The sequence below is a fragment of the Triticum aestivum genome, chromosome 2D (assembly GCF_018294505.1).
Source record: "Triticum aestivum cultivar Chinese Spring chromosome 2D, IWGSC CS RefSeq v2.1, whole genome shotgun sequence".
Lineage (NCBI taxonomy): Eukaryota > Viridiplantae > Streptophyta > Magnoliopsida > Poales > Poaceae > Triticum > Triticum aestivum.
This window is the reverse complement of record NC_057799.1, coordinates 571,773,987-571,846,075: the sequence shown is the minus strand read 5'-3', so window position 1 is coordinate 571,846,075 and position 72,089 is coordinate 571,773,987. Positions and strand designations below refer to the sequence as shown.

The 72,089-nt window shown below is 43.7% G+C and overlaps 1 protein-coding gene and 1 non-coding gene across 2 annotated transcripts; one reads left to right on the top strand and one right to left on the bottom strand.

Moving 5' to 3' along the window:
* Positions 1 to 56,411: 56,411 nt before the first annotated feature.
* Positions 56,412 to 58,911, bottom strand: LOC123050058 (NAC domain-containing protein 21/22). The gene is made up of 3 exons (XM_044472901.1): positions 58,639 to 58,911; positions 58,022 to 58,338; positions 56,412 to 56,956 (listed from the first exon to the last, which is right to left on the bottom strand). Exons 1-3 carry the CDS (start codon positions 58,826 to 58,828, stop codon positions 56,585 to 56,587), a joined length of 879 nt encoding a protein of 292 aa, XP_044328836.1. The 5' UTR covers positions 58,829 to 58,911; the 3' UTR covers positions 56,412 to 56,584.
* TRNAV-AAC (transfer RNA valine (anticodon AAC)) lies at positions 58,472 to 58,545 on the top strand. Its single transcript has one exon. It is a non-coding gene; the product is annotated as a tRNA-Val (tRNA).
* Positions 58,912 to 72,089: the final 13,178 nt, after the last annotated feature.

Sequence of the window (72,089 nt, the reverse complement as noted above, 5' to 3'; positions counted from 1 at the left end):
CAGGGATGCTCATCTCGATTTTGGTGAAACTGCACAAAATGATCCGATGGTCAAAGGGTTGCAAACTTCATTTCTTCGGAAGCTCCAACGTTGCCAGCAAATTAAAGCCTGGTAAGGGTTTACGGTTCAAGGGCTAGGGACTACATGGATCGTTTTTTTCTTTAGCTATCTCTGTTCCAAAATAAGTGTCAACTTTAGTAGTAGTACAACTTTATACTAAAGTTTGCGTAAAGTTGAGACACTTATTTTGGAACGGAGGGAGTACATATTGGCTATGATCTGTGAAAGATTGAGATGCAATAGCATGCATGTTAGTCTCCTTTGTATTTGATGAAATGTTGCAACGGGCAACCTTGGACGCAAAATACATGAAACAGAAGCTGGAAGCTTCATAGCATTGTACAAATTTATGTCGCTGATAAATTACAGTACGTACTATACTAGTACTATGTAAAGAGTTAGGTGTCGCACGGTGTCCAGAAAATATGGTGATAATGTGAGGTGGGCCATGCAATCATCGAGCCTGCGTGTTTTCACTACTCTCGCACTCCTCCGCTGTAAGAATGGAGAAAACTGTAATCTAGTAGTACCTCCTTTCGCCGAAAGCGTGGGACATCCAGCAGTCCTACCACCTCAGTAATAATGACCAATGAGCCGTCAAATCACATAGACCCAGCAGTAAGTTGGACGGGCGAAGCAACGATCACTCTTGAATCCGCTTCTCTCTTCAACATAGGGGCCAGTGAGAGGTCGCGTCCGCTCTGCCCGGGCATCAATACGACAGTGATTCTTTGGAGCGGCGCTGACCGTTTCAGGCGGGAAGCGCACGCGGGCGATGGAGGGGCTTTGGGTGGGCCAGGCTGGTCAGGAGCGGGCGTGGCAGCGGTTCGCCTGTCCCGACCGGACGCCCGAAAATGAGAGGATGCACCGACTCTCGCGGCTAAATCACTACACACCATCTCTCTGTAGGAGTAGGTTGATGTGTCGCTCTCTCTTAACACATACATGCTGTTAAAAACACACACACACATGCACACGCACACACAGGTTCATAGAATAGGAATATCGTGCGAGTTACTTAGGGAGCGTTTGGATCCTTAGCAAGAATAGTTTATAGCCTAGCTTTGCAAGGTTAGGCATTTGGAACTGTTAAAATCTGTTAGCTTTTGTGGGCCAGCTAGCTTGGGTGGGCTAGAAAAACCTTGCTAGCTCAGGAGAGCCAGATCGGCTCGCTTCCGACGGCAAACTTCGCGTACTACCTCCGTCCTGGTTTATTGGTCCCCATTGTATTTTGTGTCAAATTTTGACCATAGATTGAACTAACAAAATGTTCATGCATGTCACAAAAAATTATATGAAAACTATGTTCAAATACGAATCCAACGATATAATTTTTGTTGACATGCATTAACATTTTGTTAGTTAAATCTTTGGTCAAAATTTGGCACAAACTACAAAGGTGACCTATAAACCAGGACAAAGGTAGTAGTAACATAGACTAGTAACACATGCATGTTACTAGTCCAAGTTACTCACCACTATGACCAGCCTAAGCAATGTAACCAAACGCTCCTTACTCTGCCTTGTTATCTCCCCCGGAAACCCAATGCATGGAGCGCAACTATGCGTTGATCAGTCAAGAAATCAAAGTCGGCTTGCATGCGAGTTAATACGTGGCCCTTCATGGTAGCTAAAACGACATCTCTTAATTGTTGGGATTAATTGTTGCGTTTAGAGACAGAAATCAGGGCTTTGATTGGAGGAAGAACCGGTCAAGTTTCTCCTTCTCCTCCAATATGCTTCCACCTTAGTCCCACTGTACCTTCTAATGTGACTTATTACACCTAGACGGAGGGAGTAGTACGAGATACGGTGGCACACTGACTTAGGTCGGATACAAGTGCCCAAAATTGTGTGCATGTTATAATAAGGAGTCACTTAAGATAGTATGTGAGCAAACAGAGGTATCAATTGGACAGTGTTCACGAGCAGTAGCGAGATGTGTGAGGTAAGATACACCGCTGGAGCTTTTAATTTTTCTTATTAATTTCTTTGGTTCACCCTCTGACTGGTGGGACCCAACGTACTACGTGGAGAGAGGTAAGGTGACTAAGGCTGCATTATTTCTGTACTACCAACACTGCTTTAAATCCCAAAAGACCTTACTACCAAAGCCACATGACACGATTATGATTTAAATCCCAATGACTCCCACGCAAAAAAAGGCATGCTTGTCACACGAATGCAGGAATGTATAAAAGGTTATTTTCCCCTCGTTGAACATAACGGGAGGGTGTTGTAGCTGGTTAGCCTGTTCGCTCATCAAACTTGAGGTCTCGGGTTCGATAACTACACTTGAGCATAATTTTGTTTTGTTCGACTTCTTTCTTCCACCCAATGACAGGTAGGCCCCGCATGACAGAGAGAGAAAGTGATCTGGGGCGGTGCCAGGAGGATTCTTTGACTGGTCAAAATGGATGTATATGGAGCTATACGATCTCGTAGTGACCGTATAATCACCTCATGACGTATACGCTGCAGCCTCGGCGCTTGTTTTCTAGGGTTTGCACTCTTCACACACTCTCTCTCCACTATATATATACACGCTGGAGCCTCAGCGCTTGTAGTTGCTCTCTTCACACTCTCTCACCCTCTCCAGATCTAAACAAGACTTCGTTGGCTTCTCTCTCTCTCCCCTCACTGCTGGTCAAAGAGCCGGCAGGATCCGTCCACCGGGAAGGGAAGGAGGCTTAACGCTGTCGCCGTTGGCGAGGGAGGGAATCCACTACCGGCGCAGCTGTTCTCTTTCACCCAGCGGTGGCACGGGAGGGCCTCCGACCCCTTCTTCCTCGCCGCCGTACATAGTGTGGGCCGAACGGCCTCCGGTCGCCCACCGAACCACACCCCAAGAACCTTAAGGTATAATTTACTTATTCCACATGCATTGCTCTAGCTGCATGTGGGCCTTTTCCGCTTCTACACTCGAATCTAGGTGTTGGATCAAACAGGAAAGTAGTGGGGAAAGTTATATAGCATGAATCTAGGATGTGGTTCAAAGAGGAAAGGAATGGGGGAAAGTAGTGGGGAAAGATGTATAGCATGAATCTAGGACATGGTTCAAAAAGGAAAGGAAGGGGGAAAGTAGTGGGGAAAGTTGTATAGCATGAATCTAAGACGTGGTTCAAAGAGGAAAGGAATGGGGGAAAGTAGTGGGGAAAGTTGTATAGCATGAATCTAGGACGTGGTTCAAAGAGGAAAGGAAGGGGGTAAGTACTAGTACAGACTGGCTATCCAGCACCTACGTTGGTCGAAAAGGGAAAACAATGACAAACGCAATACGCACATCTGTAACGAACCGATCTGTTTGTTTGGGGGGACAAGGCTGTAGAGTTTGAGCAGGACTAGATTTGCTGCGCTCACATAGGGAAATGTGTCTAAAGATAACAAAACTGGGACCAACACAAATATGGTCCTTGGTTGTTTGTTCTTTGTTGCAACAGACTATGCATCACCCCTTCATACATCGGTTGATGCACATGGTGCTGGTGCGTCCACTGTCCCGTGCAACTCTTTAGCTGTTGTTAATCTAAGGCCTTGTTTGGTTAAAAAGTCCCTAGTCCCTACCTGCTTGGTTCCAGGGACTAAACATGTACTAGAGGTTATTAAATGGCATGTTAAAATACCATATTACCCCTAGTAATGAACTAATAGAAACAAGGTGCGATGTGGGGCAGGGGCAACTGTTGGAAAAAGTCCCAAAAAGACTCTCCCTCGGGGTCTTCTTCTTTAGTCCTAAATGCCCACTTTTAGTCCCTAAAAGTCCCTCCTGTTTGGTTTAGATGGGACTGACACAGACTTTTTTAGTCCCTACACCAAAAAGTCCCTGTAAACAAACACCCTCTAATAATGCTGCTGGAAAATTGATGCAATGCCATAGTTAAAAGCAAATTACATGTTTAACGAATTTTATTGTTAATATAATCTCTCTGTTAATATTAATCAATACCACCATTTGAGAAATGCTACTGTCTTGCTTTCTTTCCCATTTAGATAAGTTAGATGCTTCTTTTTGTTGGCTTCTGTGTCATCCACCGTTATTGACCACTAGTTGTTCCCTTTGCACCTCTGTCTAAACAGGGTTATCTACTTCACCTCGTTGCTATTGTGACCTTTTGTTGCACTGCACAAAACACTTTTGTTTTAATAGTGTTTTGTGCAGTTCAACCAAAATGTCACACCGAAAATGTTGCTTGATTGCTTGATCTTAGTGGAACTGCACAAGAGGAGATCTTACTTCCTATCTGTGTTGGCAAATTTGGTTCAGATCTTCTTGTGAGTTGTTTGAATTCCGCTTCATGAGAGGTCAGTACTAGCCTTCTTTCACATGATTGTGCAGTGTGCTTTCATATGGTGTGCTACTTGTACGGTAATGTTGCTTGATTTTAGTGAACTGCACAAATGGAGACAAGACTTCCAATCTGTATGTGCACCGTAATATCCCATTGAGGTAAGATAAGGATATTTCACAACTGTTGGCCTGTATTTTGCCACTTTCATCAGAAAATTAATGTCATTGTTTAGTGCTATACTTGTGCTCCCTAATTGACATGCCAAATCTTACATTGAAGGTGAAGCTTGTTTGTTATTGAACCAAGTGATGAAGGGGAAGAACAAGCGGAAGAAAAACAAAAATCAACTCCCGGTGCTGTAATGAAGCACTGGAACTGTGATGACACAAGTAATGATATAGTTTTGCTTCTTAATTTATTGCTATGGCTGGAACGAGCAATTGTTTTGCCACTGATTTGATGCCACTCTTAATGTAATATGTAATTATCTCTACTTGTGCAAACAGGGATCTTCTTTGAAGATACCATATATTTTAGTGGAACTGCACAAGAAGATGTTGGAAACATTAAAATAATCGAGGAGTATATAGTAAGCATGGCAACCACAGTAGATAACAACAGATGGTTCCGGAGAAGTGCTTGATCTATATGCTCTACACAATAAGCCTCCTGACAAAGGTTGGTACTCGCCCATGGATTTCATCCATATGATTGAGCTTTGTCATCTCTATTGGTGTTGTGCTACTGTTTAGATACTGTCATGAGAAAGTGGTATTGTCCTTGGGAAGTGCTTCATCTATGATGTTTTAAATATTTCCTTTCCTTTTTCCCGAGCAACAGAGATGCTAGCATTTAGTTGTCCTCTTGTCTTTGCACAACAGGATCATCCTCCTCTGAAGAAGAATATGGAGTACGTGAAGTGACTAGTTTCGATTATGCCAGGATGAAGAAGCCCTGTCTATCTTCTCATCAGAAGGAGCAGTTGAAGGATGGTTACATTACTCCCCACAAGACCAAACTAACTTCAGCTCAGAAGGACTGACATATCTCCATATTTTTGCTGTGATGTGCAAGTACAATGTTGTTCTAGGGTTCTTTCTGGTGAGTTCCATTTTTTTAAAAGTGTGCTTTACATGGACCATGTATGTGCCTGTTTAAACTGTCAATTCATAGTACAGTTTGCTTTATACTAATCACTTTTTTGTATTTGTGCAAACATGGGTGCTCAGCTTGATTTCAATGGGAACTGCACAAAATGTTCATGAATACATCGAATCATTCATTTCCACCACAAGAAAGGAGGTGTCGATATGTTCAAGGCGTTGCAACATATAAGGGCGAAATCACACAAGCTACGCGTGAATTTGGTTGATTTTGGTGGAACTGTACAAAAAGAACAGCTGGTTTATTTAGCACGAGGTGCCATGTCAATGTTCGAACTGATGGCAAACCCTTCCCATTCCACAATCGTAGGCATTTGATATTTTGGAATGGGAAAACCTTGTCAAAGTTTGCTCATTGATGTACGCAAAACAACAAGCATTTGACATTTTGGAATGGGACAACCTTGTCAAATTTTGCTCATTGATGTTAGCAAGAAGACATGCGTTTGATATTTTCGAATGGGACGCCCTTTGTTGCCAGCAGCGTCGATCTATTTTTCTTTATTCTTTAGTTGTGAAGTAAATATTGGCTCTGACATGTGAATCGCTGAGATGCATAATCATCGATTCTTTTGAATGTTCTCTATGAATTGCCAGGCCTGTGTGTTTGATTGCAATGTACAGGAATGCTAAAAAGCTGCTCAAACTCTTTGTACTCCCTCTGTTCCTTTTTACTTTGCACATTGTGAATGTTCATACTTTTTTCTATAAGATTGGTCAAAGTAGAGATACTTTGACTGCAGACAAAACTTGTACGCAGACTAAAAAGGACCGGAGGGAGTACATGTGAAACTGCTGCAAATGAGGTGATCACCCTGGGAATAATGCTAGTACGTATTGTTTTGCATGTTCATCCAATGCCAGTGATACAGGAATTCGAACTAATCAAACTAAATTCATTCATACACGATCGGATTTCATATAAACATACCGGATTTCATTACATTTCATACATTCTTCAACTAAAAAGGGGTGCCCTGGAGGTATAATTAATTAACCGAAGCTACCCACCTGTGTCCGCCTGAGCCGAATAGAAGCTTCTTCTCTAGCGGACTACGCTTCAGAGACTTAACTGCAGGTGCAGTTGCGTAACTGACATGTGGCCCAGATACCTGTTGGGCCCACGTGTCAGTGAGCCAACTGCACCAGCAGTTAAGTAGAAGCAGCGTCCTTCTCCAACATAGCTCTCCGACTCCACATCGCCGCCAAGAAGCTAATCGGCCGTCAATGGTCAACCCGCCTAGCTTGGCTTCAACCGAGAGTAGCAGCGGTGGCCTTACTTGGACCTGAGCGGCGGCGACCTACCATGTTCTACTCTACCTCGTTTTCTGTGTGGCGCGGCCTCATTGGCAGCGGGGCGCGGCCTTGACGGAGCCGGCGATGTCCTCTGTTTCATTGCCGGGGGGGCGCCTCAGTGGAGTGGGGGAAATCCTCCCCCTCGTTGCCGGCAGGGTGGGGCCTCGGCTGAGTCGGCGATGTCCTCTGCCTCGTTGTTGGCGGGGCGGGGCCTCGGCGGAGTAGGGCCTCCGCCTCGGTGCTGGCGGGGCGGGGCCTCGGCGGAGCCTGCGGTGTCCTGCTACCTCTTGAGCACTGCGTTGGTTTTCCCTTGAAGAGGAAAGGGTGATGCAGCAAAGTAGCGTAAGTATTTCCCTCAGCTTTTGAGAACCAAGGTATCAATCCAGTAGCAGGCTACACACGAGTCCCTCCCACCTACACAAACAAATAAATCCTCGCAACCAACGCGATAAGGGGTTGTCAATCCCTACACGGTCACTTACGAGAGTGAGATCTGATAGATATGATAGGATAATATTTTTGGCATTTTTGTGATAAAGATGCAAAGTAAAATAAAAGAAAAATAAAAGGCAACGGAAATAGCTAAGTGTTGGAAGATTAATATGATGGAAAATAGACCTGGGGGCCATAGGTTTCACTAGTGGCTTCTCTCGAGAGCATAAGTATTTTACGGTGGGTGAACAAATTACTGTTGAGCAATTGACAGAATTGAGCATAGTTATGAGAATATCTAGGTATGATCAAGTATATAGGCATCACGTCCGAGACAAGTAGACCGACTCCTGCCTGCATCTACTACTATTACTCCACACATCGACCGCTATCCAGCATGCATCTAGAGTATTAAGTTCAGAAGAACAGAGTAACGCTTTAAGCAAGATGACATGATGTAGAGGGATAAACTCATGCAATATGATAAAACCCCATCTTGTTATCCTCGATGGCAAAAATACAATACGTGCCTTGCTGCCCCTACTGTCACTGGGAAAGGACACCGCAAGATTGAACCCAAAGCTAAGCACTTCTCCTGTTGCAAGAAAGATCAATCTAGTAGGCCAAACCAAACTGATAATTCGAAGAGACTTGCAAAGATAACCAATCATACATAAAAGAATTCAGAAGATTCAAATATTGTTCATAGATAAACATGATCATAAACCCACAATTCATCGGTCTCAACAAACACACCGCAAAAGAAGATTACATCGAATAGATCTCCACAAGAGAGGGGGAGAACATTGTATTGAGATCCAAAAAGAGAGAGGAAGCCATCTAGCTAATAACTATGGACCTGAAGGTCTGAGGTAAACTACTCACACTTCATCGGAGAGGCTATGGTGTTGATGTAGAAGCCCTCCGTGATCGATGCCCCCTCCGGCGGAGCTCCGGAACAGGCCCCAAGATGGGATCTCACGGGTACAGAAGGCTGCGGTGGTGGAATTAGGTTTTTGGCTCCGTATCTGATCATTTGGGGATACGTAGGTATATATAGGAGGAAGGAGTACGTCGGTGGAGCAACGTGGGGCCCACGAGGGTGGAGGGCGCGCCCGGGGGGGTGGGGGGTAGGCGCGCCCCCTACCTCGTGGCTTCCTGGTAGCTTTCTTGACGTAGGGTCCAAGTCCTCTGGATCATGTTCGTTCCGAAAATCACGTTCCCGAAGGTTTCATTCCGTTTGGACTGCGTTTGATATTCTTTTTCTGCGAAACTCTGAAATAGGCAAAAAACAGCAATTCTGGGCTGGGCCTCCGGTTAATAGGTTAGTCCCAAAAATAATATAAAAGTGAATAATAAAGCCCAATAATGTCCAAAATAGAAGATAATATAGCGTGGAGCAATCAAAAATTATAGATACGTTGGAGACGTATCATGTCCTCTGCCTCATTGTTGGCACCGCGAGGCCTCGGCGGAGCAGGGCCTCGTCGACGCCAGCGGAGCGGGGACTCGTCAGAGCCGGCATTGTCCTCTGCCTCATCCTCGGTCTCGCCAAACAGCGCCTCGCCTGCTTCATCGCCCTCTTTGTAGGCAGCCGCAGCCTCCGCCACCCGCATGCGGTACCGCCAGCGCTCGAGGCGGCCCTCACGGGCGGAGCTGTACGAGTCGAGCAGCGCCTCCTGCTCCGCCCGCTCCGCGGCGATCTGCTCCTCCACCTGCAGGTGCTCCTGGAGAATATGGTGGTTGTAGGCGGCATCGACCTGCGCCTCCCGAAACTGCTCCTGACGCTTCTGCCTCAGCGTGTCCATGTATTGGGCATGAGCCTCGCTGATGGTCATGGTGCAATGCACCAGCGAGGATGGCGCGGAGGAGGGGGTTGGCGCCGGATCATCGACTACCATGTTCTCCATTGGGACGTCGTCGTCCTTCGGCTGCCTGCCGGCCAGCCAGTCGGCAGCAATGGCTGCCATCTCCTTGTTGTCCATCGTCCGCCTGTCCCGAAGAGCGCTGGAGCGCGAGGAAGCCATGGTGGGCAGTAGTTGTGTGGCAGGAGAAAGGGAACGGAGGCGGATGACTGCGGCTATGGCCGACGCATCAGTTTATATAGCAATGGTGGGCGGCGGAGGGACGGACGTGTGGCGTCGGAGTAGCCGCCTCGGCAACCGTGTATCATTAATGTGGGCAGGCGACGGACGGACGGGCGGCAGTTGTGTCGTTTGAAGGCGGAGCAATCACGTGCATCGGGAAGCGGGGCGGGCGGCGCTGACCGTTTCAGACGGAAAGCGCGCGCGGGTGAGGGAGGCGGTCTGGGTGGACCAGGGCAGTCAGACTCGTGCTTGGCAGCGGGTCGGTCTAGCAGTCATACATGATGGCTTGCCATCGAGCTCGCCGAGCTGAGCGACGACAATCAGACGATGGACGTAGCTTCCGACCAGGAGCCAGCGCCACTGTCCAAGTCGGTTCATGCCGTGTTCACCATAGAGCAGGTGCGGCCACACTTCGACGCCCTAATGGCGGAAGAGCTACCAGCGCAGGAGGACCTGTGCTGCAACCTCCGTCTCCTCAACGAGCACCGATGAACAAGCGAACGACAATGCCATTGCGGACATGTGGCCCTATGATCCTGGCTTCCCGAATGAGCAGCGGGTGCTATATCAGACCATCTGTAGGGCCCGCGAGGCCCTCTCCGTCGTCCTTCGAGTTGTTGCTCGCCGTGGCGCCGCCGTCTCGCGTTGTCAACATGGTCAACGGACATGAGGAATGAGGAGATGACTTTACTTGGAGAGGATGACTGTGGGGACCCACCAGGGCCATAGCCACACGTACGCAAGTGCCTCCTTATTATATACAACTGTAATATTTTTGCCTTCTCCTGGTTTCCTGCCATCACGGTCCCACACCATTTTCAACCTATGTAGTCAATAAATGAGAGAATTGCACAAGGAGCGACCGACAGGTGGGACCAAGCAGCTCGAGCAGTATTTGTGTTTTTGAGGTGTGAGCACTGCAGAGTTTTTCTTGAGCGATGTTTTTAGTTTTTTTTGAGATAAGAGCGATGTTTTCAAGCTGGGAGCATGGTATTAACTGGGCGGGCTGTGGCCCGTCTAGCCTAGGCCAGATATCCAGCCCAGATATTAATTTTTTTCAAGCTGAAAATGGCTAGCCCAACTATACTTTTTTTTGAGGAATACCCAGGCAAGGTCAACTTGTTATTCTCCGCCCCGCTGGGCTGCAAATCTTTTTTAGGAGGGATGCATTAGGAAAATGGGCTTTAAGAAATAATAAATGAGATGTAATTATAAAAACATTTTTGCAGTAGAAGCACTATGGCCCATGAGGCCCATTAACTTTCCCGGGGGGTGGGGGGGGGGGGGGGTTCCGGTAACCTCCCGGTACTCCAAAAAATCCCCGAACTTCTTCGGAACTATTTCGATGTCTGTATATAACCTTCCAATATATCAATCTTTACCTCTCGACTATTTCGAGACTCCTCGTCATTTCCGTGATCTCATCCGGGACTCCGAACAAACTTCGGTCACCAAAACACACAACTCATAATACAAATCGTCATTGAACGTTAAGCGTGCGGACCCTATGGGTTCGAGAACTATGTAGACATGACCGAGACACATCTCTAGTCAATAACCAATAGCGGAACCTGGATGCTCATATTGGTTCCTACATATTCTACGAAGATCTTTATCGGTCAAACCGCATGACAACATACGTCATTCCCTTTGTCATCAGTATGTTACTTGCCCGAGATTCGATCGTTGGTATCTTCATACCTAGTTCAATCTCGTTACTTGCAAGTCTCTTTACTCGTTACGCAATGCATCATCCCGTAACTAACTTATTAGTTACATTGCTTGCAAGGCTTATAGTGATGTGCATTACCGAGAGGGCCCAGAGATACCTCTCCGATACTCGGAGTGACAAATCCTAATCTTGATCTATGCCAACCCAAAAAACACCTTCGGAGACACCTATAGAGCATCTTTATAATCACCCAGTTACGTTGTGACGTTTGATAGCACACAAGGTGTTCCTCTGGTATTCGGGAGTTGCATAATCTCATAGTCAGAGGAATATGTATAAGTCATGAAGAAAGCAATAGAAATAAAACTTAACGATCATTATGCTAAGCTAACGGATGGGTCTTGTCCATCATATCATTCTCTTAATGATGTGATACCGTTCATCAAATGACAACACATGTCTATGGTCAGGAAACTTAACCATCTTTGATTAACGAGCTAGTCTAGTAGAGGCATACTAGGGACACTTTGTTTTGTCTATGTATTCACACATGTATCAAGTTTCCAGTTAATACAATTCTAGCATGAATAATAAACATTTATCATGATATACGGAAATAAACAATAACTTTATTATTGCCTCTAGGGCATATTTCCTTTAGTCTCCCACTTGCACTAGAGTCAATAATCTAGATTACATAGTAATGATGCTCACACCCATGGAGTCTTGGTGCTGATCATGTTTTGCTCGTGGAAGAGGCTTAGTCAACGGGTCTGCAACATTCAGATCCGTATGTATTTTTGGAAATCTCTATGTCTCCCTCCTTGACTTGATCGTGGATGGAATTGAAGCTTCTATGGATGTGTTTGGTTCTCTTGTGAAATCTGGATTCCTTCACCAAGGCAATAGCTCCAGTATTGTCACAAAAGATTTTCATTGGACCCGATGCACTAGGTATTACACCTAGATCGCATATGAACTCCTTCATCCAAACTACTTCATTTGCTGCTTCCGAAGCAGCTATGTACTCCGCTTCACATGTAGATCCCGCCATGACGCTCTGCTTGGAACTGCACCAACTTACAGCTCCACCATTCAATATAAATACGTATCTGGTTTGTGACTTAGAGTCATCCAGATCAGTGTCAAAGCTTGCATCGACGTAACCATTTACGACAAGCTCTTTGCCACCCCCATAAGCAAGAAACATATCCTTAGTCCTTTTCAGGAATTTCAGGATGTTCTTGACTGCTGTCCAGTGATCCACTCCTAGATTACTTTGGTACCTCCCTACTATACTATAGCAAGGCACACATCAGGTCTGGTACATAGCATTGCATACATGATAGAACCTATGGCTGAGGCATAGGGAATGACTTTCATTTTCTCTCTATCTTCTGCACTGGTCGGGCATTGAGTCTGACTCAACTTCACACCTTGTAATACAGGCAAGAACCCTTTCTTCGACTGGTCCATTTTGAACTTCAAAACTTTATCAAGGTATGTGCTTTGTGAAAATCCAATTAAGCGTCTTGATCTATCTCTATAGATCTTGATGCCCAATATATAAGCAGCTTCACCGAGGTATTTCATTGAAAAATTCTTATTCAAGTATCCTTTTATGCTATCCAGAAATTCTGTATTATTTCCAATCAACAATATGTCATCCACATATAATATCAGATATGCTACAGAGCTCCCACTCACTTTCTTGTAAATACAGGCTTCTCCAAAAGTTTGTATAAAACCATATGTTTTGATCACACTATCAAAGCGTATATTCCAACTCAGAGATGCTTGCACCAGTCCATAAATGGATCGCCAGAGCTTGCACACTTTGTTAGCACCTTTAGGATCGACAAAACCTTCTGGTTGCGTCATATACAATTCTTCTTTAAGAAATCCATTAAGGAACGCGGTTTTGACATCCATTTGCCAAATTTCATAATCGTAAAATGCGGCAATTGCTAACACGATTCGGACAGACTTAAGCATCGCTACGGGTGAGAAGGTCTCATCGTAGTCAACTCCTTGAACTTGTCGAAAACCTTTCGCAACAAGTCGAAGTTTGTAGACAGTAACATTACCGTCAGCGTCAGCCTTCTTCTTGAAGATCCATTTATTTTCTGTGGCTTGCCGAGCATCGGGCAAGTCAACCAAAGTCCACACTTTGTTCTCATACATGGATCCCATCTTAATTTCATGGCCTCAAGCCATTTCGCGGAATCTGGGCTCATCATCACTTCCTCATAGTTCGTAGGTTCATCATGGTCTAGTAACATGACTTCCAGAACAGGATTACCGTACCACTCTAGTGCAGACCGTACTCTGGTTGACCTACGAGGTTCAATAGTAACTTGATCTGAAGTTTCATGATCATCATCATTAGCTTCCTCACTAATTGGTGTAGGAATCACTGGAACTGATTTCTATGATGAACTACTTTCCAATTTGGGAGAAGGTACAATTACCTCATCAAGTTCTATTTTACTCCCACTCACTTCTTTCGAGAGAAACTCATTCTCTAGAAAGGATCCATTCTTAGCAACGAATATCTTGCCTTCGGATCTGTGATAGAAGGTGTACCCAACAGTCTCCTTTGGGTATCCTATGAAGACGCATTTCTCCGATTTGGGTTCGAGCTTATCACGTTGAAGCTTTTCCACATAAGCATCGCAGCCCCAAACTTTAAGAAACGACAGCTTAGGTTTCTTGCCAAACCACAGTTCATACGGTGTCGTCTCAACAGATTTAGATGGTGCCCTATTTAACGTGAATGCAGCCGTCTCTAAAGTATAACCCCAAAATGATAGTGGTAAATCGGTAAGAGACATCACAGATCGCACCATATCTAATAAAGTACGGTTAAGACGTTCAGACACACCATTACGCTATGGTGTTCCAGGTGGCGTGAGTTGCGAAACTATTCCACATTGTTTCAAATGAAGACCAAGCTCATAACTCAAATATTCACCTCCACGATCAGATCGTAGAAACTTCATTTTCTTGTTACGATGATTTTCCACTTCACTCTGAAATTCTTTGAACTTTTCAAATGTTTCAGACTTATGTTTCATTAAGTAGATATACTATCTGCTCAAATCATCTGTGAAGGTCAGAAAATAACGATACCCGCCGCGAGCCTCAACACTCATCGGATCGCATACATCAGTATGTATTATTTCTAATAAGTCAGTTGCTCGCTCCATTGTTCCAGAGAACGGAGTCTTAGTCATCTTGCCCATGAGGCATGGTTCGCAAGCATCAAGTGCTTCATAATCAAGTGATTCCAAAAGCCCATCAGCATGGAGTTTCTTCATGCGCTTTACACCAATATGACCTAAATGGCAGTGCCACAAATAATTTGCACTATGATTATTAACCTTGCATCTTTTGGCTTCAATATTATGGATATGTATCACTACAATCGAGATTCAACAAAAATAGACCACTGATCAAGGGTGCATGACCATAAAAGATATTACTCATATAAATAGAACAACCATTATTCTCTGATTTGAACGAATAACCGTCTCGCATCAAACAAGATCCAGATATAATGTTCATGTTCAACGCTGGCACCAAATAATTATTATTTAGGTCTAAAACTAATCCCGAAGGTAGATGTAGAGGTAGCGTGCCGACGACGATCACATCGACTTTGGAACCATTTCCCACGAGCATCGTCACCTCGTCCTTAGCCAATCTTCGTTTAATCCGTAGCCCCTGTTTCGAGTTGCAAATATGAGCAACAGAACCAGTATCAAATACCCAGGCGCTACTACGAGCATTAGTAAGGTACATATCAATAACATGTATATAAAATATACCTTTCACTTTGCAATCCTTCTTATCCGCCAAATACTTGGGGCAGTTCCGCTTCCAGTGAGCAGTCCCTTTGCAGTAGAAGCACTCAGTTTCAGGCTTAGGTCCAGACTTGGGCTTCTTCCCTGGAGCAGCAACTTGTTTGCTATTCTTCTTGAAGTTCCCCTTCTTCCCTTTGCCCTTTTTCTTGAAACTGGTGGTCTTATTAACAATCAACACATCATGCTCCTTCTTGGTTTCTACCTCCGCAACCTTTAGCATCGCGAAGAGCTCGGGAATTGCGTTTTCCATCCCTTGCATGTTATAGTTCATCACGAAGCCTTTATAGCTTGGTGGCAGTGATTGAAGAACTCTGTCAATGACACTATCATCAGGAAGATTAACTCCCAGCTAAGTCAAGTGGTTATGGTACCCAGACATCCTCAGTATGTGTTCACTGACAGAACTGTTCTCCTCCCTCTTGCAGCTATAGAACTTGTTGGAGACTTCATATCTCTCAACTCGGGAATTTGCTTGAAATATTAACTTCAACTCCTGGAACATCTCATATGCTCCATGACGTTCAAAACGTCTTTGAAGTCCCGATTCTAAGATGTAAAGCATGGCACACTGAACTATCGAGTAGTCATCAGATTTAGCTTGCCAGACGTTCATAACATCAGGAGTTGCTCCTACAGCAGGCCTTGCACCTAGCGGTGCTTCTAGGACGTAATTCTTCTGTGCAGCAATGAGGATAATCCTCAAGTTACAGACCCAATCCATGTAGTTGCTACCATCATCTTTCAACTTAGGTTTCTCTAGGAACGCATTAAAATTAAAGGGAACGGTAGCACGAGCCATTGATCTACAACAACATAGATATGCAAAAACTCTCAGGACTAAGTTCATGATAAATTAAAGTCCAATTAATCATATTACTTAAGAACTCCCACTTAGATAGACATCCCTCTAGTCATCTAAATGATCACGTGATCCCTATCAACTAAACCATGTCCGATCATCACGTGAGATGGAGTAGTTTTCAATGGTGAACATCTCTATGTTGATCATATCTACTATATGATTCACGTTCGACCTTTCGGTCTCAGTGTTCCGAGGCCATATCTGCATATGCTAGGCTCGTCAAGTTTAACTCGAGTATTCTACACGTGCAAAACTGGCTTGCACCCGTTGTATGTGAATGTAGAGCTTATCATAGCCGATCATCACGTGGTGTCTCGGCATGACGAACTGTAGCAATGGTGCATACTCAGGGAGAACACTTATACCTTGAAATTTAGTGAGGGGTCATCTTATAATGCTACCGCCGTACTAAGCATAATAATATGCATAAAAGATAAACATCACATGCAATCAAAATATGTGACATGATATGGCCATAATCATGTTGTGCCTTTGATCTCCATCTCCAAAGCACCGTCATGATCTCCATCGTCGCCGGCTTGACACCTTGATCTCCATCGTAGCGTCGTTGTCGTCTCGCCAACTATTGCTTCTACGACTATCGCTACCGCATAGTGATAAAGTAAAGCAATTACATGGCGATTGCATTTCATACAATAAAGCGACAACCATAAGGCTCTTGCCAGTTGCCGATAACTTCTACAAAACATGATCGTCTCATACAACAAATTATATCACATCATGTCTTGACCATATCACATCACAACATGCCCTGCAAAAACAATTTAGACGTCCTCTACTTTGTTGTTGCAAGTTTTACATGGCTGCTATGGGCTTCTAGCAAGAACCGTTCTTACCTACGCATCAAAACCACAACAATTTTTTGTCAAGTGTGCTGTTTTAACCTTCAACAAGGACCGGCCGTAGTCAAACTCGATTCAACTAAAGTTGGAGAAACAGACACCCGCCAGCCACCTGTGTGCAAAGCACGTCGGTAGAACCGGTCTCATGAACGTGGTCATGTAATGTTGGTCCGGGCCGCTTCATCCAACAATACCGCCGAATCAAAGTAAGATGTTGGTGGTAAGCATTATGACTATTATCGCCCACAACTCTTTGTGTTTTACTCATGCATATCATCTATACATAGACCTGGCTCGGATGCCACTGTTGGGGACGTAGCATGCAATTTCAAAAAAAATCCTACGCTCACGCAAGATCTATCTAGGAGATGCATAGCAACGAGAGGGGGAGAGTGTGTCCACGTACCCTCGTAGACCGAAAGCGGAAGCGTTAGGTTAACGCGGTTGATGTAGTCGAACGTCTTGACGATCCAACCTCTCTAGTACCGAACGTACGGCACCTCCGAGTTCAGCACACATTCAGCTCGATGACGTCCCTCGAACTCTTGACCCAACAGAGGGTCGAGGGAGAGTTCCATCAGCATGGCGGCGTGGTGACGGTGATGGTGATGTGATCTGCGCAGGGCTTCGCCTAAGCACTATGACACTATGACTGGAGGAGTAAAATGTGGAGGGGGCACCCCACACGGCTAAGAGAACAATTGATGTGCCTTTGGGGTGCCCCCCGCCCCCATATATAAAGGAGGGGAGGAGGAGGTGGCCGGCCCTAGGGGTGGCGCGCCATGGGGGGAGTCCTACTAGGACTCCACTCCTAGTAGGATTCGCCCCCCTCTTTCCTTCCAACGGAGAGGGGGAAAGGGGAAAGAGGGGGAGTGGGAGAAGGAAAGGGGGACCGCGCCCCCACCCCTTGTCCAATTGGGATTGGCCATGGGGGGCACACACCACCTCTTGTGGCCTGCCTCCCTCTCTCCACTATGGCCCATGAGGCCCATTAACTTTCCCCGGGGGGGGGGGGGGGTTCCGGTAACCTCCCGGTACTCCGAAAAATCCCCGAACTTCTTCGGAACCATTCTGGTGTTCGTATATAACCTTCCAATATATCAATCTTTACCTCTCGACCATTTTGAGACTCCTCGTCATGTCCGTGATTGCTACCTCTTGAGCATGCGTTGGTTTTCCCTTGAAGAGGAAAGGGTGATGCAGCAAAGTAGCGTAAGTATTTCCCTCAGTTTTTGAGAACCAAGGTATCAATCCAGTAGGAGATTACACACAAGTCGCCTAGTACCTTCACAAACAATCAAGAACCATGCAACAAACGCGATAAAGGGGTTGCCAATCCCTTCACGGCCACTTGCAAAAGTGAGGCATGATAAAGGTAATAAGATAAATATTTTTGGTATTTTTGTTGTATAGATTGGAAAATAAAGATTGCAAAATAAACGGCAACAGAAATAGCTAGTTGACGGGAAACTAATATGATGTAAAATAGACCCAGGGGCCATAAGTTTCACTAGTGGCTTCTCTCATGATAGCATATATTACGGTGGGTGAACAAATTACTGCCGAGCAATTGATAGAAAAGCGCATAGTTATGAGAATATCTAGGCATGATCATGAACATAGGCATCACGTCTGTGTCAAGTAGACCGAAACGATTCTGCATCTACTACTATTACTCCACACATTGACCGCTATCCAGCATGCATCTAGAGTATTAAGTTCATAAGAACAGAGTAACGCATTAGGCAAGATGGCATGATGTAGAGGGATAAACTCAAGCAATATGATATAAACCCCATCTTTTTATCCTCGATGGCAACAATACAATAAGTGTCAGTTCCCTTTCTATCACTGGGATCGAGCACCGCAAGATTGAACGCAAAGCTAAACACTTCTCCCATTGCAAGAAAGATCAATCTAGTAGGCCAAACTAAACCGATAATTCGAAGAGACTTGCAAAGATATCAAATCATGCGTATAAGAATTCAGAGAAGAATCAAATATTGTTCATAGATAATCTTGATCATAAACCCACAATTCATCGGATCTCGGTAAACACACCGCAAAAAGTATTACATCGAATAGATCTCTAAGAACATCGAGGAGAACTTTGTATTGAGATCCAAGGAGAGAGAAGAAGCCATCTAGCTAATAACTATGGACCCGAAGGTCTGTGGTAAACTACTCACACATCATCGGAGAGGCTATGGTGTTGATGTAGAAGCCCTCCGTGATCGATTCCCCCTCCGACGGAGCACCGAAAAAGGACCCAAGATGGGATCTCATGGGTACAAAAGGTTGCGGCGGTGGAAAAGTGATTTCGTGGCTCCCCTGGTTGTTTTCAGGGTATAAGAGTATATATAGGCAAAAGAAGTAGGTCGGTGGAGCTACAAGGGGCCCACGAGGGTGGGGGCGCGCCTACCCCCTGGGCGCGCCCTCCTGCCTCGTGGCTTCCTCGTTGTGTCTCTGACTTCCACTCCAAGTCTCCTGGGTTGCATTTGTTCCAAGAAAGATCCTCGCGAAGGTTTCATTCCGTTTGGATTCCGTTTGATATTCCTTTTCTGTAAATCACTGAAATAGGCAAAAAAACAGTAATTGGCACTGGGCCTCCGGTTAATAGTTAGTCCGAAAAATAATATAAAAGAGCATATTAAAGCCCATTAAACATCCAAAATAGATAATATAATAGCATGGAACAATCTAAAATTATAGATACGTTGGAGATGTATCAGCATCCCCAAGCTTAATTCCTGCTCGTCCTCGAGTAGGTAAATGATAAAAACAGAATTTTTGATGTGGAATGCTACCTAGCATAATTTTCAATGTAATTTTCTTTATTGTGGCATGAATGTTCAGATCCGAAAGATTCAAGACAAAAGTTTAATATTGACATAAAAATAATAATACTTGAAGCATACTAACTAAGCAATTATGTCTTCTCAAAATAACATGGCCAAAGAAAGTTCATCCCTACAAAATCATATAGTTTGGTTATGCTCCATCTTCGTCACACAAAATGCTCTCATCATGCACAACCCCGATGACAAGCCAAGCAATTGTTTCATACTTTAGTATTCTCAAACTTTTTCAACTTTCACGCAATACATGAGCGTGAGCCATGGACATAGCACTATGGGTGGAATAGAATATGATGATGGAGGTTGTGTGGAGAAGGCAAAAAAGGAGAAAGTCTCACATCGACGTGGCTAATCAACGGGCTATGGAGATGTCCATCAATTGATGTCAATGCGAGGAGTAGGGATTGCCATGCAACGGATGCACTAGAGCTATAAATGTATGAAAGCTCAACAAAAGAAACTAAGTGGGTGTGCATCCAACTTGCTTGCTCACGAAGACCTAGGGCATTTGAGGAAGCCCATTGTTGGAATATACAAGCCAAGTTCTATAGTGAAAAATTCCCACTAGTATATGAAAGTGACAAAATAAGAGACTCTCTATCATGAAGATCATGGTGCTACTTTGAAGCACAAGTGTGGAAAAAGGATAGTAGCATTGTCCCTTCTCTCTTTTTCTCTCATTTTTTGGGCCATCTCTTTTTTTTGGCCTTTCTCCTTTTTTTTGGGCCATCTCTTTTTTTATTTGGCCTTTCTTTTTTTTCCTCAAGTGGGACAATGCTCTAATAACGATGATCGTCACACTTCTATTTATTTAGATCTCAAGGATTACAACTCGATACTAGAACAAAATATGACTCTATATGACTGCCTCCGGCGGTGTACCGGGATAGGCAATGAATCAAGAGTGACATGTATGAAAAATTATGCATGGTGGCCTTGCCACAAATACGATGTCAACTACATGATCATGCAAGGCAATATGACAATGATAAAGCGTGTCATAACGGAACGGTGGAAAGTTGCATGGCAATATATCTCGGAATGGCTATGGAAATGCCATAATAGGTAGGTATGGTGGCTATTTTGAGGAAGATATAAGGGGGTTTATGTGTGATAGAGCGTATCATATCACGGGATTTGGATGCACCGGCGAAGTTTGCACCAACTCTCAAGGTGACAAAGGGCAATGCGCGGTACCGAAGAGGGTAGCTATGATGGAAGGGTGAGAGTGCGTATAATCCATGGACTCAACATTAGTCATAAAGAACTCACATACTTATTGCAAAAATCAACAAGTCATCAAAACCAAGTACTATGCGCATGCTCCTAGGGGGATAGATTGGTAGGAAAAGACCATCGCTCATCCCCGACCGCCACTCATAAGGAGGACAATCAAAGAAACACCTCATGCTTCAAATTTGTTACACAACGGTTACCATACGTGCGTGCTACGGGACTTGCAAACTTCAACACAAGTATTTCTCAAATTCACAATTACTCAACTAGCACGACTCTAATATTACCATCTTCATATCTCAAAACGATCATCAAGTATCAAACTTCTCATAGTATTCAATGCACTCTATATGGAAGTTTTTATTATACCCATCTTGGATGCCCATCATATTAGGACTAATTTTATAGCCAAAGCAAATTACCATGCTGTTCTAAAAGACTCTCAAAATAATATAACTGAAGCATGAGAGATCAATAGTTTCTATAAAATAGAACCACCACCGTGCTCTAAAAAGATATAAGTGAAGCAGTAGAGCACAAATTATCTAGCTCAAAAGATATAAGTGAAGCACATAGAGTATTCTAATAAATTCCAATTCATGTGTGTCTCTCCCAAAAGGTGTGTACAGCAAGGATGATTGTGGTAAACTAAAAAGCAAAACTCAAATCATACAAGACGCTCCAAGCAAAACACATATCATGTAGTGAATAAAAATATAGCCTCAAGTAATGTTACCGATAGACGAAGACGAAACAGGGGATGCCTTCCGGGGCGTCCCCAAGCTTAGGATTTTGGTTTTCCTTGAATTTTACCTTGGGGTACCTTGGGCATCCCCAAGCTTAGGCTCTTGCCACTCCTTATTCCGAAATCCATCAAATCTTTACCCAAAAACTTGAAAACTTCACAACACAAAACTTCAACAGAAAATCTTATGAGCTCCGTTAGTGTAAGAAAACAAACCACCACCTTAAGGTATTGTAATGAACTCATTCTTTATTTATATTGGTGTTATACCTACTGTATTCCAACTTCTCTATGGTTCATACGCCCCGATACTAGCCATAGATTCATTAGAATAAGCAAACAACACACGAAAAACAGAATCTGTCAAAACAGAACAGTCTGTAGCAATCTGATTCAGACGCATACTTCTGGAACTCAAAAAATTCTTAAATAAATTGGTGGACGTGAGAAATTTGTCTATTAATCATCTGCAAAAAGAATCAACCTAAAATCCCTCTCCAGTAAAAAATGTCATCTAATCTCGTGAGTGCAAAAGTTTCTGTTTTTTACAGCAAGATTGCAAAGACTTCACCCATGTCTTTCCAAAGGTTCTACTTGGCACAAACACTAATTAAAACATAAAACCACATCTAAACAGAGGATAGATTATTTATTTATTACTAAACAGGAACAAAAAGCAAGGAACAAAAATAAAATTGGGTTGCCTCCCAACAAGCGCTATCGTTTAACGCCCCTAGCTAGGCATTAATAATTTTAATGATGCTCACATCAAAGATAACAATTGAAACGCAAAGAGAGCATCATATAGCATGTGAAAAACACATCTAAGTCTAACATACTTCCTATGCATAGGCATCTTATAGGCAAACAAATTATCATAGCAAGCAAAAACCAGCATATGCAAGGAAGCGGAAAGAAACAATAGCAATCTCAATATAACGAGAGGTAATTTAGTAACATGAAAATTTCTACAACCATATTTTCCTCTCTAATAATAATTACATGTAGGATCATAAGAAAATTCAACAATATATCTATCACAAGACATATTCTTAACACGATCCACATGTATGCAAAGTTGACACTCTTCCAAAATAGTGGGATTAACATTAACTAAAGTCATGACCTCTCCAAACCCACTTTTATCAAAAACTTCATAAGATTGAACATTCTCCAAATATGTGGGATCTAAAGTTGGCACTCTTCCAAACCCACTTTCAATATTATTGCAAACATTATTATAAATCTCATATTCATCATGGGGCTTAAATAAATTTTCAAGATCATAAGAAGAATCACCCCAATCATGATCATTGCAACAAGTAGTATACATAGCAAAACTAGCATCCCCAAGCTTAGGGTTTTGCATATTATTAGCACAATTGACATCAAGAGAATTTATAATAACATCATTGCAATCATGCTTTTAATTCAAGGAACTATCAAGTATGGGTGCAATAGCAATAATCTCATGTTTAACATAAGGAACTATAGCAAATTCATCTCCATAAATATTGGCATCATGGCCATAAGAATAGCAAGCATCATGTTAATCAAGGGATATTTCAATCAAATCATCGAAATCATAATTATCTATAGATTCGTGCATATCATTATTTTCTTCCAAAGCAACGGTCATTCTCTCAATAAATTCCTTAACATAGGCATTATGAGCATAGTTTTCATAGCAATATTTAAGTATGTCGGAATTTTCAGATTTGTAGAGAGTAATATCATACTTTTCAATCAAAGAAGCAACTTCATGAGCACCCTTAAAAACGACAAATTCTTCAATTTTTTCGATATCATAGTAACTATAAACACCCTTTCCATAAGAAGATAAGATTTCATTATCATTAAACTCACATAGGTAGGGAAGGTGTCTTTTAGAGTTCTTAGAGCAAAAAGTAAAATCATAAATTTCACAAAGATTCCAAGCATAGCATAGAAAACTATTTATTTGATACCATAAGAGCTTCCCCTTTTCAGACAAACGATGATGCACAAAATGAGCATGCTCTCTAAAGATTTTCTCTCAACTAAACTAGTTGGGGTTTCTGCACGAGCACAAATAAATCGAAGATGGTCCAAGTAGAACACTTTAAGTGGATCCATAAACTTTTAGCAAGCGAAGATGCAAGCAAAAAGAAGGCACATGGTAACACAAGATCGAATGGAAGGAGGGCGAATAAAACGGCAAAGGTGAAGTGGGGGAGAGGAAAACGAGAGGCAAATGGCAAATAATGTAATGTGAGGGAGAAGAGTTTGTGATGGGTACTTGGTATGTCTTGACTTGAGCGTAGATCTCCCCGGCAACGGCACCAGAAATCCTTCTTGCTACCTCTTGAGCATGCGTTGGTTTTCCCTTGAAGAGGAAAGGGTGATGCAGCAAAGTAGCGTAAGTATTTCTCTCGGTTTTTTAGAACCAAGGTATCAATCCAGTAGGAGATTACACGCAAGTCGCCTAGTACCTGCACAAACAATCAAGAACCTTGCAACCAACGCGATAAAGGGGTTGTCAATCCCTTCACGGCAACTTGCAAAAGTGAGATCTGATAAAGGTAATAAGATAAATATTTTTGGTATTTTTGTTGTATAGATTGGAAAATAAAGATTGCAAAATAAACGGCGACAGAAATAGCTAGTTGACGGGAAACTAATATGATGTAAAAAAGACCCGGGGGCCATAGGTTTCACTAGTGGCTTCTCTCATGATAGCATATATTACGGTGGGTGAACAAATTACTGACGATGAATTGATAGAAAAGCGCATAGTTATGAGAATATCTAGGCATGATCATGAACATAGGCATCACGTCCGTGTCAAGTAGACCGAAACGATTCTGCATCTACTACTATTACTCCCCACATCGACCGCTATCCAGCATGCATCTAGAGTATTAAGTTCATAAGAACAGAGTAACACATTAGGCAAGATGACATGATGTAGAGGGATAAACTCAAGCAATATGATATAAACCCCATCTTTTTATCCTCGATGGCAACAATACAATACGTGTCGGTTCCCTTTCTGTCACTGGGATCGAGCACCACAAGATTGAACCCAAAGCTAAACACTTCTCCCATTGCAAGAAAGATTAATCTAGTAGGCCAAACTAAACCGATAATTTGAAGAGACTTGCAAAGATATCAAATCATGCATATAAGAATTCAGAGAAGAATCAAATATTGTTCATAGATAATCTTGATCATAAACCCACAATTCATCGGATCTCAGCAAACACGCTGGAAAAAGTATTACATCGAATAGATCTCCAAGAACATCGAGGAGAACTTTGTATTGAGATCCAAAGAGAGAGAAGAAGCCATCTAGATAATAACTATGGACCCGAAGGTCTGTGGTAAACTACTCACACATCATCGAAGAGGCTATGGTGTTGATGTAGAAGCCCTCCGTGATCGATTCCCCCTCCGACGGAGCGTCAGAAAAGGCCCCAAGATGGGATCTCACGGGTACAGAAGGTTGCGGCGGTGGAAAAGTGGTTTCGTGGCTCCCCTGGTTGTTTTCAGGGTATAAGAGTATATATAGGCGAAAGAAGTAGGTCGGTGGAGCTACGAGGGGCCCACGAGGGTGGGGGCGCGCCTACCCCCCTGGGCACGCCCTCCTGCCTCGTGGCTTCCTTGTTGCGTCTCTGACTTCCACTCCAAGTCTCCTGGGTTGCGTTAGTTCCAAGAAAGATCCTCGCGAAGGTTTCATTCCGTTTGGATTCCGTTTGATATTCCTTTTCTGTAAAACACTGAAATAGGCAAAAAAAACAGCAAGTGGCACTAGGCCTCCGGTTAATAGGTTAGTCCCAGAAATAATATAAAAGAGCATATTAAAGCCCATTAAACATCCAAAATAGATAATATAATATCATGGAACAATCAAAAATTATAGATACGTTGGAGACGTATCAGTGATCTCATACGGGACTCTGAACAAACTTCAGTCACCAAAACACACAACTCATAATAAAAATCGTCATCGAACGTTAAGCATGCGGACCCTACGGGTTCGAGAACTATGTAGACATGACCGAGACACATCTCCAGTCAATAACCAATAGCAGAACCTGGATGCTCATATCGGTTCCTACATATTCTACGAAGATCTTTATCGGTCAAACCGCATGACAACATACGTCATTCCCTTTGTCATCGGTATGTTACTTGCCCGAGATTCGACCCTTGGTATCTTCATACCTAGCTCAATCGCGTTACTGGAAAGTCTCTTTACTCGTTCCGTAATGCATCATCCCGTAACTAACTCATTAGTTACATTGCTTTTAAGGCTTATAGTGATGTGCATTACCGAGAGGGCCCAGAGATACCTCTCCGATACTCGGAGTGACAAATCCTAATCTTGATCTATGCCAACCCAACAAACACCTTCGGAGACACCTGTAGAGCATCTTTATAATCACCCAGTTACATTGTGACGTTTGATAGCACAAAAGGTGTCCCTTCGATATTAGGGAGTTGCATAATCTCATAGTCAGAGGAATATGTATAAGTCATGAAGAAAGCAATAGCAATAAAACTTAACGATCATTATGCTAAGCTAACGGATGGGTCTTGTCCATCACATCATTCTATTAATGATGTGATCCCGTTCATCAAATGACAACACATGTTTATGGTCAGGAAACTTAACCATGTTTGATTAACGAGCTAGTCTAGTAGAGGCATACTAGGGACACTTTGTTTTGTCTATGTATTCACACATGTATCAAGTTTCCGATTAATACAATTCTAGCATGAATAATAAACATTTATCATGATATAAGGAAATAAATAGTAACTTTATTATTGCCTCTAGGGCATATTTCCTTCATTATATTATAATATATTCTATCTTTATTTAGGCAGCACCTAATTTTATGGTTATGTTCTTCAAAGTTATCCCTTTATACCCACTTCGTAGTTTATTTCTCGTTTCTAGATAAAAGCAAACACTACATGTACGTAGGGTTTTATCGGTGGTAGGCATGACCTGAGAGAATATTGCTCTTACCTTTAGCTCCTTGTGGGTTCGACACTCCATACTTACCAGTTCCATCTTTGGAAAGTGCTACGATGATTCCTTGCACTTGGGGATTATCAATGGGTCTGGGTGTCTGTCAGGGATGTGGCAGCGGTCAGGACACCCACAAAGACCCCTATGGTTTTCCTCCGGTTCCGAGAAAATGGACGTCCGGACCGGTCCACGAACCGCTCGGTCCAAACGTATGTGGGCGGTGTGAGAGTCCGTGATTCAGATGCCCTTAAAGCTAGTGATTCGGTTTTATAAGGCACCGTTAATTTGCTGGAACATGCCACTACATATTATAAAGACATTTTTGGCCCCACTCCTCTTGGGAACCTTTTCCACTTAAACCCTAAATTTGGAATGAGGAAGAGAAAAAATTGAGGATCACAATAAAAACTTGACTAAACCTTTTATGAGGAAGTGAAAATTGCTCTATTTTTCTATGGAAACTAATAAGGCACCTGCCCCTGATAAAAACCTGTCAAATTATTTCAAAACTGCTGGGACATTGTGCAAACTAACGACAATCTTGATGTTCAGAGACTTAACTATGGGATAATCAATCCAATACCTAAAATATGTTGTGTTGACAAGATTCACGCGTGTACAAGTGGATTATAAAACTCAGAACATGTGATTAGAACCTTTTGCCAACAAACTTATCAACATTAATCAAAACGGTTTTGTGAGACAAAGGATATCATGGATGGTATTTTGGCCCTGGATGAACTGCTACACCATAGTCACGTTTCAAACAAAGTGGGAGTGATATTGAAACTTGATTTTGAGGAAGCCTGAGATAAGGTAAGTGGGGACATTCTGAAGGAGTGTTATATTATGGGATGTTTTAGTCATGTTTGGAGTGATTGGATTAGAACCATCACATGTGGTGGAACTGTTGGTGTGAAATTTAAGAGTGTCATGGGTCCCAGTTTCCAAAGTGCCAAGGGAGTTAGGCAAGGGGATCCACTCTCTCCATTTTTGTAAAACATTGTTATTGATATAGTTGAATGATATGTTGGTAGGCCTAGCTCCTGCCTCATTGATAAAGGTGTTCTTATGCAATATGCTCATCATATAGTAATTTATATCCAACATCACCCTGCAAAAGCTCTTAATATAATCTCAAATTTTTCTAGTATATGTTTGAATTGTTGTCTAGTCTCAATATTAATTTCTAGAAAAGTAAAAAATAACATTGAGGGTTATGATGACGTTGTGAACTTTTATGATAAATTATTTGGATATCAAATTGTCCATTTACCTATGAAATATCTTGGAGTACGTGTGAGATTCACTTCCCTTAAGAATGTGGCAGGCCAATGTTGTCTCTATGGGAGCGCCAAACATCCTTGTGAATGTTGTTCTCTCTAATATATCCTACCATACATCAGTGTTCCTGAACAAAACCTAATTTATTAATTGCACAAACACAAAAGAGGATTCTTCTAGCAAGGATGTAATGTTTTAAAAGGATATCACATGGTTAAATGGTCAAGGACTTGTAGCTCCAAAAGTAAAGTGGGTCTGGTTGTGAAAGATCTTTTTTTACTAGAACAGTAGGCGCTATGTACTTTCATGTAATTGGGGGAAAATCTATACATGACTAAAACACAGCCTAGAAGACATGAAAAGAAGACCAAACGAAAGCCCGAATCTACATAAATAGTTCGGTTGTACACAAAGAAATAAGCAATCACACCCAAGCCTCCTTGAGGAGGCCTATCTCATTAGTAGCTTTCCTCGAAACCACTTTAGCCATGGTGGATTTGGCGTTGAAGACCCTCCCATTCCGCTCCTTCCAAATGTTCCAAGAAATATACATTATCACAGAATAGTCACCCAAGTGTGAAAGATCTTAGGAGACAAAATCTTAGCCTCTCGGTTAAGTGCCGGTAGAAGTTAGAACAGCAAGCTGGCTTCTGGCAGGATAATACCAAAGCCAAATATCATAGTCATCAGTCTGTAGCCTCTCTCAAGAACAACTTTAAGGACACCCCTGTTGTAAAGCATTCTCATAGTGAAAGTGTTTTATATGGCTCGTAAAACAGCAAGCTTGCAACTTGACTAGATTATGGAAAGATCTTATTTCAGGGGAAATGTACAGGTAATCTTGTTTGCTCCATTTGTGGCCAAGTTGAGACTTTTTCATGGCACTGATATGTGTCCTAATAACATTTGGCAATTCTTTGCATAGTGTTGTACGTCCTGACGACGAATGTTTCTATATTGTTGGTTCAGCTGCTATAACTGGGCAATTTGGTTAGTAACAGGGCAACTTTTGACTAAGACACCTTTTGATATTGTTTTTGCTGCATGTACATCAACACATTTAATCATCCTTTTATTTGTAATCATGTAGCAAGAAGTCTTGATCACAAAATGGAACTAAGCATCTTCAATGTATTTAAATGGTTTTTGCCTTTTCGCCGTGAAGTCCCACACCTTTTTTGTCATGAGAGAAGGTCATCATCGTTATAGGCAGAATCCAATCCTCCGCAATGACTTTTTTTTTCTAATCATAGACCAAATAGTAGAATATTTGCAGTAGATGAACAAACTATTATAACAATGCAAGAAATCATAGATCTATAAGAACATATTTATACAACATACAATGACTTAGTTAATTCTTAGATGAACACATTTTTATATCATGGTGATGATTTTTGTTTTTTCTAAAAAAAATTCATAAATAAGACCGAGAGTTAGCTAATTGTCAATCGACTAAGAAATGCATGCTCTGTAGCTCCCAACAGGGAAGGGTTTTGTGATGGTGTTATGCTGTGTCACACCCTCTTGGGTGATTGTAAATTTGTGATGCAAAAAACTATTCCTGAGTTTTTTAGAATCACCAGGGGAACTTCCCCACCTGAATACATTACTCAAAGGTGTCAGCAACTTGTGTTACAGAATTACATAGACACATTACAACATGCAGAGAGTAAAAGTCGTTGTGAGGAGATGGCTTCCATGTCACATCACTAGTAGAAAAAGGGCCATTTGTCCCGGTTCGTAAGGCCCTTTTGTCCCGGTTGGGGAACCGGAACTAAAGGGTCGGTACTAAAGCCCTATACCTTTAGTCCCAGTTCTTACACCAACCGGGACAGATGGGGCTCCGCGTGGCCGCTGCGGCTTGCCCTGGCAGGGGGGCCTTTTGTCCCGGTTGGTAGCACCAACCGGGACCAATAAGCTACCACGCGTCAGCATTTCAGGGGCTAGGGTTTTTGTTTTTTTCTGAAGGGGGTCTTTTGGGGGTTTTGGGGGGTTTTGTATGGTTAATTTAGGTGTTTCATATATTGTGTTAGGTAGCTAATTAATTAATAGAGAGAAGTGTCCTCTCTTATCTCCGTGCTTGGTCGACGCTACGTACTATACGTATAGAGAGGCCCTCGACACGCTAGCTAGTAAGCAAATGAAGGAAACCGTTAAGTACAGAAGTTCGTCATGAACATATGCATACAAAGAGAAGTGATATCGGCCTCTCCTTCTCCGAGAGATTGGGCGAACAACAAGTTTTCGTATATCTATCCGACGCTACTGGCTACATATATACAATATAAGATCTCTTACAATCCTCTAACATCTATCTGAACTCAACTTCCACATGGTATTCTCCGGCTTTATTGATGACGTGATCAAGAAAGAATCCTGCCAATTCCTCTTGAATTGCTTTCATGCGATCTTGTGGTAGGAGTTCATTAAGCATCTGCCACGTCTAATTTGAAGAAGGGGGTTAATACATATATATGAATGAAACTCAACAGAAATGATGGTGTAATAAAATGAAATTGTGAATATTATTGCTTACGCACATCATATTGTCTTTTAGAGTAGCCCTGCTTATTTTTGCAAGTCGCGTTGTAGATGAACTCGCACACGTAGTATCCACAGTAATCATTCCCGGGTTCCTGCCACAAGCACTTTACGAGAAATAGAGGTCAATCAAACTGATAATGGAGCATTATAATTGGCATTGATGAAAGTAGCTAGAATCAACGGGATCGAGATGCGCGGAACTAGCTAGCTAGTAGTACTTACTTTCGGGTATGTAAATCACAGCTCCCCCGGCAGTCCCGGAGCTTGTGCGGTGAATAGTTTCCAAACCCTGCGAGACAAAGAAAAGAATTACTTGATATCAGGAAATGAACAAAGTTGCCAATATGGTGCGATAATGATCGATTGAACTTACTTCTTGAGCATTTTAGTCATGTCCACATATTCCTCGGGATCTTTTCGTCTCGAGTCTAAGACGGTTACAAGTCCCTGCTCAAGCTTAATCTCTAGGAGAATATAGTGGAATCTACGCACGCATGCATAACTCATCAATTATATTACTATAACCTCGAGTAATAAGGGAAACCGAATATGCACAAGACAGTAGCACTCACTTGAAGTTGTAAGGAAAGAGTATTTTATCTTTGTTTTTATTTATTAGCAACGATTTGAGCAAGTTTTCCTCGGTGTCTTTGGCATGAAATTTAACCGTAAATTCATCTATGAGATTTGTGTTAATGAACCCAATATCATAGATTTCTGCTTTTCTGCATTCGACGATCTTCAATCTGCATAATATAGTGAGGATAATCATATATACATGCAATGAAAGAGCTGAGCTATATATAAAGACTTCATGACAGAAGTAGTACTTACATACAGTAGCAAGTGACCGTTAATTTACCGAGGGCCTTTTGATTGAAAAACTGGAAGAACTCCTCAAATGGAAGAGTCAACAGTTCAATTCCAACAAGGTCGTGCTCCTCTTTAACTCTCAGCGTCAAAGTATCCTTCCCCCCAGACTCTCTGCAGGTTTTCATGTACCAATCATGGAATCTTCGCATCATCTTTGTTAGAGATCTTTCATCTTTGACGAGAGGCTTCCCGTAATGGTATTTGTGTTCGTCCACCTCCTTTGTATCATAATGTACATCGTCGGGCAGGTAATCTCCAAGATTGGTATTGGGCAAAATCTCCGGATGATTAGCGACGATATCGCTAGACACCTTGAGCGGGGGCACGATTGGTTCGATTGTTCGCCGAGCTGGGCAATTTTTTTCCCAGCTCGTCGTTCTGCTAACCTTCGATCACTGATAGTACTTCCCGACAGCTCCGCTTCGATATATGACCTTTCAATAATGCGCTCATAGTTGTTTTTCGGCAGAGAAGGTGGTGGTTTCTTCAAGGCATCGATAGTGCGCTTTGCTTTCACCGGATCTATCTTCTCCTCCGGAGGTGGATGTTTCTTTGCTTTCACCCCTTCAAAGAAGTCCCTCACTTCGGTTTCCACGATCTTCATGTTTTCCTCCACGGTCCTCTCGTATGGTAACTTCTCTAGAGGCTTGAGAGATGGACCGAATTTGTATTGCCTCCCGCCTCTGGTTGTACTGCTAGACGCCGGAGCAGACGGAGTGGCTGTGATACGTCTCCAATGTATCTATAATTTATGAAGTATTCATGCTGTTATATTATCCATCTTGGATGTTTAATTGGCTTTACTATGCACTTTTATATTATTTTTGGGACTAACTTATTAACCCAGAGCCCAGTGCCAGTTTCTGTTTTTCCCTTGTTTCAGTGTTTCGCAGAAAAGGAATATCAAACAGAGTCCAAACGGAATGAAACCTTCGGGAGAGTTACTTTTGGAACGGAAGCAATCCAGGGGACTTGGAGTGCACGTAAGGGAAGCAACGAGGAAGACACGAGGCAGGGGGCGCACCCACCCCCTGGGCGCGCCCTCCACCCTTGTGGGCCCCTCGTTGCTCCCCTGACCGACTTCTTTCACCTATATATACCCATATACCCTAAAACCATCGGGAAACAGAATAGATCGGGAGTTCCGCCGCCGCAAGCCTCTATAGCCACCAAAAACCCATCGGGACCCTGTTCCGGCACCCTGCCAGAGGGGGGATCCCTCACCGGTGGCCATCTTCATCATTCCGGCGCTCTCCATGACGAGGAGGGAGTCATTCACCCTCGGGGCTGAGGGTATGTACCAGTAGCTATGTGTTTGATCTCTCTCTCTCGTGTTCCTGATTGGCATGATCTTGATGTATCGCGAGCTTTGCTATTATAGATGGATCTTATGATGTTTCTCCCCTCTACTCTCTTGTAATGGATTGAGTTTTCCCTTTGAAGTTATCTTATCGGATTGAGTCTTTAAGGATTTGGGAACACTTGATATATGTCTTGTCATGTTTATCTGTGGTGACAATGGGATATCACGTGATCCACTTGATGTATGTTTTGGTGATCAACTTGCGGGTTCCGCCCATGAACCTAGCATAGGGGTTGGCACACGTTTTTGTCTTGACTCTCCGGTAGAAACTTTGGGGCACTCTTTGAAGTTCTATGTGTTGGTTGAATAGATGAATCTGAGATTGTGTGATGCATATCGTATAATCATACCCATGGATACTTGAGGTGACATTGGAGTATCTAGGTGACATTAGGGTTTTGGTTGATTTGTGTCTTAAGGTGTTATTCTAGTACGAACTCTATGATAGATCGAACGGAAAGAATAGCTTCGTGTTATTTTACTATGGACTCTTGAATAGATCGAGCAGAAAGAATAACTTTGAGGTGGTTTCGTACCCTACCATAATCTCTTCGTTTGTTCTCCGCCGAACTAGTACACCTATACAATTTACCATTGTATTGGGTGTGTTGGGGACACAAGATACTCTTTGTTATTTGGTTGCAGGGTTGCTTGAGAGAGACCATCTTCATCCTACGCCTCCCAAGGATTGATAAACCTTAGTTCATCCACTTGAGGGAAATTTGCTACTGTCCTACAAACCTCTGCACTTGGAGGCCCAACAACGTCTACAAGAAGAAGGTTGTGTAGTAGACATCAAGCTCTTTTCTGGCGCCGTTGCCGGGGAGGTGAGTGCTTGAAGGTATATCTTTAGATCTTGCAATCGAATCTTTTAGTTTCTTGTTTTATCACTAGTTTAGTCTATAAAAGAAAACTAAAAAATGGAATTAAGGGTGCCTCATATGCTTCATCTTTTTAATGTCTTTCGTGAAAATGATGGGAAGGAAAATTGTGCTCAAGTGCTAGAAGAACAATTACATAGAATGCTTGGCATAAAATATGTGAATGATGAGCATGATTGCAATGTTGTTAGTATGAATTTTTTGAATACCCATGATGCTAATGATATGCAAAGCCACAAGCTTGGGGATGCTATGTTTAATGAAGATGATATGTTTAGTCCCCCCAAGTTTTGACGAGCGAATTTATTATGATGAAAGCATGCCTCCTATTTATGATGATTATTGTGATGACACGTATGCTATAAAGAATAAAGATAACCATGAAACTTGTCGTCTTGATTTTAATTTTCAATTGGATTATGCCTCACATGATAGTTATTTTGTTGAGTTTGCTCCCACTATTCTGAATGAGAACAAGTTTGCTTATGTGGAGAGTAGTAAAATTTCTATGCTTGTAGATCATGAAAAGAATGCTTTATGTGCTGGTTATATGGTTGAATTCATTCATGATGCTACTGAAAATTATTATGAGGGAGGAATATATGCTTGTAGGAATTGCAATAATACCAAGTTTCCTCTCTATGTGCTTAAAGTTTCAAAGTTATGCTTGTTTTGCCTTCCTATGCTAGTTGATTATTGTTCCCATAAGTTGTTTGCTCACAAAATCCATATGCATAGGAAGTGGGTTAGACTTAAATGTGCTAGTAATATGCTTCATGATGCTCTCTTTATGTTTCAACTCTTATCTTTTATGTGAGCAGCATTGAAATCATCATGCCTAGCTAGGGGCGTTAAATGTTAGCGCTTGTTGGGAGGCAACCCAATTTAATTTTAGTTTCTTGCTTTTAGGTTCTGTTTAGGAATAAATAATCCATCTAGCTTATGTTTAGATGTGTTTTTGTGTTTTAGTTAGTGTTTGTGCCAAGTAGAACCTTTGTGAAGACTTGGGTGAAGTCTTTATGATCATGCTGTAAAAAAACAGAAACTTTAGCACTCACGAGATTAGCTAAAACTTTTTACTGGAGAGTGCTATTTAGTTGATTCTTTTTGCAGATGATTACTAGACAAATTCCTCAGGTCCACCAATTTATTTTAGAATTTTTGGAGTTCCATAAGTATACGTTTGATACAGATTACTATAGACTGTTCTGTTTTTGACAGATTCTGTTTTCTATGTGTTGTTTGCTTATTTTGATGAATCTATGAGTAATATCGGAGGGTATGAACCATAGAGAAGTTGGAATACAGTAGATATTACACCAACATGAATTTAGAATGAGTTCACAACAGTACCTAAGTGGTGATTTATTTTCTTATACTAACGGAGCTTACGAGTTTTCTGTTAAGTTTTGTGTTGTGAAGTTTTCAAGTTTTGGGTAAAGATTCGATGGACTATGGAATAAGGAGTGGAAAGAGCCTAAGCTTGGGGATGCCCAAGGCACCCCAAGTTAATGTTCAAGGACAACCAAGAGCCTAAGCTTGGGGATGCGCCGGATGGCATCCCCTCTTTCGTCTTCGTTCATTGGTAACTTTACTTGGAGCTATATTTTTATTCACCACATGATATGTGTTTTGCTTGGAGCGTCATTTTATTTTCTTTAGCCTTGCTTGCTGTTTGAATAAAATACCAAGATCTGAAATTCTTAAATGAGAGAGAGTCTTCACATAGCTACATAATTATTTAACTACTCATTGATCTTCACTTATATCTTTTGGAGTAGTTTGTCATTTACTCGTGTGCTTCACTTATATCCTAGGAGTAAATGGTTGAATGATTTGAATGTCATAAATCTAAAATTATATATGTTTCATATGCTTATCCCATGGGGAGTAATGAATTCACATATAAGAAGTAGAGGTGGTAAATTTATTGAAGGTTAGCAAACATTGTATTGGTCACTTGAACAATTCATGAAAGAATATTGAACGAAGAGAGATTTCACATATAAATATACTATCTTGGACATCTTTTGTAATTGTGAGCACCCATTAAAATATGACATGATAAAAGGTTGATGTTGGACAAGGAAGACAACGTAATGGGTTATGTTTTCTTATATCCGAAATAAAGTATATTGTCATGGATCACCCAACACGTTGACTTTGCCTTTCCCCCTCATGCTAGCCAAATTCTTTGCACCAAGTAGAGATACTACTTGTTCTTCCAAACATCCCTTAAACCAGTATTGCCATGAGAGTCCACCATACCTACCTATGGATTGAGTAAGATCCTTCAAGTAAGTTGTCATCGGTGCATGCAATAAAAATTGCTCTCTAAATATGTATGATCTTTTAATGTGGAGAAAATAAGCTTTATACGATCTTGTGATATGGAAGAAATAAAAGCGATGGACTGCATAATAAAGGTCCCTATCACAAGTGGCAATATAAAGTGACGTTCCCTCGCATTAAGATTTTGTGCATCCAACTATAAAAGCGCATGGCAACCTCTGCTTCCCTCTGCGAAGGGCCTATCTTTTACTTTTATGCAAGAGTCATGGTGATCTTCACCTTTCCTTTTTTTCATTTTATCCTTTGGCAAGCACCTCGTGTTGGAAAGATTTTGATATATATATATCCAATTGGATGTAAGGCATCATGAACTATTATTGTTGACATTACCCTTGAGGTAAAAGGTTGGGAGGCGAATCTATAAGCCCCTATCTTTCTCTGTGTCTGATTGAAACTTTGAAACCATAAATATCGCGCGAGTGTTAGCAATTGTGAAAGACTAAATGATAGTTGAGTATGTGGAGCTTGCTAAATCAAAGCTCTGACATAGAATCTTCCTGAAAATAAGATGAATTGTAATTGTTTGATGACTAATAACACGGTTTGTTAGTTTTCAAGAAAGTTTATGATCTATACTTTAACATGTGAATAGTTTTTTACTTGATCATGCAAAGTTCTATGAGTTGAGCTACTGTTATGACATATAATGATGCTAGAAAAGGTGATTGAAATTATCATTGATCAAACTTATGCACCTGCTAGCATTCACACTTCATAAATTCTTTGTTTTATCATTTACCTACTCGAGGACGAGCAGGAATTAAGCTTGGGGATGCTGATACGTCTCCAACGTATCTATGATTTATGAAGTATTCATGCTATTATATTATCCATCTTGGATGTTTAATGGGCTTTAGTATGCACTTTTATATTATTTTTGGGACTAACTTATTAACCCAGAGCCCAGTGCCAGTTTCTGTTTTCCCCTTGTTTCAGTGTTTCGCAGAAAAGGAATATCAAACGGAGTCCAAACGGAATGAAACCTTCGGGAGAGTTATTTTTGGAACGGAAGCAATCCAGGGGACTTGGAGTGCACGTAAGGGAAGCAACGAGGAAGGCACGAGGCAGGGGGGCGCGCCCACCCCCCCGGGCGCGCCCTCCACCCTCGTGGGCCCCTCGTGGCTCCCCTGACCGACTTCTTTCGCCTATATATACCCATATACCCTAAAACCATTGGGAAACAGAATAGATCGGGAGTTCCGCCGCCGCAAGCCTCTGTAGCCACCAAAAACCAATCGGGACCCTATTCTGGCACCCTGCCGGAGGGGGGATCCCTCACCGGTGACCATCTTCATCATCCCAGCGCTCTCCATGACGAGGAGGGAGTAGTTCACCCTCGGGGCTGAGGGTATGTAACAGTAGCTATGTGTTTGATCTCTCTCTCTCTCTCGTGTTCCTGATTGGCACGATCTTGATGTATCGCGAGCTTTGCTATTATAGTTGGATCTTATGATGTTTCTCCCCCTCTACTCTCTTGTAATGGATTGAGTTTTCCCTTTGAAGTTATCTTATCGGATTGAGTCTTTAAGGATTTGAGAACACTTGATGTATGTCTTGCCGTGTTTATCTGTGGTGACAATGGGATATCACGTGATCCACTTGATGTATGTTTTGGTGATCAACTTGCGCGTTCCGCCCATGAACCTATGCATAGGGGTTGGCACACATTTTTGTCTTGACTCTCCGGTAGAAACTTTGGGGCACTCTTTGAAGTTCTATGTGTTGGTTGAATAGATGAATCTGAGATTGTGTGATGCATATCGTATAATCATACCCATGGATACTTGAGGTGACATTGGAGTATCTAGGTGACATTAGGGTTTTCGTTGATTTGTGTCTTAAGGTGTTATTCTAGTACGAACTCTATGATAGATCGAACGGAAAGAATAGCTTCGTGTTATTTTACTACGGACTCTTGAATAGATCGAGCAGAAAGAATAACTTTGAGGTGGTTTCGTACCCTACCATAATCTCTTCGTTTGTTCTCCGCTATTAGTTACTTTGGAGTGACTCTTTGTTGCATGTTGAGGGATAGTTATATGATCCAATTATGTTATTATTGTTGAGAGAACTTGCACTAGTGAAAGTATGAACCCTAGGCCTTGTTTCCTAGCATTGCAATACCGTTTACGCTCACTTTTATCGCTTGCTACCTTGCTGTTTTTATATTTCCAGATTACAAAAACCTATATCTACCATCCATATTGCACTTGTATCACCATCTCTTCGCCGAACTAGTGCACCTATACACTTTACCATTGTATTGGGTGTGTTGGGGACACAAGAGACTCTTCATTATTTGGTTGCAGGGTTGCTTGAGAGAGACCATCTTCATCCTACGCCTCCCACAGATTGATAAACCTTAGGTCATCCACTTGAGGGAAATTTGCTACTGTCCTACAAACCTCTGCACTTGGAGGCCCAACAACGTCTACAAGAAGAAGGTTGTGTAGTAGACATCAGGCTGCGGCTGTCTTCTTTCCTTGCTGACGAGGCGGAGGCGAAGGACTATGACGCGCGGGAGCAGCCGGAGCGGCGGCGGGTCTCTTTCGCCCTTGCTGACGAGGCGGAGAAGGAGGAGGCTGGCTGCTCGGGCGCGCCGGCGCAGGCGGAGAAGGAAGCGGAGTGCCGCCACGCGCCGGAGAAGGAGGCAGACTGCCCTGATCACTCGTCGGAGGAGGAGGCGGAGTGCCCTGACTCGCCGGAGGAGGAGGAGGAGGCGGAGGCATCCAATTCGGAAGGTTGATGAGCTCCTTCCGCCATAGGCATGGAGTCTTTAGAGCAGAACCCAGCCAAGTCTCCCCTTCACCGGTAGGGTGGTCAAGCTCGAGCTCCTCAAATCCCTCCGTTATTTCGTCCACCGTCACCCTAGCATATCCTTCTGGAATTGGACGGCAGTGAAAAGTTGCGCCGGGTTCAGGAGGTCGAACAGAGCCGACGACCGCCTTGACTTTGAAGTTCTGCCATTGCGTCATAAGGTGGCAATGTTGAGACTCCATGAGAGCATCCACAGGGTAGCTAGCAGGAGCCGTGAAGACAGGCTCCGGCTGAAGCAGCTCGGTGGAAGCCATGCTGCTTCTCCACTCAGATGGTGGGGTAGCTTCGAGGGTAGCTTTGGCAGGTCGCTTGCTGTGAACTGCTTCTCGTTCCTCTAGTACTTGTACCCTTGCGTGCAGCTTCTGTAGTTGGGTATGCTCCACTTTCCTCCTCCTCTCCTGGCATTTGTAACCGCCTGCGTCCGGAAACCCAGCCTTCCACGGAACGGAGCCTGGCGTGCCTCATGTCCGTCCAGGGTGCTCAAGATTCCCGAGGGCCTTTGTGAGCACGCCGTTCTCTCTGTCTGGAACGAACGTCCCTTCCTGCACTGCGGCGATATAGTCCTGAAGCTTCGTGACGGGTATTCACATTTGCTCGTTCGTCCAAACGCACTTCCCTGTTACAGGGTCCAAGGTTCCGCCAACCCCGAAGAACCAAGTCCTTGAACGGTCTGGCCAGTTCAATGTCTCTGGTTTGACCCCTTTATCAAGCAGGTCATTCTCAGCCTTGGCCCACAATGGTCGAGCTTTGAGGTAGCCACCTGACCCCATGCGATGGTGATGCTCCTTCTTCGCAGCATTTATCTTGTTTGCCGTTGTCATCTTCTTACTCTTGTCTGATGTCTTGTGGGCCACAAATGCGTCCCATTTATCTATGATCTTCTCATGTCGGCCAGTGAATTCTGGTGTCTTTTCTTTGTCGACAAACGTTGTTTTCAGCTCATTCTTCCACCTCCTGAATAGATCTGCCATCTTCTTAAGAGCATGAGCCTTGAACAGTGGCTCTATAATAGCTGGCTTCTCCGGATCCTCCTCTGGCAGTAGGGTGAAATTTGCCTTCAGCGTGGCTCAAAGATCATCTTTCTGCCTATCGTTGACATAAGACACCTCAGGGTCTTCCTTCTTAGGCTTATACCATTGGTGGATGCTGATCGGGATCATGTCCCTAACAAGAACCCCGCACTAAGCAGAAAATGCTTCCTTGGTCCGGATGGGTTCAAACGGTTGGCCATCGCACGCGATTGCTGTGATCATGAACCTTTCATCCAAGCGCAACTTTTTCTTCGGGCCTCGTCTCTTTACCGAAGTTGTGCTCGATCCGGAGGGCTAGAAAAAAAGAAGAAAGACGAAAGTTAATATGTGTACATACCAAAACAATGAATTCATCAATTAGCTAGTCAGCACATGCTTAACTAATATATATACCTGGCCGGACTCTGTTCGGTCACTAGAGCCGTCATCACGGTCTCCTTCTTGCACCGGCATTCGGTCACCGGAGCCATCATAATCATGTCCTTCCTCCTCCATTGTTTGATAACCGTAGCCTGCTTCACCCTCTCCTTCCAGACCATCGGTTTCGTTGAGATACGACATGACATCACCTCCAGCTGCGATTATGTCCCCGAACACGTGTTCTGCTTCCTCGTCACGGCCGTGCTCCATAGTTTCTGCAAATATTACAACATGGCAATTATTATACAAACATGGCAGATGGATATATTAGTGGCAAATGTAGACCTAGCTAGCTAATCACAACAAGGAATCATATTAGTGGCCTCGACGCTTCTCTAGGGTTTGGGGTGGCCTCGGCAACGCTTCAAGGGTTCGGCGGCCCTAGACCCCTCGGCGTTCCTCGACCCTCGAACCCTAGGCCCCTCGACGACCCTCGAACCCTCGGTGAACCTCGAACCTCTACCCTAGTTCCCGACCCTCGCCCCTCGAACCCTCGGCGACCCCCCCCCCCCCCTCATGTTGAAGTTATCAGGGAGGGGGTATATCGACCCCCCTCATGTCGAAGTTATCGGGGAGGGGGTATATCGGGGAGGGGTTCATACCCAATAAAAATAAGAAGAGCAAGAAGAAGAAGAAAAAAGATTCCTTTCTTCTTCTCATGTATTCCTTTCTTCTCCTTCTCTTAAGAGAAGAAGAAAAAAATAGAATTATTCTATTTTTTCTTCTTCTCCTCTATTCCTTTCTCCTTCTTCTCTTTTTTTCTTATTTTTTTCTTCGATCTTCTCCTCTATTCCTTTATTCTTCTCCTCTTTTTTCTTTTTCTTTTTCCTCTTCTTATTTATTTCTCCTATTCTTCTTCTCCTCTTCTTCTCCTTCTTCTCCTTCTTCCTCTTCTTATTTTCTGTTTTCCTCTCCTTCTTTTTCTTCTTCTTCCTTCTTCCTAGATAAACCTTTTCTAAAAATGTAACTTTTGCATATATAAAAGTTTTTCTTCTTCTTCCTCTTCCTTATTCCTTCTTCCTAGCTAGATATGTAAAACTTTTCTAAAAATGTAACTTTTGCATATATAAAACTTTTTCTTCTTCTAACTTTTTCATACATAGATGAAAACTTTTCTAAAAATCTAACTTTTGCATATATCAACATATATACACAGAGAACATACATACATATATACATTTTTTAAAAATGCAAAAAAACATAAGTAAAATACATTTATGCACATACACACACATATACACATATATACACATACACACACATATACACACAAAAATACATGTATGAAAAAAATGCAGGGCAGGGGCGGGGCGGCGGGGCGGCGCGCGGCGCCAGCGGAGGGCAGGGGCGGCGGCACGGCGGCCGCGCAGGGGCAGGAATAGGAGGAGAGGAGGGGATCAGGTCGGCGCTGACAGCGTGGACGCAGGGCGCGACGACGGCGTCGATCAGTGAAGGGCGCGGGGACGGCGACGACGAGGCAGGGCCGGCGACGAGGAGTAGGGCGTCGGCGTCGGGGCGCAGGGCAACGGCGAGGAGGAGCAGGGCATCGGCGTCGGGGCGCAGGGCGACAGTGACGAGGAGCAGGGCGTCGGCGTCGGGGCGCAGGGCGACCGTGAGGTTGAGCAGGGCGTCGGCGTCGGGGCAAAGGGCGGCGTCGGCGGCGGGGGAGAATGAGAAACTGCTGAAAATTTCACAAGTGCGGGCTTATATACCGACACCATTGGTCCCGGTTCGTGGCGCAAACCGGGACGAATGCCACACCAACCGGGACGAAAGGGGGGTGCTGCAGCCGCGACCAAACCTTTAGTCCCACCTCGCTAGTTGAGAGGGGCTCAGAGTGGTTTATAAGCCCTGTCGAGCCGACCACTTCGAGCTCCTCACTACTGCAGGCTTACGGGCCTAAATCCACTCCATTCTCTGTGCCTGTGGGCCTACTGGGCCTACTGCGGGCCTGCATCCTGGCCCAACTAGCGGGTCTCTAGTCGTATGCAGGTCGTGGTGGCCCAGTAGGCGGCATTTTTTAAATTTGTTTTCCAGTTTTTTGTTTTCTTCTTTGTTTTTTATTTTATTTTATTTCTACTTACAGCAAAGTACTTATTAGTTTTTCAGTTATTCTTTTTGGTTTTAGGTAATAAAAATTATAAACTTTCTGTTAGTGCCATTAATTTTCCAATTTGAATAGTTTAAATTTGAATTCTTTGAAATTTGTGTGAATCACTAGTTTGTGATTAACTTTACTATAAAAATAGATTTTGGAGTGATTCTTTTTCCTGCTATTTAATATTACTGTGTTTTATCATTATATTCAAAAACAGTTTTTGTTATTTTAGTTTCTAACAAAATAAATATGATAATTCTTTTTGCTATTAAAGTTTCTAACAAAAAAAATTCTTTATAAAAATTCTTTTTGCTTATAATGTTTTGAGCAGAAAATACTTTGATAATTTTAGTTGCATAAATTTTATATAAATTTAGTTTCAATAATACTAGAGGTTTATAAAACTTTTTAGTTGATTCCTTTTGCTATTAGAGTTTCATTAAAGTTTTCTAGTTCATTCTTTTTTCTATTAGAGTTTCATTAAAGTTTTCTAGTTTATTATTTTTGCTATTAGAGTTTCATAAAAGTTTTCCAGATCAATTTTTTTTATATTAGGTCATTCTTTGAGCTAAATGACCCTGAAATTGAAAAGCACTTCAGCTGAACTCTGAAGAGGTTGAAAATTGGCATGGTATCATCATTTCACCCACATAGCATGTGCTAAAAAGTTGAGAGGGTTACAACAAAAACTAGATGCACTTCGTGTACAAAATGGACAATCTCTTTCAAAGTATCAGGGTTTCAGACAAAAACTCATCTGTTACAAAGGGATTTCATTTTTTGAACTTATTTGAACTCCAGACTTTTTGTGTGTTCAAAGTGCACCATTCAAAGCCACATCATCAATTTTCAACCCTTCTGACTTCATTTGTTATTTTTCATGCATTTACTGATTTTTTTGAGCTATATGACCCTGAAAATGAAAAGCACTACAAATGAACTCTGAAAAGGTTGAAAGTTGGCATGGTATCATCATTACACCCACATAGCATGTGCTAAAAAGTTGAGAGGGTTACGGCAAAAACTGGATGCACTTCGTGTACAAAACGGACAATCTCTTTCGAAGTATCAGGGTTTTATACGGAAACTCGTCTGTTACATGGATATTCTAGATCAAAGGCATCATCATAATAGTTGTGGAGAGAAAGTCTTCACTTTTTCTTCGCTTGTGTCCTTTGCTTATTGCGCCGTAACCATGGATAATCTTCATCGTTTAACAGGGTGCTTGGGTCAGCCTTGACTTTGAAGGGAGGAATTTCATGAAACTTTTCATAATCTTCAGACATGTCTGTCTTGCCCTCCACTCCCACAATGTCTCTTTTTCCTGAAAGAACTATGTGGCGCATTGGCTCATCGTATGATGTATTCGCTTCCTTATCTTTTTTCTTTTTCTCGGTTTGGTAGACATGTCCTTCACATAGAAAACCTGCGCCACATCATTGGCTACGACAAACGGTTCGTCAGTGTACCCAAGATTGTTCAGATCCACTGTTGTCATTCCGTACTGTGGGTCTACCTGTACCCCGCCTCCTGACAGATTGACCCATTTGCACTTAAACAAAGGGACCTCAAAATCATGTCCGTAGTCAAGTTCCCATATGTCCACTATGCAACCATAATATGTGTCCTTTCCCCTCTTGGTTGCTGCATCAAAGCGGACACCGTTGTTTTGGTTCGTGCTCTTTTGATCTTGGGCGATCGTGTAAAATGTATTCCCATTTATCTCGTATCCTTTGTAAGTATATACAGTCGAAGATGGTCCCCTGGACAACGAGTACAGCTCATCAAAAACAATGTTGTCACCTCTGAGACCTGTTTCCAACCAACTGCTGAAAGTCCTGATGTGTTCACATGTAATCCAGTCGTCACACTGCTCCGGGTGTTTCGAGCGCAGACTGTTCTTGTGTTCATCGACATACGGGGTCACCAGGGTAGAGTTCTGTAGAACTGTGTAGTGTGTTGAGACCAAGAATGCCCGTCCCTGCATATTATTGAGTCCCCTCCAAGCTTGCCTTTTCCAGTCAGTCTCCCCTCATACCGGGATTTAGGGAGACCTATCTTCTTAAGGCCAGGAATGAAGTCAACACAAAACCCAATGACATCCTCTGTTTGATGGTCCATGGAGATGCTTCCTTATGGCCTAGCGCATTTATGGACATATTTCTTTAGGACTCCCATGAACCTCTCAAAGGGGAACATATTGTGTAGAAATACGGGGCCCAGAATGACAATCTCGTAGACTAGATGAACTAGGACGTGCGTCATGATATTGAAGAAGGATGGTGGGAACACCAGCTCGAAACTGACAAGACATTGTGCCACATCACTCCTTAGCCTTGGTATGATTTCTGGATCGATCACCTTCTGAGAGATTGCATTGAGGAATGCACATAACTTCACAATGGCTAATCGGACGTTTTCTGGTAGAAGCCCCCTCAATGCAACCAGAAGCAGTTGTGTCATAATCACGTTGCAGTCATGAGACTTTAGGTTCTGGAACTTTTCTCTGGCATATTTATTATTCCCTTTATACTCGATGAGAAACCATACGGGACCTTCATACTGAGCAGGCATTCAAAGAAGATTTCCTTCTCTTCTTTGGTAAGAGCATAGCTGGCAGGACCTTCATACTGCTTTGGAGGCATGCCATCTCTTTCGTGAAAATGTTGAAGGTCCTCCCGTGCCTCCGGTGTATCTTTTGTCTTCCCATACACGCCCAAGAAGCCTAGCGGGTTCCCGCAAAGGTTCTTCGTCACGTGCATCATGTCGATTGAAGAGCGGACCTCTAGGTCTTTCCAGTAGGATAGGTCCCAAAATATAGATTTCTTCTTCCACATGGGTACGCGTCCCTCAGCGTCATTCGGAACAGATAGTCCGCCGGGACCCTTTCCAAAGATTACATGTAAATCATTGATACGTCTCCGTTGTATCTATAATTTTTTATTGTTCCATGCCAATATTCTACAACTTTTACATACTTTTGGCAACTTTTATACTATTTTTGGGACTAACATATTGATCCAGTGCCCAGTGCCAGTTCCTGTTTGTTGCATGTTTTTTGTTTCGCAGAAAATCCATATCAAACGGAGTCCAAACGGGATAAAAAACGGACAGAGATTTTTTTGGAATATATGTGAATTTGGGGAAGTGGAATCAACGCGAGACGATGCCCGAGGGTCCCACGAGGGTGAGGGGGGCGCCCCAGGGGATCAGGCGCGCCCTGGGCCCTCGTGGCCACCCCGTAAGGCGGTTGGTGCCCTTCTTTCGCCGCAAGAAAGCCAATATCCGGATAAAAATCGTGTCCAAATTTCAGCCCAATCGGAGTTACGGATCTCCAGGAATTTAAGAAACGGTGAAAGGGCGGAATCAGGGAGCGCAGAAACAGAAGGAAACAGAGAGAGAGATCTAATCTCGGAGAGCCTCTCGCCCCTCCGCCGCCATGGAGGCCATGGACTAGAGGAGAAAGCCTTCTCCCATCTTGGGGGAAGGTCAAGGAAGAAGAAGAAGATGGGAGGCTCTCTCTCCCCCTCTCTCCCGGTGGCGCCGGAACACCGCCGGGGCCATCATCGTCACCGCAATCTACACCAACACCTCCGTCATCTTCACCAACATCTTCATCACCTTCCCCCATCTATCTATAGCGGTCCACTCTCCCGCAACCCGCTGTATCCTCTACTTGAACATGGTGCTTTATGCTTCATATTATTATCCAACGACGTGTTGCCATCCTATGATGTTTGAGTAGATTTTCGTTGTCCTATCGGTAATTGGTGAATTGCTATGATTGGTTTAATTTGCTTGTGGTTATGTTGATATCCTTTGGTGCCCATCATATGAGCGCGCGCGTGGATCACACCATAGGGTTAGTTGTATGTTGATAGGACTATGTATTGGAGGGCAAGAGTGACAGACGCTTCAACCTAGCATAGAAATTGATGCATACGGGATTGAAGGGGGACCAATATATCTTAATGCTATGGTTGGGTTTTACCTTAATGAACGTTAGTAGTTGCGGATGCTTGCTAATAGTTCCAATCATAAGTGCATAGAATTCCAAGTCAGGGATGACATGCTAGCAGTGGCCTCTCCCACATAAAACTTGCTATCGGTCTAGTAAAGTAGTCAATTGCTTAGGGACAATTTCGCAACTCCTACCACCACTTTTCCACACTCGCTATACTAACTTTATTGCTTCTTTACCTAAACAGCCCCTAGTTTTTATTTACGCGCTCTTTATTATCTTGCAAACCTATCCAACAACACCTACAAAGTACTTCTAGTTTCATACTTGTTCTAGGTAAAGCGAACGTTAAGCGTGCGTAGAGTTGTATCGGTGGTCGATAGAACTTGAGGGAATATTTGTTCTACCTTTAGCTCCTCGTTGGGTTCGACACTCTTACTTATCGAAAGAGGCTATAATTGGTCCCCTATACTTGTGGGTTATCAAGACCTTTTTTCTGGAGCCGTTGCCGGGGAGTTATAGTGTGGGGTGAATATTCTCGTGTGTGCTTGTTTGCTTTATCACTAAGTAATTTTTATTTGCTGTTCTAAGTTGTTCTCTATCTTTAGTTATGGATATGGAACACGAAATACCAAAAAAATTAGGTGTACTTGCTACTCATGGAGATGGGGAACCTACTAAAACCCTCGATGCTAGTTATGTGAAAAATATTATGCACTACTTTAATAATCCTGATAAAACCCCATTCAATTATGTAATGGGAGACACATTGGATCAACGTGAATACTTTAGGGATTATCGCTTGACTCAAAAAGGGAAACTATTATGGGATCAAATTCATATGTTGCATTGGTATGCTCGGGAACTATGCTTGAGATATGATTATACTTGTTGCTCTAGGATGAAGGCTCCACACCTTCCCTTTTCATGCAAATTTAATGATGATAAAACCTTGGCTTCTTATGCTAACGGTATATATGATTACTATGATGTGGAACAAATAGAAGAATGCGTTGCTTTTATGGGTGCTTATGAAATTGAATCTTTGTTTAAAGAGTGTGAAAATCTTGATGATGCTGTTTACAGACCTGAATTTTTTTCTATACTGAAATATTGCTATGAGAATTATGAATTCAATTCCGATATTGATGATTTTATTGAGAGAGTCTCCTCTGTCCAAGAAGAGACTAATATTTTGCAGGAGTCTATGGAAGAAGAAATTGATGAAACTGTGAGCTCATTGGATGAAAAAGATGAAAGGAGGAAGATCGGATTAGCTACCTGTGCCCACCTTCTAATGAGAGTAACTCTCCAACTCATACATTATTTAATGTCCCTTCGTGCTTACCGAAGGAGGAATGCTATGATGATTGTTACGATCCCGTTGATTCTTTTGAAATGTCCCTTTTTGATGAACTTGATGCTTGTTATGCTTGTGGCCATGATGCCAATATGAATTTTGCTTGTGGAAATGAACTTGCTATAATTCCTTATATTAAGAATGAAATTGTTGCTATTGCACCCACACATGATAGTCCTATTATGTTTTTGAATTCTCACAACTACACTATATCGGAGAAGTTTGCTCTTGTTAAGGATTATATTGATGGGTTGCCTTTTACCGTTCCACACGATGATTTTGATGAATATAATATGCATGTGCTTTCTGCTCCTACTTGCAATTATTATGACAGAGGAACTATATCTCCACCTCTCTATGTTTCCCATATGATAAAATTGCAAGAAACTTCTTATGCTATGCATTGGCCTTTACTTTGTGTGCATGAATTGTTCTTTTATGACATGCTGATGCATAGGAAGAGAGTTAGACTTCGTCATTGCATGATATATGTTACTTTGTGCTCACTACTAAATTACAAATCATTGTTAATTAAAATTGGCTTTGATATACCTTGGGATCCGGGTGGATCCAATACTTGAGCACTTTATGCCTAGCTTAATGGCTTTAAAGAAAGCGCTGCCAGGGAGACAACCCGGAAGTTTTAGAGAGTCATTTATTTCTGTTGAGTGCTTTTATAAAGTTTAAAAACAAAAAAAATAAAGAGGGGAACCCAAAACTTTTCAAAAAGGAAAGTGAAAGTGAGAGAGACAAGCATTGTTGAAGTGGGGGAGCTCCTTGAACTTTGTTCATGCTCACGAAAACTTTGTGAATCTTGATTACAGAAACTTTTCAACAAAAATAATTATCCTTTTGTACTATTCCATTGTATTATAAAAATAATGTGCCAAGATTTGCCTTTAGGTTGTTTACATTGCTTGTTGGTTTGTGCGGTGCAAAACAGAAACTTTGGCTGTAGTTCGCGATTTTACATTTTTTACTGGAACGTCAAACGGTTCTGAAACTTTTTGCACTGTCTTTCTATACAAATTGTTTATTGTTCATAATTTTTTCAGAATTTTTGGAGTACCAGAAGTATGGTGAATGTTCAGATTACTACAGACAGTCCTTTTTAAGACAGATTCTATTTTTGATGCATTGTTTGCTTGTTTTGATGAAACTGACGATTTCTATCAGTGGATTAAGCCATGGAAAAGTTATATTACAATAGCTACAATGCAAAAACAAAATATGAATTGATTTGCAAGATTACTTAGAGTAGTGATTTGCTTTATTATACTAACGGATCTTACCGAGCTTTCTGTTGAGTTTTGTGTGGATGAAGTGATCAAAGATCGAGGGGGTCTCGATATGAGGAGAAGGAGGAGAGGCAAGAGTTCAAGCTTGGGGATTCCCAAGGCACCCCAAGTAAATATTCAAGGAGACTCAAGCGTCTAAGCTTGGGGATGCCCCGGAAGGCATCCCATCTTTCTTCAACAAGTATCGGTGTGTTTTCGGTTTCGTTTCGTTCATGTGATATGTGCAAATCTTGGAGCGTCTTTTGCATTTAGTTTTCAATTTTCTTTGATGCACCATGCTGGTATGAGATAGTCCATGGTTGATTTATAGAATGCTCATTGCACTTCACTTATATCTTTTGAGTATGGCTTTATAGAATGCTTCATGTGCTTCACTTATATCATTTGAAGTATGTATTGCCTGTTTCCCTACACATAGAAAACCACCATTTGTAGAATGCTCTTTTGCTTCACTTATATTTGTTAGAGCGTGGGAATATCTTTTGTAGAAAGAATTAAACTCTCTTGCTTCACTTATATCTATTTAGAGAGTTGACAGGAATTGGTCATTCACATGGTTAGTCATAAAATCCTACATAAAACTTGTAGATCACTGAATATGATATGTTTGATTCCTTGCAATAGTTTTGCGATATAAAGATGGTGATATTAGAGTCATGCTAGTGGGTAGTTGTGGATTGTAGAAATACTTGTGTTGAAGTTTGTGATTCCCGTAGCATGCATGTATGGTGAACCGTTATGTATCAAAGTTGGAGCATGAGGTATTTATTGATTGTCTTCCTTATGAGTGGCGGTCGGGGACGAGCGATGGTTTTTCCTACCAATCTATCCCCCTAGGAGCATGCGCGTAGTACTTTGTTTCAATGACTAATAGATTTTTGCAATAAGTATGTGAGTTCTTTATGACTAATGTTGAGTCCATGGATTATACGCACTCTCACCCTTCCATCATTGCTAGCCTCTTCGGTACCGTGCATTGCCCTTTCTCACCTCGAGAGTTGGTGCAAACTTCGCCGGTGCATCCAAACCCCGTGATACGATACGCTCTATCACACATAAGCCTCCTTATATCTTCCTCAAAACAGCCACCATACCTACCTATCATGGTATTTCCATAGCCATTCCGAGATATATTGCCATGCAACTTCCATCATCATCATATACATGACTTGAGCATTTATTGTCATATTGCTTTGCATGATCGTAAGATAGCTAGCATGATGTTTTCATGGCTTGTCCATTTTTTTATGTCATTGCTACGCTAGATCATTGCACATCCCGGTACACCGTCGGAGGCATTCATATAGAGTCATATCTTTGTTCTAGTATCGAGTTGTAATATTGAGTTGTAAGTAAATGAAAGTGTGATGATGATCATTATTAGAACATTGTCCCATGTGAGGTTATCAAAATAAAAGTGGCCAAAGAAGCCCCAAAAAAAGAGAGAGGCCAAAGAAGCCTAAAAAAGAAAAAAAGAAAAAAATGAGAGAAAAGAGAGAAGGGACAATGTTACTATCCTTTTATCACTCTTGTGCTTCAGAGTAGCACCATTTCTTCATATAGAGAGTCTCTTGAGTTATCACTTTCATATACTAGTGGGAATTTTCATTATAGAACTTGGCTTGTATATTCCAGCGATGGGCTTCTTCAAATGCCCTAGGTCTTCATGAGCAAGCAAGTTGGATGCACACCCACTTAGTTTCAGTTTGAGCTTTCATACACTTATAGCTCTAGTGCATCCGTTGCATGGCAATCCCTACTCCTCACATTGACATCAATTGATGGGCATCTCCATAGCCCGTTGATTAGCCGCGTTGATGTGAGACTTTCTCCTTTTTGTCTTCTCCACACAACCTCCGCCATCATATTCTATTCCACCTATAGTGCTATGTCCATGGCTCACGCTCATGTATTGTGTGAAAGTTGAAAAGGTTTGAGAATGTCAAAAGTATGAAACAATTGCTTGGCTTGTCATCGGGGTTGTGCATGATTTGAATATTTTGTGTGGTGAAGATGGAACATAGCCAGACCATATGATTTTGTAGGAATAACTTTCTTTGGCCATGTTATTTTGAAAAGACATGATTGCTTTATTAGTATGCTTGAAGTATTATTGTCTTAATGTCAAATGACAGACTATTGCTTTGAATCACTCGTGTCTTAATATTCATGCCATGATTAGATTATGTGATCAAGATTATGCTAGGTAGCATTCCACATCAAAAATTATCCTTTTTATCATTTACCTACTCGAGGACCAGCAGGAATTAAGCTTGGGGATGTTGATACGTCTCCGTCGTATCTATAATTTTTTATTGTTCCATGCCAATATTCTACAACTTTTACATACTTTTGGCAACTTTTTATACTTTTTTTGGGACTAACATATTGATCCAGTGCCCAGTGCCAGTTCCTGATTGTTGCATGTTTTTTGTTTCGCAGAAAATCCATATCAAACGGAGTGCAAACGGGATAAAAACTGACGGAGATTTTTTTTTGGAATATATGTGAATTTTTGGAAGTGGAATCAACGCGAGACGATGCCCGAGGGGCCCACGAGGGTGAGGGGCGCGCCCTGGGCCCTCGTGGACACCCCGTAAGGCGGTTGGTGCCCTTCTTTCGCCGCAAGAAAGCCAATATCCGGATAAAAATCGTGTCCAAATTTCAGCACAGTCGGAGTTACGGATCTCTGGGAATTTAAGAAACGGTAAAAGGGTAGAATCAGGGAGCGCAGAAACGGAAGGAAACAGAGAGAGAGATCCAATCTCACAGGGGCTCTCACCCCCACCCCCCCGCCGCCATGGAGGCCATGGACCAGAGGAGAAAGCCTTCTCCCATTTAGGGGGAAGGTCAAGGAAGAAGAAGAAGAAGAAGGGGGGATCTCTCCCCCTCTCTCCCAATGGCGTCGGAACGCCGTCGGGGCCACCATCGTCACCGCAATATACACCAACACCTCCGTCATCTTCACCAACATCTTCATCACCGTCCCCCATCTATCTACAACGGTTCACTCTCCTACAACCCACTATACCCTCTACTTGAATATGGTGCTTTATGCTTCATATTATTATCCAACGACGTGTTGCCATCCTATGATGTCTGAGTAGATTTTCGTTGTCCTATCGGTAATTGGTGAATTGCTATGATTGGTTTAATTTGCTTGTGGTTATGTTGATATCCTTTGGTGCCCATCATATGAGCGCGCGCGTGGATCACACCATAGGGTTAGTTGTATGTTGATAGGACTATGTATTGGAGGGCAAGAGTGACAGACGCTTCAACCTAGCATAGAAATTGATGCATATGGGATTGAAGGGGGACCAATATATCTTAATGCTATGGTTGGGTTTTACCTTAATGAACGTTAGTAGTTGCGGATGCTTGCTAATAGTTCCAATCATAAGTGCATAGAATTCCAAGTCAGGGATGACATGCTAGCAGTGGCCTCTCCCACATAAAACTTGCTATCGGTCTAGTAAAGTAGTCAATTGCTTAGGGACAATTTCACAACTCCTACCACCACTTTTCCACACTCGCTATACTAACTTTATTGCTTATTTACCTAAACAGCCCCTAGTTTTTATTTACGCGCTCTTTATTATCTTGCAAACCTATCCAACAACACCTACAAAGTACTTCTAGTTTCATACTTGTTCTAGGTAAAGCGAACGTTAAGCGTGCGTAGAGTTGTATCGGTGGTCGATAGAACTTGAGGGAATATTTGTTCTACCTTTAGCTCCTCGTTGGGTTCGACACTCTTACTTATTGAAAGAGGCTACAATCGATCCCCTATACTTGTGGGTTATCAATCATTGACCATAGCAAGTACGTCATCACCGGTACGTATGGCGGGCTTCTTCCGGTGATCTGCCTCGCCTTTGAAATGCTTGCCTTTCTTTCGACATTGATGGTTGGTCGGAAGAAATCGACGATGGCCCAGGTACACATTCTTCCTGCATTTGTCCAGGTATATAATTTCGGTGTCAGCTAAATAGTGCGTGCATGCGTGGTATCCCTTGTTTGTCCGTCCTGAAAGGTTACTGAGAGCGGGCCAATCGTTGATGGTTACAAACAGCAACGCGTGCAGGTTAAATTCCTCCTGTTTGTGCTCATCCCACACACGTACACCGTTTCCATTCCACAGCTGTAAAAGTTCTTCAATTAATGGCCTTAGGTACACATCAATGTAGTTGCCGGGTTGCTTAGGGCCTTGGATGAGAACTGGCATCATAATGAACTTCCGCTTCATGCACATCCAAGGAGGGAGGTTATACATACATAGAGTCACGGGCCAGGTGATGTGATTGCTGCTCTGCTCCCAGAAAGGACTAATGCCATCCGCGCTTAAACCAAACCATACGTTCCTTGGGTCACCTGCAAACTCAGCCCAGTACTTTCTCTCGATTTTTCTCCACTGCGACCCGTCAGCGGGTGCTCTCGACTTCCCGTCTTTCTTACGGTCCTCTCTGTGCCATCGCATCAACTTGGCATGCTCTTCGTTTCTGAACAGACGTTTCAACCATGGTATTATAGGAGCATACCACATCACCTTCGCAGGAACCCTCTTCCTGGGGGGCTCGCCGTCAACATCACCAGGGTCATCTCGTCTAATCTTATACTGCAATGCATCGCATACCGGGCGTGCGTTCAAATCCTCGTATGCACCGCGGTAGTGGATGCAGTCATTAGGGCATGCATGTATCTTCTGCACCTCCAATCCTAGAGGGCATACGACCTTCTTTGCTGCGTACGTACTGTCGGGCAATTCGTTATCGTTCGGAAGCTTCTTCTTCAATATTTTCAGTAGCTTCTCAAATCCTTTGTCAGGCACAACATTCGCTGTCTTCCACTGCAGCAATTCCAGTACGGTACCGAGCTTTGTGTTGCCATCTTCGCAATTGGGGTACAATCCTTTTTTGTGATCCTCTAACATGCGATCGAACTTCAGCTTCTCCTTTTGACTTTCGCACTGTGTCCTTGCATCAACAATGACCCGGCGAAGATCATCATCATCGGGCACATCGTCTAGTTCCTCTTGATCTTCAGCAGCTTCCCCCGTTGCAGCATCACCGTATTCAGGGGGCACATAGTTGTCATCGTCCTCTTCTTCTTCGTTGTCTTCCATCATAACCCCTATTTCTCCGTGCTTCGTCCAAACATTATAGTGTGGCATGAAACCCTTGTAAAGCAGGTGGGTGTGAAGGATTTTCCGGTCAGAGTAAGACTTCGTATTCCCACAATTAGGGCATGGACAACACATACAACCATTCTGCTTGTTTGCCTCAGCCACTTCGAGAAAATTATGCAGGCCCTTAATGTACTCGGAGGTGTGTCTGTCACCGTACATCCATTGCCGGTTCATCTGCGTGCATTATATATGATTATGTGTGTCAAAAACCATTACAGATTCACATGGATAGATAAGTGACCAAATTAATAAAAGTTCATCATCACATTAAAACCAAAGTACATACATAATTCTCATTGAACAACATATAGCTCTCCAGAGCATCTAAACCATACATTCAAACTATGTAAAACCTTTCAATGCAACAACAAATGCGATCATAACCACAACCAAGGTAACAATTGATCCAACGCCATACTGATACCAAGCCTCGGTATGAATGGCATATTTTCTAATCTTTCTAATCTTCAACCGCATTGCATCCATCTTGATCTTGTGATCATCGACCACATCCGCAACATGCAACTCCAATATCATCTTCTCCTCCTCAATTTTTTTTATTTTTTCCTTCAAGTAATTGTTTTCTTCTTCAACTAAATTTAACATCTCGACAATAGGGTCGGTTGGAATTTCTGGTTCACATACCTCCTAGATAAATAAAATCTATGTCACGTTGGTCGGCATAATTGTCATAAACAATAAATGAACCAAATAGTTATAAAAGATAATATATACCACATCCGAATCATAGACGGGACGAGGGCCGACGGGGGCGGATACCAAAACCATCGCACTATATAATAACAAGCAATAATAAAAGTAAGAAAATTAGAGAAGTATCTATCTAAAGTAAGAATTTTTTTTCTTTCAGAAAGAAGACAAGAACAAGAGGCTCACCACGGTGGTGCCGGCGACGAGATCGGCGCGGGCGATCGACGGCGGTGAAGACGGGGACGGGACGTGACGGACCGCTAAACCTAGACAAATCTCGGGGAAAATGAAGCTCGGAGGTCGAGTTTCGAGAGGACAAAACTTAACTAGTGTGGCTCGGGCATTTCATCGAACACCTCATGTGCATAGGAGGTGAGCTAGAGCACCACAAAGCTCTCCCCTCGCCGGCCAGAAAAAACAGAGCAGTGTGGAGTGCTCTGCTCGCCGGCGAGGGGGTATATATAGCCACCTCATTGGTCCCGGTTCGTGGCTTGAACTGGGACTAAAGGCCCCCCTTCTGTCCCGGTTCTAGGCACGAACTGGGACCAATGGCTGTGGGCCAGAAGCGAGGACCATTGGTTCCGGTTCGTGCCTAGAACCGGGACAAATGGGTCCACACGAACCGGGACAAATGCCTCCCGAGGCCCGGCCGGCCCCCTGGGTGCACGAACTGGGACGTATGCCCCCCATGGGTCCCGGTTCGTGATAGAACCGGGACTAATGGGCTGGCCAGGCCCCCACCAAAGCCCTGTTTTCTACTAGTGCATAGCTTAGAGAGCGTGTGTGACAACAGATCTGGATCAGAGATGATGAGTCGAGAGTAGGTAGTCGAATGCCTATCTAAGGCCCTAAAGGCTTTATCATTCCCCTAGCTTCCCAAATTTTTCACAAGAGATTGTGAACAACATGAATAGCCAGACACCTGAAGGTTCCATGCATGAAGCGAGCACTCCCATAGGTCGTCGATGAATTCCAAGACTTCGATGATGCCCAGGCGCTGCCAGATGGGGACGGCGTAGGGGCGGACCATGAAGAGGTGGGAGACGTCTTTAGCAGGCGCTTGGCACCACGTGCAGGCGGAGTAGGTGTTGATGTGCTTGTGGAGGAGGTTGACACAAGTATTTAACGTGTCACGGAAGAGTATCCAAGCGAAGATCTTCACTTTGTTAGGAACCTTTGAGCTCCAAATAAGCGGCACATTCCTGTCGATCCCCCCCCCCCTCCCCCCGTGCACGCGGAAGAAGTACATCATAGGCACTCCTTGTGAAGAACTCCTTGCCCCCTAATACAAAGCGTTGACCCTGATCCAACAACGGCTGAAGTCCTTCAACACAACCAAAAGATAAACCAAATCCCGCGAGGTGGTAAAGATTAAACGATTCTGTAGGTTAGCTTCCGAACCGAAATGCACAATATTTGCACCCTAATCATGGGAACCTCGGAGTGGGAAAAAGGATAGGGAATGTGATAGCTGGTGGTCTTGTGGTGAGCAAGTGTCGACCGAGAAATAGGTTGAAGTACCATTGTTGGTAACTATGAAGGTTATATTTTGCAAGGAAGGCATATGGTGGTTGATCGTTTTGCAAAGGTAGGAAGTGTTGGAGGCCAGGGCTACAAAAGCATTTGGGTGTTGCAAGCGTAGCCAATCTAACCAAGGAGTGTTATTGGGGAGAAGTGATTTTACAGCAAACTTCATAAGTAAGTAATTTACACCCTATTTTAAAACTGTAATAATACCTAAAATACAATATATTTACTGAATTGCAACATGCCATTTATCCAATTTACAATTCTTAACTACTGCACTAGGGCTAATAAAAGCCATACAATCACACTACTACAGAAATGGACAAAACAATTTGCTCACTAATCAAACATATGACGACCGGGTGGACGGCACAACGTATACTACCCTTACCATCTACCCTGCGAAAACCCACCGACTCAAAAGTCAGAACGGGTTCCAAGTCTGTGGCACGCTCTGACGCGTGTAGCCGTCGTCAACGCTCCACTCTGGCTTCGGGTCACCACGGCTCCCTTCCACCATGTCACCTAGCATGTCCCTGAAGCTCGTGAACGGCAATGGCGCCGCGGGCCAGTGGTGCACAACCGGAAGGATGCCAGTGGGGTACTCTTGCTGCCCGTAGTAGCCGTCCGTGATCTCGGCCATCGGCGTCCGGCCAACGACATTGATAGGTGCTACGGGCAGCAGCACCGGCGCCACGCCAAGGTCGCTGCTCAGGGAACCTGACGACTCGTCGGAGGCCGGTGTTGGTGAGGCGGTTGTGCTTTTGTAGAACACCCTGCACAACACCCAGTCCTCCTGCATTTTGCAATATTTCCATGTTAGCACTTGTCTTCTCCCTAGATAATTGGATTTGATGGACACTTGATGATTCAAACTGGTGCCTATTGCCTGGCGACCTTGAAAAATAAGATAATAATAAGATACTACTACCTCTGTTCCTAAATGATACGTACTACTAAATCTGCGACACTTGTTTTGAGATGGAGGGAGTATAAACTAATCTTCTTTTTTGCAAGAAAACTGTTCATTTCTGACCTTAAGGAGTCATGATAGCCACATGTTCTTACCAGCCAACAGGCTGCTAGAATTTCCATAACAAAAGAAATTGGCAACATGGGATGCCATTGTCAAAATATCTTTTGTCAACTTGAGCTTCACCTCTGACAGAAAAAAGGAAGTCAAAATTGGAAAAAATGATAATGAGACGGTCAGATCCTTTTCAAGGCAGTATCACGTTGTTTAATGCCGCGCTGATGTATGGCGACGGCGCCAAGCGAACAACCTTGGACGTTGCCTTCACCAAACCTTGGAACGACATGTTGATGATATGTCATACTATCTATGTACCATGTTTGCATTTCGATAAGCTAGACTAGGTCACCAACAATGATTGCCTAGTGGCATGTATAGTCGTCGTAAGTATACCTAGTTTATCTTATCGGGATCGACGCAGCACGTACGTACGGCATGAATACAAAAAGAAATACTTATCTGGCGGTCAAAATTAGCAATGTTCAACTATATATATGCAAGACAACAGACGAAGAAGTTTTCTTTCTCTGCACGAACGGGAGTGAAATGAAATAATAAAAGGCTAGGCCCAATCAGTGAGTGCATTTTCTCTATACGCCTCCCTCCCAAAGGGGAGCCGGATTCCATTACTTGTCATAACGGAACATAATCAGGATTGCTATTACTGTCTAATTTATTTATTTTATTATTATTATTACTGTCTGATTCCTCCATCCTATTCCTAGTCACGCAAAACAAATTGTATCCGAAATAGAATGGCTGGACAAACATGCACCACACCCAAGCCGTCGATCATGCGTGAAGTGTAGAGGACTAGAGGTGGTATACCTCGAGGAGAGACGGCAGCGGGCCGTCGTGGGGGGCGGCGAGCTGGCGGTGGACCGAGCGCGGCGGGCGGCCCTCGACGCGGAACTCGTGCATGACCCACTCGGTCTTGGTTCCCCGGGGGGCTCTCCCCAGGTAGAAGACGAGCGTCTTGCGCATCCCGACGACCGCCGCCGCGCCGTCGCCGGTGATGACGCGGTCCTTGCCCGTGGCCTTCCAGTAGCCGGTGTGCGTGGCGCGGTTGGTGCGCTGCCCCGTCGCGTACTTGCGGTCGTGCCGGCTGAAGAAGTACCACTCCCTGCCGCCCACGCACGCCGCGTCTGCGTGCATGCAACAATGGGTAAGAGACGATGAGCAGGATGGCTAATATCAGCAGTATTGAACTGGACATAATGATTCTAGGTTGCTGTTCTTGCCGATACGAATAAGATCTAATCGAACAGCAAGAACCAAGGTTTCGTGGTGTAGTTGGTTATCACGTCAGTCTAACACACTGAAGGTCTCCGGTTCGAACCCGGGCGAAGCCACATATTTATTTTTTCCATTTTTCTTTTTTTGCCCTCCAAAACTGAATGTTTTCCTTCTGCTGGGTGCATCATGGAAGGGACGAAAGATCGTACCTGGAAGCTCCCATGGCTCGCACTTGTTGAGGTCGACGTCGACCATGTCCACTCCACCGCCACCGCCGCCACGGCCTCCACCACCGGAGAGCTTGTGGCAGAGGTAGTCCAGCACGAGCTCGTGGTCCCTCGGGTGGAACCGGAACCCCGGCGGCAGCCTTGCCTCCACCATGCTCATCGAGCTGCTCATTTTGGTCTTCCCACAGGCTGAGAAACAGGCACAAAATGAAAAAGATTGGATAGATAGAGAAGTACACGACCGAACACGATGGGGCCGGGGCCGGGGCCGGTATTAATAGAGGAAGAGATCTCGCTAGCCATGGACCCCTTGTGAGTAGGGCATGTCGCCACGAAAGTAGATCCTGACGCAACGACGATGCCCACTGTAGATGATGCAAATTCTTTTGAACCAGTCGTATGTTCCAGAAAATAAAAAATGGCGCCGGTGATTTTTCATTGCTACTCTGGATATTCCCTATCTCTCATGTCTCGGTCAAACAGTAACTGCCTACCAGGTGATACTACGGCCAGATACTCAGATTCATGGTCCATGGATCGTCGCGTCGATCTACCATGCCGTCTGCTTCCACCCCGGCTCTCAGAAACTTCGGATAAAACCGACGGCGACCGCCAATACGGCGACGGCGGCGATCTATCGTGATCCAAGGACACGCCAAGCCAGAAATGGGCTATCCTCGGTCAGAGGGCTAATCCAAAACTGCCGAACTAACACTGTCTTGTGACCTCTGACAAACACCGGACGACCAACCGGTCGATGGTTTGCGTGTTCTTGGCCGTCGCTCCCATCCCATGGCAGTGGCAGACAGCCGCTTCAAGCAGAAGACCTTTTGTTACTGTGTTACAGTGAGTGGTGAGGCCATGTCAAGGTCCTTTTTACGTCCGGCAACCGCCGACTGCGGAAAGGATAGATGATTGGCCGAGTTAAAGGTGGCAAAGAAAAAGATGGTGACAACCTCCCTCGGAAAAGAGGTGGCGCAAGTTGAAGTTGGTTTTCACTTTCAGTAGGTGTACATCGATTGATACTTTGCAGCTGAAAGAACTGACTTCTAGTAAGTGAACCTGCGCCTTTTCATGCTTGTTTTGGTAAATTCCCGGTGGAGGAGAAGGTGAAGAAATGGCGCCTACTGTTGTCGCCGTCGGCAGTCGGCAGTCGGGCAGTTGACAAGTCCGCAGTAGTTTTCTCTGTAGCTATGTGCACGTCCTTTTCAGTTCAGTGACAAGTGGGTAAAACGATACTGTTCGTTCTTGTCCAACGAATCAGTATTCTGTTTCTGTACACACCCTTCTGCCCGATTCAGGAGATGCAGGGCACCGTACAGTACTACAGTGTCATCGATCATAGTCAAGTCTGAACTCTGAACAAGAACTCCTGGAAGAAAAGTGGACTTAAAAAAAAAGTCTACTCTCTGAACCGAACAAAATCAGCTGCTGCTGTCTGGACTTCTGATCACATGATAAGGAGCGGTAGTAGTACAGGTTGTCCACTCTTCTCGGGAGATAGTCATGTCGGTCCTTTTCAGGGAGGGAGATCTAGTGAGCATTAAGAATGAACCTGCGGCTGCATGAGGAGATCTAGCCGGGCGTCGATCGATCCTGCCATGCCACACAAGTCAAAACTCAGGAGATGCATAGGCAAGCAGGAGCGTGTGTGATGGATGCACCTGAACAAAAGGCCATGTCAAACACGTAAGGCCAAGATCTCCGCGAGAGGCTGTCGGCGTGGTTACCAGCTCCCCGTAGGCAAACGGTCTAAATTCCTCAAACAATTTCAAGTGGGGAGCATAGCAGCCGTTATGTGGCTAGTAGCCAATCAGCGTGTAAGGTTAACGGAAGCAGTGAGGCAAGGCAGGCACAGACCCCAGCCCCTCACATCTATAGCTCCCAAAAGCAAAAGAAAAACTGAAGAAACAAATACACTAGCATCTACGAACTCTTTTTTTTAGTTAGTAGAACATTGCTTTAGTGGTGAAATGAGGTGGCTCTCATTTCTAGCTCCCAAAAGAAAAGGGGAAAATGGAGGAAAAGAAAAAGACATTAGTAGGATCTAGCATCTCATAGCTAGTTTTACATAGGATTTGTTTAGATGGTAGAAGGACCATCCTCCAGTTCTCTGCATTTTGGAATTCTAAAAGGATAGACTAAACCAAAAAGTAATTCAAATGATGTCTTAAACGTCCTGGCCGAATGACTTGCGAAAGACAAAATCTTGCTATGAAGTACTTAGTGATGTAAACGTTTTTATATTTATTTAAGTAGGGAGTAGCTAACATCGGGGAATGGCACCATATAGCGCGACAAAATGCAAGACTTGCAGTAAAACAAAGATTCACTAACCAATGGAAGCCAGATCATTCCTAGCAAATGCATCGATTTCCGGTTCCGACGTGGTACCTGAGTCGGCTTCTAGCCGCTGTTTTTTTTTTTCTTCTGAGAGGAATACTTCTAGCTGCAGTTTAGCAGATAGGTTTTGAGCATCTACAGTGGCAATGGGCAAATCCGACCCCTCAAACGCCCGCGTATGCGCCCGGTCATTCTTCAAAAAATGCATTCCATATTCGAATACCTCAAATCCATATTATTACATGCAATGCAACGATCTTTGAGCAAAGCTTCGTCCGGTTCCGCTCCGCTCATTCCACCTTGCCATCTTCTATTCTTTGCATTCGGCCGCCAACGTCTTCTTGGTCTCCATCATTGCCACAAGTTCTTCTTTGTAAGTGTGACCGAATGCATTTCTCTTCTTTCTTTCATTCTTTTGCAATCTTGTTTCCTTCCGGTCTATTGTTGACATCTTCATCAACCTCGTCGTCCTCCTCAATGGATATGCTCAAACTTGATCTCTTTGGAGTGGTCTCCGTGATTCTTTGGATCCACTTCTCGTCCTTGCATTTTTTTTCGAAAAGGGGCGCTTTATTACTTAAAAGGTTTAAGCATTACACCCAGCATCTGCATAACTAGGATGCACACAGCCAAACAAAGTCCTCTGCAAGAACGAAAAATAGATAGGCGGAACACAAAGATAGAGTCTGTATAACGCCTAAAGCGGAGGTGGGTCAATCCTATGATCATGTTGCCACCCATGTTGGATAAAAGTATCCCTCGCCGTATCCTCCAATCGTGTACACACCTTCGTAAATAGGTCTCGGTTCTCCACGCGTTGTAGAGAGGACCATAAACGAAGAGTCCCGGTACATCTGTAGATAACCTGCATTAGAGAAGTACTTTTATCGTTAAAAACCTTATCATTTCTACATAGCCAAAGCGACCAAATAACGGCTAGCGCTCCCATCCTAAGAAGAGTTCTAAACCTGTGATCAATCCCATGTAACCAGTTGCCAAATACATTGGCAACACTACAAGGAGGATACAAGCCAGAAGCTATCTGGATGACTGACCATATAGACCGAGCCAATTTACATTGGAAGAATAAATGTTTTATTGTCTCATCATGATGACAAAAAACACATCGCGGACTTCCATGCCAATTCCTCTTGATAAGGTTATATTTAGTAAGAATGACTCCGCGACGAAGATACCATGCAAATATTTTATTCTTAAGAGGTATCTTCATCTTCCAGATCTTCTTATTATTATCAACTGGCACATCAGACTGAATTAACGCTCTATACATAGACTCCACTGAGAAATTTCCATTCTCATGTAGGTTCCATCGAAATACATCAGACCCATGTGACAATTGCACCGTGGACAACCGTTGAAGCAAGATGTACCACGATTGGAGTCTAGGTCCAATTAAATCTCTTTTGAACGTTACATTTGGCGGAAATGATTCCATTACAGTGGCAATAGTATCACCCTTGTGACGCACAATGTTGTATAGAGCCGGATATTGTTCCCGGAGTGTGGCATTTCCTAGCCACTTGTCCTCCCAGAATCTAATTTCCGAGCCGTCCTTAATCGAGAAGGATCTATAGGAGAAGAAATATTTATTCGTAGCCATTAGACCCGCCCAAAAGTGAGAATCCCTAGGCTTCCAGTATCCTTGGGATACCGCCTTGGAGCCCACATATTTCCTCCTCGGGAGGGTTTGCCATACACCATTTTCGGTCAGTAATTTGAACAACCATTTGCCGAGGAGGGTCCTATTCTTAACCTCAAGGTCATGAATGCCCAACCCGCCTTGGTCTTTGGGATGACAAACCACACTCCATTTAGCTAGTCGATATTTCTTTCGCTCGCTATCTCCTTGCCAAAAGAATCTTGATCGGAAATAATCCAATCTATGTAAAACTCCTTTTGGCAACTAGAAGAAGGAAATCATATATAGTACCATATTACTTAGTACTGAGTTTATGAGGACCAATCTTCCACCTAGAGACAACAGTTTACCTTTCCAACTGCTAAGTCTTTTTTGCAGCCTCTCCTCGACATGTTTCCATTCAGCATTTGTGAGTCTCCGATAATGTATCGGTATCCCCAAATATGTGATCGGAAACTGGCCCAACCCACATCCAAACAGCTCAGCATACAGGTGGGCCTCGTCTTGAGCCTCGTCAAAACAAAACAATTCACTTTTATGAAAGTTGATCTTCAGACCTGAGAGTTGCTCGAATGCTGATAAAATTAATTCCAGATTTCTCGCTTTCTCGAGGTCATGATCCATGAAGAGAATCGTATCGTCGGCATATTGAAGTATAGAGAGACCACCATCAACTAGATGACTTACTACTCCATCAATTTGGCCATCAACCTTGGCACGCTCAATCATGACCGCTAGCATATCCGCCACTATATTGAATAGCATGGGCGATACCGAGTCACCTTGTCGCAGTCCCTTCTTTGTTTGGAAATAGTGTCCAACGTCATCATTGACCTTAATGGCAACACTACCTCTAGAAACGAAGCTATGGACCATAGCGCACCACTCTGCAGAAAATCCTTTCATTCTGAGAGTCTGTTGAAGAAATGGCCATTTGACTTTGTCATACGCTTTTTCAAAGTCTATTTTGAGTACCACCCCATTCAACTTTTTTCGATGTAAGTCATGGATTGTTTCACGAAAGATAACAACTCCATCTAGGATGTTTCTTCCTTGCATAAAAGTAGTCTGTGAAGGACGAATCACATGTTCAGCAACCGAATTTAGCCTAATAGTCGCAACCTTCGTGAATATTTTAAAGCTAACATTAAGGAGGCAAATAGGTCTATATTGTTGTATGCTTTCAGCCTTATTAACCTTAGGTAGTAAAATAATCTCACCGAAGTTTAAGCGAAACAATTCCAGATGGCCAGCATGTAGGTCGCTAAACAAAATTAGGAGATCCGACTTGATGACTTCCCAGAAGTTCTGATAGAACTCAACGGGAAAACCATCTGGACCCGGGGCTTTGTTGTGCTCCATTAGGAAAACCGCCTTTCTAACTTCCTCCTCGGAGTATGGGGCTGTTAGAAGGCCGTTTTCCTCATCAGAGACATGGGGGATGTCATCCGTTTGGGACTCATCCATTGAGAAGTTACCTTCCTCTGGGGCTCCAAACAGATTTTTATAATAATTAGTGATATAAGATTTAAGTTGCTCATGTCCCTCAATCGTGCCCTCATCCTGTCTCTCGTCCTTGCATAGCTCTTTGTAGCAATGATGCAGCTTGAAGGGCTTGTGGCCAAACTTGGTGTTCCAATGCTTGAATAGCTCTTGGATGTAGGGGCCATACTCCGCCACTTGCACACCGCTTTGATGCATGATTCACTTGGTTGATGCAACCGGACCATCGGTTCCATTGGTCATGAATGGTGCTCCAACTATGCCCAAGAGAACCTTGTGTACGGCTTGATCGCACGTCCACGGAGTTGTTGTAGTGGTCGGTAATTCTCTCCTAAAACATGGTCGTTATTTGATCCATTCCAATCGCTGCATCCATGGAGATGGCACACCAAGTGTCGCAAAGTCCTCCTTTTGGTTGTAGTTTTGGGTGCGGCACCTTGGCACCTTCGTGCTTGCTTCGGTCACCTCCACAACCTCCTCCTCCTTGGCCACCACCTCCTAGACCTCCTCCTCGGCCTCCTCCTCTTCCCCAGTCACCTCTTGCTCCATGTCTTAGGTGGCCGAATGATCCCAGAACGAGTCGTAGTTGAGCTCATCAAGTCCAACGGCGGCCGAGGACTCCAACAAGGTGAGGAATTCGGCCGTGTTCATCTTCGCACTACAATATCAAAGCAAACACTATCAACAATCACTACCTGCCACCAACAATCACTACCTTCCACCAACAATCACTATCGGATACCAATAAGACGCAGGGTTTTTCTTTTTACCTTCTTGGCATTTAATAGAGCACTTGGCAGCCGTGATGCTTGTTGCCGGCTGCGGCCGCCGCACGCGCTGGAGCAGTGGACGTAGGGGCCACCGGAGTTGCAGCACGAGGCGTCGGCCCAAAACGAGGCGCCGCTTTGGCCTTCTTCATCATCTTCTTTGCGGCCGCCTCGGCGAGCACCGCCGCCGTCGACTTTCGAGTCGGTTTGTCTCCGGTAGATGCGGCGCGAGGGCGAAGTTCTGTTGCCGGAGAGGCGGTGGCCACCCCGAAGGCCATTGGAGCGGTTGGAGGAGGCTTGGACGCGATGGGTTTTTTCATACCCAAACTCTTCTTCGGCGCCGGCGGCGGTGCGTGGGTGATTTCCTGCGGTGAAAAGCCGGCGCCGGTGGCCGGCGGAGTGAGGGAAGGGGCTGGGCTATCCATTCTGGCTGGCCGGTCATCGGTGGCGGCGGTGGGGCACATGGCGGCAACGGCGGCGGGAGGCAGGGCGGCGTGGGGGAGGGAGGAAGAGAGCGCCACTTCTACTCGGGCACCGCGGGGATGTGTAAAAATAAGGAGATTTGAGGAGTTGGAGTAATTTTTTTACTCCACAGTCGGATAAGGGATCGGCTAGGTGCATCGTAAGGGAGTAAAATTGAATTTACCCCCTTATGGCCTTTTAGGGGATCGGTTAGAAATGCCCTTAGATGGTGGAAGGACCATCCTCCAGTTCTCTGCATTTTGCAATTCTAGAAAGATAGACTAAACCAAAAAGTAATTCAAATGATGTCTTTGACGTCCTGGCCGAACGAGTTGTGAAAGACAGAATCATGCTATGAATAGCTAACATCGGGGAATGGCACCAGATAGCAACATCAGGAAATGGCACCACATAGCGCGCCACAAGATGCAACACTTGCAGTAATACAAAGATTCACAAAGAATAGACCGAATTAACCAACGGAAGCCCGATCATTCCCAGCAAATGCATCAATGTCTGGTTTAGACATGGTAAATGGGTCGACTTCTAGCTGCTGTTTTTCTTTTTTTGGAGAGGAATACTTCTAGCTGTTGTTAGGAGAATTGAAAAAAAGCTTAGTTGCTGGAAGGGCAAGCTAATGTCGTATGGAGGTCGGCAAGTGCTGATTAACTCAGTACTTACTAGTATGCCGATGTTCCTACCATCTTTCTTCGAGGTACCGAAAAGGGTGCGGAAGAGACTTGATTTCTTTCGATCCCGTTTCTTTTGGCAGTCAGATGAGACCAAGAAGAAATACCGTCTCGCACGATGGGATATTTTATGCTGACCCAAGGACCAGGGGGGTCTCGGTATTGAAAACCTGGAAATTAAGAATAAATGTCTTATGAGTAAATGGCTCTACAAGTTAGAGACAGAGCCGGAGGGTATGTGGGCACATATACTACGCAACAAGTATCAACAATCGAATACGCTAGCCCAGGTCACCGCGAGAACAACTGACTCGCCATTCTGGCAGGGACTCATGCGAACGAGAGATTTGTTCTTTCGTAGGGTCAAATTCTTGGTTGGCAATGGGATGTCAACAAGATTTTGGGAGGATACATGGTTAGGGGAGACGCCACTAGCCATACAATACCCCACTCTATATGACATTGTGCAATGTAAGAAGGATTACGTAGGCACAGTATTTCAATCGATTCCCTTGAATATTAAGTTCAGACGAGCGTTAGTTGGTGAGCAATGGAATGCCTGGATGCACTTGGTAGAGAGATTGATAGATGTTCAATTATCCGACAACCCGATTCGATGCAATGGAAGTTAGCTAGAAATTGGGTGTTTACTGTAAAATCCTTTTACATGGATCTAATTAATTCTAGCCCAATCTCGCGGTCATTGCATATTTGGAAGTTTAAGGTTTCCTTGTGTATTAAATTTTTTATGTGGTTCGTACACAAGCAGGTGATCCTCACCAAAGATAACTTATTAAATAGGAGGTGGGTAGGCAGTTCACGTTGTTGTTTTTTTGATCATGATGAAACAATACAACACTTGTTCATAGAGTGCCCACTCGCGAAATTGCTTTGGAGAACGATCCATATAGCCTTTAACATTACTCATCCAGTTAACATTGAATCGTTATTTGGGACATGGTTAGCTGGGGTCGATCATATTACTGCGGCTCGTATTTGGATTGGAATATGTGCGCTTATATGGGCTATATGGAATTGCAGGAATGATATGATTTTTAACAGACAACATATTTTAACTTTCTTGCAGGTCATTTTCAGAGCTGTTGCTTGGATCCGTACGTGTTCCTTACTCACTCCAGGGAGCCATTGGTTACTGGGTGCAACCAGTGGGAGATGGTAGCACGGGCTATATTCAACCGGTTTGGATGGCGGTCGCATAACATGATAAGAGTCTAGGGAGCTTGTCCTTTACATTGTCATACCGGTTGTGATATTGAGCATTCACATTTTTTTCCTTTTTTCTCCGCTTGCAAGCTGTAATAATTTTATGACTTTATGCTACTTCGAGACTTTTTAATAAGATGGTTGCATGCACCGTTCCGATGCAGAGGCCGCGGGCAAGCCTCCTTTTAAAAAAAGAAAAAAAACTGCTGTTGGGAGATAGGCGGTTAGGGTTGCAGTCGAGTCGGGCTTATTTTGCAAACTGAGCAAGTGAGCATTGTGGAAAGTTGTGGAAGCGTTCCTATTCTCCATACAGGGAGAGCCGCATGATATATATTGATATTGGACGAGAGACGTCTCGTAGCGTTACAGGATGCGGTCGTTGGAAACAACCGAGAGATACAATAGGGAGAAGAGATAGAAAGATAAGAGAGAATTAAAACAAACTCTATCTCTAACTACCTAAGATAAACAAGGCGCATATATCACATAATAAACGTGACATGATGTTTAACACTCCCCCATAATCAAAACCGAACTAGGTTGAGATTACACCGAAAATCTTCGAAGCTTCTAGTGGGTAGCGCCTTTCTAAAGCCATCTGCAATTTGATCCTTGGAAGAAATGAACCTGATCTCTAATTCTTTGTTGGCAACTCGTTCCCTGACAAAGTGAAAATCTATCTCAATGTGTTTGGTCCTGGCATGAAAAACTGGGTTAGCAGACAAATAAGTTGCACCAAGATTATCACACCAAAGACAAGGTGTTGGAGTTTGTGACATTCCCAATTCCTTCAGTATAGCTTGAACCCAAATAATTTCAGCTGTAGCGTTTGCCAGTGCTTTATATTCTGCTTCAGTGCTAGACCTTCTATCATCCAAGAGACAGTAGCTTGTTTCTTTGCACACCAAGAGACTAAATTTGGGCCATGGAAAATGCCAAATCCCCCTGTGGACCTTCTATCATCCAAGCAGCCAGCCCAATCCGCATCAGAGAAGGCACTAACACCCATGGAGGATGATCGGTTGATGGAAAGGCCCATACTGACAATGTTCTTTACATACCTTAAGATGCGTTTTGCTGCTGTCCAGTGAGCTGTGGTAGGTGCATGCAAGAACTGGCAAACCTTGTTGACTGCAAAGGAGATGTCAGGACGAGTAAGTGTTAAGTATTGAAGTGCACCAACTATACTTCTGTAACTAGTACTGTCATCCTGATCCAGGAGTGTTCCTTCTGTGAGAGACAATGTTTCTGAACTGGACAAAGGAATCGGTGAAGGTTTACAATCCTGCATGCCAACTCTGCTCAACAAGTCAGTGACATATTTGCCTTGGGAGAGATGAATGCCATGATCAGTTTTCTTAACTTCAATGCCTAGAAAATAATGTAAGTCTCCCAAATCTTTGAGAGCAAATTCTGACCGAAGATCACTGAGTAAGGCTGTAATTGCTTCATTGGAAGAGCTAGTCACAATTATATCATCAACATAAATGAGAACAAAGATGACAGTTTGAAATTTGTTGTAAATAAACAGAGAAGTATCAGACTTTGATGGAACGAACCCAAGTGCTTGCAACTTCATACTCAACCGAGAATACCAGGCTCTGGAGGCTTGCTTGAGTCCATACAGAGCCTTGTCAAGCTTACAAACATGGAAAGGTGCACTTGGATCTGCAAACCCAGGAGGTTGTTTCATGTACACCTCTTCTTCCAGAACACCATGCAGAAACGCGTTCTGTATGTCTAGCTGCCGAAGACTCCATCCCCTGGAAACAGCAATAGAGAGCACAAGACGAATAGTTGCTGCTTTGACAACATGACTAAACGTGTCCTCATAGTCAATACCATACCGTTGCTTGAAACCTTTTGCAACTAATCTGGCTTTGTAGCGGTCAATAGTACCATCAGATTTTCGCTTAACCCTATAGACCCATTTACAATCAATAAGATTGATACCTTGACGATGAGGAACTAGATGCCACGTCTTGTTACGTTGCAACGCAGAGATTTCTTCCTCCATTGCTTGTTTCCATCGAGTGTCTCCAAGAGCAACAGCGAGCGACTTTGGTTCACTGGATTCTCCTGTCAAACACGTGAGCCCATACTTGGAAATATTTTTGTAATTAATTCTGTTAATAACCCCCTGTTGCAACCTAGTACGTGTATGTGTAGGGCGGACTCCAGGAGAGGGAGCCACAGAGGATCTAGGCACCTGAGGGGAAGCAGCCGCAGCGGATCCCGAGGGAGATCCCGGCGCGCTGACAACGCCCGATCCCGAAGACGCCTCGGGACAAGACGGGGCGACCAGGCCCACATCACGGTCAGGTGTGGCCGCCTCGTGGTCGGGCGAGACCGCATGAGTGGAGGGCCCAGGCGCGGCGCCCAGGCACAGGTGAGCGGCACGTGGAGCCCTCGGGTTGGTCGGACCAGCGCGCGCGTGGAGAAGCGGGGAAGCCAGGCGGTGGCCCAGCGGATCGCACCGATCCCGAAGCGAATCTTGGGGCAGCAGGCGGGACGTCGACAGCGTGCACCTGGGTGGATCCCGAGGGGGATTGCATGGCAGAAGGGGGCAATCCCGATGAGGATACTCCAGGGGATTCTGTGCACATAAAATGATGCACTGTAGCTCCATTTTGAACACCATTTTCAACACCATTTGCACTATTTCCTTCACTGTTTATTGCTGAAACACAAAGCTCAGGTATAAAATTAGGAGGGTTAGGCAAATATTGATCATCACAATTATTTTCTTCCCCATTAGCACCATTGGAGAGGCTAGAAGGCAAAAGAAGAATTTCTTTGCGAAGAAGGGCACCGGTATTGGGATGGAGTGTGGCAAAGGGAAATTGGGTTTCGTCAAAGACAACATCCCGAGAGATATACACTCGACCGGTAGAGACATCTAAGCACTTCACTCCTTTATGTTGTGTACTATAGCCAAGAAAAACACACTGTTTCGAACGAAACATGAGTTTACGGTTGTTATATGGACGGAGGTTGGGCCAACATGCACACCCAAACACACGGAGTGGGGCATAATCTGGTTTGACATGCAAAAGACGCTTGGTGGGGGTTTCATTTTTGATGAAACGGCTGGGTAGAATATTGATAAGATGCACAGCCGTGAGAAAGGCTTCATCCCAAAACTTTAGTGGCATGGATGCAGCGGCAAGCAAAGCAAGGCCTACCTCAACAATGTGTCTGTGTTTGCGCTCTACGGAACCATTTTGTTGGTGAGCGTGGGGGCAGGAGATGTGATGAGATATTCCCAACTTCTGAAAAAAGGAGTTGAGTATTTCATACTCACCACCCCAGTCGGATTGAACAACAAGATTTTTTTTATTAAATTGTCTTTCAACAAGTGCTTGAAAATTTTGGAAAACTTGGAACACATCACATCGTTTCTTGAGAAGGTATATCCAAGTATATTTGCTAAAATCATCAATGAAGCTAACATAATAGGCATGTCTACCAACAGAAAGGGGGGCAGGGCCCCATACATCAGAGAATATGAGCTGTAAAGGTTTGGTAGACACACTAATTGAGACAGGATACGGCAACTGATGATTTTTAGCTCTTTGGCAAGAATCACACACTGTTTCAGAATTATGCTCTCCAACAACTGAGAGATTATTTTTGCTAAGAATTTGCTTGACAATGGAAAAAGAAGGATGGCCTAAACGAGCTTGCCATCTCTCTGTGGAGAGTCTAATGGCACTACACACTTGTTTATTAAATCTGCTAACTTTGGGAATCAAAGGGTAGAGTCCGTCCACGCATCTACCTCGGTAGAGGATTTGCTTCGTGACCTGATCCTTGATCAAGAAAAAAATGGATGAAATTCTAGAAAAACATGATTGTCAAGGGCAATACGATGTACAGAGAGAAGGTTTTTCGATGAACTAGGACAATGATGAATATTGTTAAGATGTATATCTTTATGCGGGGAATGAATAATTGAATGACCAATATTGCTTATCTCCATACCTGAACCATCAGCATTATGAACTTGATCATGCCCGTTGTATCTTTCGTGAGTTGTCTTCAGCATATCGCCACTTGCACTCTTTTGTTATGTGATTAGTTTTCTTACAAATCTGACACTTGCCCTCATACTCATCATGCACACGAAAGTTGTTGTTGTAGTGATTTTGGCCGCCCCTATTGTTGTTGTAGAAGGGTCGACCTCCTCCTTGATGGTTGTTGTTGTAGTTGAAGCCGCCACCGCCGCTGTTGTTGGAGTAGTGGCCGCCACCACCACCACCGTAGTGGTTGCTGTTGTCACTGTAGTGGCCTCCGCCGCCACCGTTGTTGGGGTAGTAGCGACCGCCGTCGTTTCCAGAGTCACGACGGGAGCCGCCTCCGCCGTTGCCGCGATAGCCTTTGGCCGGGCCACCTCCACGACCGCGGGATGCGGCGTTGGCCGATGACTTGAAGGCCCCGGCGCCCGTGCCCTGGAACATCTCCATCGTCTGATCGAAGATAGCAACCATGCCGAAGAGTTCATCTACAGAAACATCATGAGGGTGAACATCAAGGGCAGAGATAATCGGCTGGTAATCCATGTCCAGACCGGAGATGATGTGAGAGACGAGCTCATTTTCTGTGATAGGTTTGCCTGCTGCAGCTAGTTCATCGGCAAGACCTCGCATGTGACCAAAGTATGTGGCGGCAGATTGGGTTCCTTTCTGGGCGGTGGTGAGAGAGATGCGAACATGATTTGCTTTGGAACGGGACTGGGCAGAAAACATATTGGCAAGGGCTGTCCAGATGGCATGAGATGTATCT

Excerpts from the sequence above, each read along its gene's own strand:
- LOC123050058 (XM_044472901.1), bottom strand. The coding sequence starts at position 58,828 with ATGAGCAGCTCGATGAGCATGGTGGAGGCAAGGCTGCCGCCGGGGTTC. Across the intron at positions 58,339-58,638 it reads CGAGCCATGGGAGCTTCCAG|ACGCGGCGTGCGTGGGCGGC; the intron begins GTACGATCTTTC and ends GCATGCACGCAG. Across the intron at positions 56,957-58,021 it reads CGCTGCCGTCTCTCCTCGAG|GAGGACTGGGTGTTGTGCAG; the intron begins GTATACCACCTC and ends TGCAAAATGCAG.